This window comes from Garra rufa, chromosome 2, assembly GCF_049309525.1.
Source record: "Garra rufa chromosome 2, GarRuf1.0, whole genome shotgun sequence".
In the NCBI taxonomy this organism is placed as follows: domain Eukaryota; kingdom Metazoa; phylum Chordata; class Actinopteri; order Cypriniformes; family Cyprinidae; genus Garra; species Garra rufa.
The window spans coordinates 19267219-19339307 of record NC_133362.1 but is presented as its reverse complement, the minus strand read 5'-3'; the positions used below and the strand labels follow the sequence as shown (position 1 = coordinate 19339307).

General features: G+C 38.7%; 2 protein-coding genes across 2 annotated transcripts; both read left to right on the top strand.

Moving 5' to 3' along the window:
• The first annotated feature begins 51763 nt into the window (after positions 1-51763).
• Positions 51764-57031, top strand: LOC141325264 (cytosolic 5'-nucleotidase 1A-like). Its single transcript, XM_073833832.1, has 6 exons — positions 51764-51946; positions 52219-52386; positions 54546-54675; positions 54987-55109; positions 55229-55413; positions 55744-57031. Exons 1-6 carry the CDS (start codon positions 51824-51826, stop codon positions 56110-56112), a joined length of 1098 nt encoding a protein of 365 aa, XP_073689933.1. The 5' UTR covers positions 51764-51823; the 3' UTR covers positions 56113-57031.
• A 932-nt stretch (positions 57032-57963) lies between these two features.
• Positions 57964-66524, top strand: LOC141325265 (retinol dehydrogenase 14-like). Its single transcript, XM_073833833.1, has 2 exons — positions 57964-58263; positions 65242-66524. The coding sequence occupies exons 1-2, from the start codon at positions 58021-58023 to the stop codon at positions 65857-65859; spliced, it is 861 nt and encodes a 286-aa protein (XP_073689934.1). The 5' UTR covers positions 57964-58020; the 3' UTR covers positions 65860-66524.
• Positions 66525-72089: the final 5565 nt, after the last annotated feature.

The window sequence follows — 72089 nt, the reverse complement described above, 5'->3', positions numbered from 1 at the left end:
TAACGATAAACATTAACTATAACACGAGAGGTCAACTGATGCGTTAAAATGTAATAAAAAATGCAGTAATTTCTTCAATTTACCGGCGACTGTGCTTGAGAAACGCTGAAATGAATGGGCTTCTATGGAGGAGCTATTGGTTGTTTTGAACTATTGGCCGCTCCATGACACGCTTTACTTCCGCATTCCTCAGTTCCTATGGAAGCCTATGGGAGTATCGTAACTCTGTTTCTCTATGGCTCTGGTAATGACATGCCCCACAGAACTGCACAAGTACTGAGGGGCGGGGTGAGCTGAGGTTGATATCATTTAAAGGGCCAGGTACTGATATCGCTTGCTAAGAACAGAGGCACTTTTTACCAGGTAAAATGAGTGTTTTTTTACACTACCATAGAGAATTTTTAATCAAAGTATATTACAAACTTTTAATTTGGACCCTAAAGTATCATATTAACTTGTAGAAAATGGGCATCTGATGACCCCTTTAAATGATCATATTAAAAAAAAAAAATGTTGGCTCTTGATTATCTTGTCAAAACAAAAACAAAATCCACTCTCAGCCTCAATCTCAGGTCAACAGCCTCTCTCTCTCTGTATCCACTACAAACCCTCATTTCTGTGGCCTTAGTCACAAGTTAAATAAACGGCAGCTGCTGGCCACACCACAGAGGGTGTTATGTAGCGGGAAACAGAATCAGGACTGATGACAGAAATCGGCCTGCATTTATGTGCAAGAGATTCCCAGGTGTGCCTCTGTGTGTAAGTGTGTGAAGTGAGAGATGCCCCCACAGGATTATGGGTAATTACATCATTGCTCTGAGTCTGAGAAAGCAGTGAGGTGAGAGCTCTCACTTTTAACAAACATTAAAGTGTTCACTATAAGAAAGTTTATGTATTTTGTGTGGAAACACATTTAAATACACTAATATACACACTCAACAAAAACCAAGATGCAATATAGTTTCTTTACATGTTCCAACGATATTAACCAAATGTGAGCTTAGTGGCACATTAACAGAGGTGGTGTTAGATCAAGTCCCCACGTCAAGATAAATAAGATCCAGCCCCGGACGCCAAATCCCATCAGAAAATATCAGTTTGTCCAGTAACAGAACCACTCGTCAGCAGAGTAGTCTAATACCCAAACCCTGTAAACAGGAGGTCTTGTCTGGTACCCAAAATACCCAAAACACTATTAACAGTCTTCTGTTAGCCAAGAAGTACGCCAAAATGTTATTCTATCCTAATGATTGCACCCAAAATGTTGACTGAGGAAAAAGTATTAAAAGTGAAAAGCAGAAGCAGGAGACGAAGTTATGATGGTAAAAAGGAGCAGAGTTTATTGAATAGTCTTAGTTGCGTATGTCTCAGACTTCGTCTGAAGAGCACAAATCCAACAAGTATTGTTATATCAAACTGCTTCAAAACAGCATCCCATAAACCTTGAGGTTCATAAAAATTCTCTCATATCTCTTATTATGAGGACAAACAGGCCATGAAACCACACAGTCATAAGACTAAACAACAATGGAAAAAATATATAATATAACATAATATAAATGACCAATCAATTAATAAATCAATGAAATGGATATACAGTATAAATGACTATAATGATTATTATAAATGATTGTGATTAAATGGAATAATTAAAAATGATTAAATGAATGAAGAATATGGAAAAGAAAGTAAAACACAACACAAATGTAAGGTTGCTCTCTTGAAGCAACACACACAGTTTGCATTGGAGGATCCTCAGATCCTTCAGTGGGTAGTAACGAATTACATTTACTTCATTACATTTACTTGAGTAAATTTTTTGGGTAACTAGTATATTTAAAGAAGGTAGGCCTACTTTTACTCTTACTCAAAATTTATAGTGAAAAAACTTTACTTTTACTTCACTACATTTGATGGCGTTCCTCCGTTACTGACAATATATATGTGACCCTGGACCACAAAACCAGTCTTAAGTAGCACGGGTATATTTGTAGCAATAGCCAAAAATATATTGTATGGGTCAAAATTATCGATTTTTCTTTTATGCCAAAAATCATTAGCATATTAATTAAAGATCATGTTCCATAAAGATATATTGTAAATTTTCTACCATGAATATATAAAAATTTGATTTTTGATTAGTAATATGCAATTGCTAAGAACTTCATTTGGACAACATTTAAGGCGATTTTCTCAATATTTAGATATTTTTGCACCCTCAGATTCCAGATTTTCAAATAGTTGTATCTCAGACAAACATTGTCCTATTTTAACAAACAATATATCAATGGAAAGCTTATTCAGATGACGTAAGAATCTCAATTTCGACAAATTTACACTTATGACTGGTTTTGTGGTCCAGGGTTACACATACATACATTATATATATATATATATATATATATATATATATATATATATATATATATATTACAGGGCTCGCAAAATCGCTAGCCCGACTTCCCGGGGCTATTGTGTTTTCCAGTCGGGCTACCAAAATGTTCCAAAGTCAGGCTACCAAAAGAATAATTTTTTTCATTTCCAATACATTTTTTTTTTTCAGCGGTTTATGGTCAAATGATTGCAATTATTGACCCATGTTTTTAATGCAGCAAACATAGAGTTGTAAATGTAAAAAGTTAAGGTGCCTTCTAAAAATCTAAACAAGTACAGTAATATTTTTGTTTTAGATAAATATAATAAATTATATAGTCAATTTATCCCTTTTAATGGTATAAAGGAAATGCCATAGTGTAAGATATTTTGTTTTTGTGTGAAACTGTATCTGAATTATAAATCATGCCATTTTATGGCTTAATATGCTACTTTACATTGTCCAATCCCATTACTGTTTATTTTACTTGTGCATATCTTAAAAGGGGTCATGAATTGCTTTAAATTAATATTTAAAGATTCTGCAGATAAACTAAATGAAATAAATATAATGAAATAAAATTCCTTCCTTGATATTTGTTTATATTAATAAAATTTGTGTATTAAAAACATTTTTGATTAGACTCCTGGTCTGATTTTCTATATTAAAAAAAGTTTTGTTTTTTTTATTTGGCCTAGTTAAATTAATTTTCTGGGCTACCAAGATCTGAAGAGGACCTGCCCGAAGGGCTACCAGAGAAGGGATACATACATTACATACATTACATACATTACATACATACATACATACATACATTCATACATACATGCATGTTTTCAAGGAGAGGTGTGTGGAAGCTTTGCAAATAGTTGTTTTTTCTACCAAATTCTATCCCCATTATTTCTTAAGGTAGTCACAGAAATAAAATCCACATCTACAATACCAACATATGAATACGGCTGTTATGACCTTTTTATTAAAACCACATAAAGACCCGATGCATCCTTCCAGTTATCACCCACTCTCACTAATAAACACAGATTTAAAAATCATCACTAAAGCCCTAGCTACTAGAATAGAAATAATCATTCCAACACTTATTCATTATGATCAAACAGGTTTTATTAAACAGAGGAATGCTTCAGACAACATTCGTAGATTACTAAATTTAATTAGCCTTGCTCAACAAAATCAAACCAAAACCATAATTGTATCACTTGATGCTGAGAAAGCATTTGACAAAGTAAATTGGACTTTTTTATTCAACATTCTGCAAAGATTTGGCTTTGGAGAGTCATTCATACACTGGATAAAAGTATTATATACCTCACCAAGGGCCACAATAAGCACAAACGGAATCACATCAAAAAATTTCACACTACATAGAGGGACCAGACAGGGATGTCCTCTCTCTCCTTCTTTATTTGCTATTTTTATAGAACCACTTGCAGCAGCAATAAGACAATGCAATAAAATTAAAGGAATACAAGACATCAACAAACAACACAAGATATGTCTCTATGCAGATGATTTATTATTATGCTTACAAGATCCCCATAAATCATTAGAAGAAACCTTTAAAATAATTAATAACTTCTCCAAAATTTAAGATTATACAATTAACTGGAATAAATCAATTCTCCTTCCACTTTCCGACGATGCCTGGGATTCTACAGCCCAAGATACCTCTCTTTCACTCTGCACCGGTAACATCACGTATTTGGGTATTAACATCTCCTCCAAGCTGTCAGAGTTATTTAATCTTAACTATACACCCCTTTTAAAGAAAATTACAGATGATTTTAAACGCTGGACTAATCTCCCACTATCACTTATTGGTCGCATTGCAACAGTGAAAATGAAAAATTTACCACAAATCAACTATTTGTTCTCAATGTTTCCCACAACACCCACAGATAAGTGGTTCAAAGCACTAGATTCATTAACTTCGAATTGGAAAAATAATACACCAAAAATATCCCTGGCAAAATTGCAAAAAACAAAGTCACAAGGTGGTCTAGAAGCCCCAAACTTTCAATACTACTTTCTGGCAAACCAACTACAATACCTAGTTAAATGGATTCACAAAAATAATTACAATAACTTATGGCTAGATCTGGAACAAAATCAATGTAACAATACTTCAGTAATGGATCTTGCCTTTTTACCCACTTCAGTTAGGAAAATGCACTACTTCAACAATATTACAATCGCTTCGACTCCGACAGCTTGGTGGAAAATAAACAAAATGACTAATTCACTACTAACACCATGTAAATTTACCCCATTTTTGCACAACCCTGATTTCCAACTTAGCAATAAACCAGTCTACCTTCCATCATGGCAACAAAAAGGGATCACTCATCTTTGTCATTTATTTCAAGAAAACACAATGGTACCGTTTAAAAAATTAATCCAGAGGTACGGACTTGGGGAAGAACAGTTTTTGCAATATCAACAAATTAAGTCCAAGATTAATATAAGAAATAACCCACTGAACCCGTCTCCATTAATGGAAGAAATAATCACCAGCTCCAAAAAATTAATTTCCAAACTCTACAAACTTATATTAAATAATAATACTTCAATAGTAACACCAATAAATAAAAGGGAAAAAGATTTAACTTTCAGCCCCAATCTTGATCTCTGGAAAGAAATCTGTAATAACACATTTTCTATGACTACTAATACAAACCTTCAACTTATACAATATAAGATTCTTCACAGGACTCACATCACTCAGAGAAAACTGTTCAACATGGGTTTAAGGGACACTGATATTTGTTCACAGTGCACATTGGGAAATATAGATAACTATTTTTATGCTATATGGACCTGTCAGCCTATTCACTCATTTTGGATTTCTATAACAAATAAACTTTCTGTTATCTTGGGCTGTAGAATCCCCCTATCTTCATCTCTCTGCTTACTCGGTAACATTGTAGAAGTCGATAAATTCCCAACTAAATATAAAAATCCCCTTCTTATTTCTCTAACTATCGCCAAGAAAATTATTCTTCTACACTGGAAATCTAAAAATAGTATACATATTAATCACTTCTTATAGAATACATCACATTAGAAAAGATTAGTTTCACCCAAAAGAATATATCCATTTTCACCAACATCTGGCATCCATTTCTGCAACATTTCAATATATTTCAATCACCTGGAACTGGACGCACACACAATCTCTAAACCACAACCTTGTAGAACTTTATAGAAGGTAATATTATATCATATTATACTGTCAATTATCGTTTGTATTATTATTATTATTACCATTAAACTTTTTTTTCACCCTGTAAATGTAAGGTAACTTCAAATATAATTTTTCATGTCTTTATTATGTAATTTCTTATCTTCTTTTCCATACTCATTTCCCCATACTCATTTTTTTCTTCTTCCTTTTCTTTCTCCTCTCTTTACCATTCTTGTAATTACATTATTGTCTTTTTATTTACTCCATTTTATTTTTGGTTACTTCAATTATTATTTAGATTATTCTCATTTTCATTTATTATTATTTCATCAATTACTTATTTACTTTAAGGTTTCCTTTTTCTTTTCTCCCTTCTTCCCCCCGTTTAATCTGCGCAACCTCAAATTATATTTGGGAGCATTTTGATGATAACTCAGTGGCAGAGTTGCATTTACGCAGAGGCGTAATTTTCACTGGGGATACGTTTTTCAAAATCCTGTTTGTGTCCTCCTACTTTTGGTAAAGTAATCTCTTGTATTGTAGAATGCACGCTCAGCTCCCCCGAGTTTCGCTTGATCGATAAAATGAAACCAAAAGTAAAACCCGCAAGCGTATTCAAAAGCAATTTTAATACCCCACATTTAGAGAGCGACTCCTCAATGCGCGAAAATTAGGCTACATAAAATATCGAAGCTGTTATTAAATATTAGTATGTAATAAGTTGTGTAGTTGTCTATAGCTCTGTATCATGCTTGAAAGATTTGGTCTCTGTTTGAACTTTGAATATTGAAAGGGTAGCCTACTTTGATTATGGATGCATTTATTGTCTACACTCAGTGGTTCTCAATCCTGGTCCTGGGGGACCCCGCTCTGCACATTTTGCATGTCTCCCTTATTTAACACACCTGACTGAGATCATTAGCTGATTAGTTCAGTTCATGGATCTCTCTCCTCATGAGCTGATGATCTCAATCAGGTGTTAAATAAGGGAAACATGCAAAATGTGCAGAGCAGGGGTCCCCCAGGACTAGCATTGAGAACCACTGAGTCTACACGACTAAGAAAGAACTGTGTCGTTTATTTTTTGTTATTTATAATATATTTTGTAAAAATGCAGTGGTTGCCTCTAATTTAAATGACTGTACCTATAATAGAGAAAATAAAATTCTTTATCATGTACTCATATTTTCATTCTGTCACACCCTCTGCACGTTCCCTCAGCCCCAATCACCACGATCCTCCACCAACCAGCCAATCACCACCACAGCACACCCGTGAACCATCACCAGAATTCTAATCACCGTCACCTGCACCAGCAATCACCACACCCTTCATATACTTACCTCTGTCACTCACTCACCGGCTGGTATCGAAGTTGCATGGATGTTTCTCTGTGGATCTTCTCCCCCTCCTGTTGTCTCTCCTGTGCTCCTCGTGGATATTCCAATGTTCTCCTGTGCTCCCCGTGGATTGCTCTAATGTTCTCCTGTGAAACACCTCAAATGCTCCTCGTGGATTTCCCCGATGATCTCCTGTGAAACACGTTGATCGTGTTAAAGGGAAGTGACTGTTGCTAACGCTATACTACTTATGAACTTGAACTCACCTGTTGTGTTGTGTTTGAAGATTTGACCACAGACCTTTATTCACCCGTTTGCACGTGTGTTGAACTGTGCACGTTTGTTAATAAATACCTTGAAAGATACTCACCTTCTCCCTGTGTGTGTGGTCGTGACAGGATACCAGCCCTAAAGTATTAACTCACCGCGTCACTCATGGAGGCGAGCGCCGCTATCACCGAAGACACCCCCGACCCATTTTCGGATATGGTAAACGTCCTTCGTCAATCTCTACCTGCTGCTCCAACGACGATTTCCAACACGCCCCTCTCTCGCCCCATGAGTTATTCCGGAGACCCGGGTGGTTGCAATGGTTTCCTCCTGCAAAGTTCCCTCTATATCGAAGCCAACGCACACCAGTTTCCTAACGAAATTTCTAAAATATCTTTTATGATTTCCCTCCTCACTGGGCAGGCACTTCAATGGGCAGACGCACTCTGGAATTCACGGAGCGACGCTTTAATCTCCTATAATGCTTTCGTTGCCCACTTCAAGGACGTGTTTGGAGCTGCGCTCACTCCCCTTTCCGTGCACGATGAACTGATCACTCTGAATCAAGGTACGTCCAATATTCATGAATACACCCTGCACTTCCGCTCCCTAGCGGCCACCAGTGGTTGGAACCAAGTCGCTCTCCTAGCAGCCTACCGTAAGGGGCTTAAACCCCAGATCCGCAAGCATATGGTCATTTACGATGACAATGTACCGCTGGAAACCTTTATTAAGAAGGCAGTAGGCATTTCTCAACATCTCTCAGCGTGTCCTTCTACAAAGTCTGTACCCAGCTTCCCTCCACTCCGAACACCGTCACCCCAACGAGATGCGGAAGAGCCTATGATTACCGACTCCTATCGCCTGGATCCTGCGGAGAGGAAACGACGAATTAATAATCGTCTGTGCCTATATTGTGGAGAAGCCTCACACTTCATCAGTGCCTGTCCAGTCCGCCCGCCTCGTCCAATGGTGAGTACCGTATCTATTACTCCAGCCATGTCTCTCTTACCCCATATTACCGCTGAACTAATAGTAAACTCTCGTACTCTCCCCATCTATGTGCTCGTGGATTCCGGAGCGGCTGGCAATTTTGTTTCATCACACTTCATTGCTAAACATCGAATTCCCACCGTTCAAAATGAGGTCACATACCAAATTACCACAATCCAAAACTCACCATTGGGCGATGGTAAGATATCTCGCCGGACCAGAAAAGTGACCCTCGTCTCCCAACACAACCACCGTGAACATCTGACCCTCCTAGTACTCCCGCGAGCCAACGTGGATGTCATCCTGGGCAGACCATGGCTCATTAAGCACCAACCCCGCATAGATTGGAGCACAGGAGAGGTCCTGGAGTGGGGCAAAACGTGTGAGAACCACGGCTACCATCCTTCCTCGTCGGATGCAGAGTCTCCATACCGTCCTATTCCTCTGCACGCCACCACCATAGAGAGCCCTGCCACTCAATCCGCCACCGCCATTCCCCCCGTCTATCAGTCTTTCACCGATGTCTTCAGCAAGGAACGGGCCACACAACTACCACCGCACCGGCCCTGGGATTGTAGTATCGACCTGCTGCCAGGCGCCAAACTACCCCACGGGAAGATCTACCCCCTCTCACGTCCTGAGCAGGAGGCCATGGAGAATTACATCCAGGAGGCTCTCCAACAGGGGTTCATCAGACCTTCCACGTCCCCAGCAGCATCCAGTTTCTTCTTCGTCCCCAAGAAGGATGGTGGGCTCAGACCCTGCATTGACTACCGGGTGCTCAATGATGCCACGGTGAAATTCGCCTATCCACTTCCTCTAGTGCCAGCTGCCTTGGAGGAATTACGGGAAGCCCGCATCTTCACCAAACTCGACCTCCGCAGTGCGTACAACCTGATCCGTATCCGAGAAGGAGATGAGTGGAAAACCGCCTTCATCACCCCGACCGGTCACTATGAATATCAGGTGATGCCCTATGGCCTGGCTAACAGTCCTTCCGTATTTCAGAATTTCATGAACGAAATCTTCCGCGACTACCTCCATCGATTCGTAATCATCTACATTGACGATATCCTCATTTACTCACGTAACCTAAAGGAACATCAAGACCACGTCCGCCAGGTTCTCCAACGCCTCCGTGAGTACCAACTCTATCTGAAATTAGAAAAATGTGAATTCCATCAGCCCTCCATCTCCTTTCTCGGATACGTGATCACTGCGGAGGGAGTTCGTATGGAAGCCGGTAAGGTGGACGCAGTGGCCAAGTGGGCGGAACCCAGGACGGTGAAGGAGCTTCAGCGTTTCTTAGGCTTCGCTAACTTCTACCGACGCTTTATAAAAAACTATAGCCTCCTATCGGCTCCACTCACTTCCCTCTTAAAGGGAGGACGCCGGGTACTACAGTGGACTCCAGAGGCTCAGCAAGCCTTCGACCGTCTAAAGCTAATGTTCACCACCGCTCCCATCCTCAAGCACCCCGACCCTTCAAGGCCCTTCGTGGTGGAAGTAGATGCGGCGGACGTAGGCGTAGGAGCTGTGCTGTCCCAGTGGTCTGATGAACCCCGATCCCTCCATCCGTGTGCGTACTATTCCAAGAAACTCACCCCAGCCGAGCAGAATTATGGAATTGGAGACCGCGAACTGCTGGCAATAAAGCTCGCCCTCGAAGAGTGGCGGCACTGGTTGGAAGGAGCCCAGTTCCCCTTCACCGTAATAACCGACCACAAGAACCTCCAGTACATTCAGCACGCCAAGAGACTAAATGCCCGCCAAGCTCGCTGGTCACTATTCTTTGCCCGATTCAATTTCAACATTACTTACCAACCCGGCCACAAAAACACCAAAGCAGACGCCCTATCACGTATGTACTCACCTGAACCTACCTCTGACGATCCTGATCCAATTCTACCCCCATCTGTCTTTCTCGCACCCATACTATGGCAGCTGGATGAAGATATACGGGCCGCCACCTTCGAGGAACCTGCACCACCGGAGCTTCCCCCGGGTCGTGTCTATGTCCCAAGCCGTCTCAGACCCCTTCTGCTGGATAGTACGCACACGTCCCCCGGCTCAGGACATCCTGGCAGCAGGCGAACCCTCTCGCTCCTCCAGCAGAAATATTGGTGGCCCAACATGAGCAGGGAAGTGGAACGGTACGTCCAGGGATGTTCGGTCTGCGCCGTCAACACAACCCCACGCCGCTTACCCGAAGGTAAATTACAACCGTTACCTATTCCCCGCCGACCCTGGACACACTTGGGCATTGACTTCGCCACAGACCTGCCCCCCTCTCAGGGTTACACCACAATTTTAGTGGTAGTCGATCGATTCTCAAAAGCTTGCAAATTAATACCTCTCAAAGGTCTCCCCACAGCACTAGAAACCGCAGAGGCACTGTTCCACAATGTATTCCGGAACTTCGGACTCCCAGAAGACATCGTGTCCGATCGGGGACCCCAATTCATTTCCAGGGTCTGGCGGGCCTTCTTCCAACTCCTGGGTACCACAGTCAGCCTGTCATCCGGATATCACCCTCAAACGAACGGGCAGACCGAACGGAAAATACAGGAAATCTCCCGCTACCTTCGGACGTACTGTTCCCAACATCAAAACACCTGGAGCCAGTATCTACCGTGGGCTGAGTATGCGCAAAATTCCCTCCGTCAAACCTCTACTGGTCTAACCCCATTCCAATGTATTCTAGGTTATCAACCAGCTCTGTTTCCATGGACTGGAGAGTCCTCCGAGGTGCCCGCGGTAGATCACTGGTTCCGAGAGAGCGAGAGGGTGTGGGACTCAGCGCACGTCCATCTCCAGCGGGCAGTACGGAGGCATACGGAACACGCCAACCGTCGTAGGTTACCCAACCCAGTTTACCCAACCCAGTTTACCTCCCCGGGGACCAGGTATGGCTGTCCACTCGAGACATACGCCTCCGGCTGCCCAGTAGGAAGCTGAGTCCCCGCTACATAGGGCCCTTCACCGTTCACTCACAAATCAACCCTGTCACCTACCGTCTAAACCTACCTCCACATTACAGAATCGCTCCCTCGTTTCACGTTTCCCTACTCAAACGCCACACTGAACCCCTGTTCCCTTCCTCCACAGAATCGGAGTCACCTCCTCCTCCCGACCCGCCAGAGATCCTTGGAGATAACATCTACCAAGTCCAAGAAATCCTAGACTCCCGGCGGCGGAACGGCCAGCTCCAGTACCTAGTGGACTGGGAGGGGTTCGGACCCGAGGAGAGATCGTGGATACCCCGTGACGACATCCTGGACCCGACTCTCCTCGAGGAATTCCACCGCCAACATCCCGAACGCCCAGCTCCCAGAGGTCGTGGTCGTCCCCGTCGCCGTTCTTGGGTGCCAGGAGTCACCCGTGGAGGAGGGGGTGATGTCACACCCTCTGCACGTTCCCTCAGCCCCAATCACCACGATCCTCCACCAACCAGCCAATCACCACCACAGCACACCCGTGAACCATCACCAGAATTCTAATCACCGTCACCTGCACCAGCAATCACCACACCCTTCATATACTTACCTCTGTCACTCACTCACCGGCTGGTATCGAAGTTGCATGGATGTTTCTCTGTGGATCTTCTCCCCCTCCTGTTGTCTCTCCTGTGCTCCTCGTGGATATTCCAATGTTCTCCTGTGCTCCCCGTGGATTGCTCTAATGTTCTCCTGTGAAACACCTCAAATGCTCCTCGTGGATTTCCCCGATGATCTCCTGTGAAACACGTTGATCGTGTTAAAGGGAAGTGACTGTTGCTAACGCTATACTACTTATGAACTTGAACTCACCTGTTGTGTTGTGTTTGAAGATTTGACCACAGACCTTTATTCACCCGTTTGCACGTGTGTTGAACTGTGCACGTTTGTTAATAAATACCTTGAAAGATACTCACCTTCTCCCTGTGTGTGTGGTCGTGACACATTCATTCTTGTCCCTTGCTTAAGGTGTAAATTTAATATAAGAAAGGCTTTCAGAATCAGCCCATTTGCTTGTAAAACATAAGCAATCAAAATGAAGAACCATGAAGAATCAATATCAGTGCATTACTAAAAAAGAAATTGGGTGCTCCTAATTTTTTTTATGGTCCTCCTAAGTTTTTGAAGTTGGGAGCACCAGTACTACCAAGTAAAAGGTTAATTTTATGCCCTGTATGTAAGTTATTATATTTAATTAACAATGTTATTTCGACTTTGTACAATTTCTCTTGTTACACCAGTGAGCAATGCAACTTGCGAGAGAAGCTTCTCTGCGTTAAAACTTATTAAAACCCACCTTAGGACAACAATGTCTGATGACAGGTTAAGTCACCTAGGGATTCACAGTGTTGAGTCAAGGAGGGCATGCTCCCTGGATGAATTCGTGAAACATTTTCTCATCAGAGCTGCAGAATTAATGTTTTAAACATACCTAGGATAAGTTTGTAACTGATGACTAAGGCTGTTTTTCTTTTTCTTTTCAAATCCAGGTCTGTTTGATGTCTGCTATGTCTAATTGCAGTATTTTTTGTTTGGTTGTTTTCTCTTTATGCTAATGTTTTTGTAAATGAACTCAGAATAGTTTTTGCAAATAAAACTTTAGAATTCCTTAATTTATTATTTCAACTTTATGAGTACAGTGCGTGTCCGTGTGTGGACCCCCTGAAATAGCAGTGGCCAACCCATGTAAGAAATTGTAGCTCCGCCACTGCCACCCTTATACCCCTTGTCTTGCTTAAATAGGAGCAAGAGCCACAATGGAGTTTTGCTGTGAGTGGACAGTCTAAATAAACTGGGCCATACACGTGACATCACACTGAATTCCTTAAACTGTCTCACTCCTCAGGATTTGGGAGAGGTTTTTGTAGGAGCAGGCACGTTTCAGAGGGGGGGGGGGGTGGGCAGAGGGTGCTCGAGCACCCACCCCTTTTGCTCAGATGCCCAAAGTGCCCTTCTGTCAAAGGTCTCAATTTTCTTTTATTGCCTGATAAAACAGCGTTAATGCTGATTTGTATACAGCCGTTACTAGGGAAACCTTAATATTTCAGCGCTCTTAAAGCGCCCCTTTGTGACAGAGAATGACTTTTTCTTTTCCACATTTTTTCAGCTCTTTATGGTCAAATTATTGCAATTATCGACCTATGTTGTTATGCAGCAAACACAGAGTTGTAAATGTGAAAGAAGTTAATGCGCCTTCTAAAAATCTAAACAAATAAGACAGTAATATTTATGTTTTAAATAAACATAATAAATGATAAACTCGATTTATCCCTTTTAATGGTATAAAGGCTGAAATTCCATTGTATAAGATATTTTGTTTTGTTTTGTGTGAAGCTGTATCTGAATTATAAATCATGCCATTTTATGCCTTAATATTCTACCGTACATTGTCAAATCCTACTCATACTGTTCATTTTACTTCTTCGGCTCTTAAAAAGGGTCACAAATTGCCTTAAATTGATATTTAAAATATTTTAAATAGTGAAATAAAATTCCTTCCTTAATATGTTTGTTTTATTTCTATACTCTGCAGTAAAGCTGTTACGGAAGCAGACCAACGAGACAGGTGAGTAGGTGAATACAAGGTTTATTTATAATCAGCAGAGCAGTGAAGATGATGGCGTGCAGAACCGGGTAAGTTGGGCAGTCAAAATGAATAGTGATACTTGAATGAGCAGATAGTGGAACTGAGTAGTATTTATCTCGTTGCAGGAACGAAGATCGGAGGACGTCGACAGGATGCTGACTTATGGCACACTCACACACTGGAGACTTGGATCGATGGACTTCGACAGACTTGACTGGAATAGAGCAGAGATACAGGTGAGTAAGCACAGGTAAGTTTTAAGGTAAGGCTTTCGTGAACTGACTGGAGTCACACGAAGAGTCCGCTTTCGAATGAACGAGCCTGGACAGTGATGGCTGTGTGAGGTGTGCTCTTGAATGTTGTGGATGATTGCTGACAGGTGCGCTTGATTAGAATTCAGGTGATAGTGATCGTTGAGTTAGGGAGGTGGAAGAACCTGGCCAATCCGTGACACTACCCCCCTCCCCAGGGCCGAGACCTCCGACGTCGCGGTGGTCTACCTCGTCCCCGAGGTGCTGGAAAGTTCGGATGGTTGTTGTGGAAATCTTCCAGAAGGGCAGGGTCTAAAATGTCACCTCTGGGTACCCACGATCTCTCTTCTGGTCCATATCCTTCCCAGTCCACTAGGTACTCCAGAGTGCCACCCCGACGTCGGGACTGCAGGATCTCACGAACGGAATAGATGGAACCTCTCTCCAGGACCAAGGGGGGAAGGGGTTCCTCTTCATGGCCAGGTTCTGTGGAGGGAAGAACAGAAGAGTGAAAGGGTTTCAGGAGTGAGACGTGGAATGTGGGGTGGATCCGGTACTGAGGTGGGAGCTGGAGTTTGTAAGTGACGGGGTTGACCTGTTCCATGATGGTAAAGGGGCCAACAAACCTGGGACTCAGTTTCTTCGAGGGCAGGCGCAGGCGAATGTCTCTGGTGGAGAGCCAGACCTTCTGACCAGGAGCATACGTGGGACCTGGGATCCTCCTGCGATCCGCGATGATTTTGTTCCTGCGCACTGCCCGTTGGAGATGATGGTGAGCCTCGTCCCAGACTCTCTCGCTCTCCCGGAACCAGTGATCCACTGCGGGCACCTGTGATGGTTCACCATTCCAGGGGAAGAGCGGCGGTTGGTAGCCAAGCACGCACTGGAATGGTGTGAGTCCTGTGGTGGGTTGCCGCAGTGAATTCTGGGCGTACTCTGCCCAGCCCAGAAACTGGCTCCAGGAGTCCTGGTGACCATGACAGAACGTCCGAAGGAACCGTCCCACCTCCTGGATCTTTCTTTCGGTTTGCCCGTTGGTCTGAGGGTGGTATCCCGACGAGAGGCTCACGGTCACACCTAGGAGCTGAAAAAATGCTTTCCAAACTCTGGAAATCAACTGGGGTCCTCTATCCGATACTATATCTTCAGGGATACCATAGTACCTGAATACGTGGTTGAATAGTCTTTCCGCGGTCTCCAGGGCAGTAGGGAGACCCTTCAGCGGCAGAAGTCGACAGAACTTGGAAAACCGGTCCACAATGACTAGGATACACGTGTTTCCATCGGAAGAGGGGAGATCCGTCATGAAGTCCACTCCTAGGTGTGACCAGGGACGGTTCGGGAAGGGCAAGGGATGGAGTTCTCCTGCAGGTAGGTGACGTGGATTCTTGGACATGGCACATTCCTTGCAGCCACGGACATATCGCCTCACATCCCTTGCCATGTCAGGCCACCAGAAGCGCTCTGAAAGCAGCGAGAGGGTGTTGTTGGCCCCTGGATGCCCAGTGCCTAGGGATGTGTGCGTTGAATGGATAAGATCTACCCGTTGTCCTTGAGGGATGAATTGGCGGCCTGGTGGACAGCCCGGCAGAGGTCTGGCTGCTGGAGTGGCGGCGGCTGGAGGACTGTACCAGTTTATGGGGGAGACGATGATGTTCCTTGGAAGTATTGGAGTAGACGTTTCAGTAGACTCTGGGGTATCGTGGATTCAGGAGAGAGCATCGGCACGGATATTTTTGGAACCAGGACGGTAGGTTATCTTGAAGGGAAACCGGGAAAAGAATAAAGCCCAACGTGCTTGCCTTGGACAGAGCCTCTTGGCGTCTCGGAGATACTGTAAGTTTTTGTGGTCTGTGATCACCTGGAACGAGTGCTGAGCTCCCTCCAGCCAATGCCGCCATTCCTCCAGGGCGAGCTTGATGGCCAGTAACTCGCGGTTGCCGATGTCGTAGTTTCTCTCCGCTGGGCTGAGCTTCCGCGAGAAGTAGGCTCAAGGATGGAGTAATGGAGGAGTACCGTGATGTTGAGACAAGACACCTCCAACGCCAGTAGTGGATGCGTCCACTTCAACCACGAATGGGAGATCTGGATCCGGATGCGTTAGAAGCGGGGCTTGTGTGAAGGAGGCCTTGAGGGATTGGAAGGCTGCGGCAGACTCAGGGTTCCATTTGAAGGTCCGAGGTTTTCCCTTGAGCAGGTTGGTTAGAGGGGTCGTGATGAGACTGTAGTTCTTGATAAAGCGACGGTAGAAATTTGCAAAGCCGAGGAATCTCTGGAGTTCTTTGACGGTTTTTTCAGCGATATCGTATACTATTTGAACTGAACTGACGATGATATCACTGAATTCATTGATGAACTGCCTTTAACTGAAAATTGATTGTTACAATAATGCGTTACTTACACACTATTGTGCTGTTTAAATACTGTGCAGTTGCTTTGACACAATCTGTATTGTAAAAGGCGCTATATAAATAAAGGTGACTTGACTTGACTTGACGGTGGTGGGTTCTGGCCAGGAGATGACTGCTGATACCTTCCCCTCGTCCATGCGAACACCTTGTTGATCTATGACGTATCCGAGGAACTGGACAGATTGCAAATGAAAGGAACATTTCTCGGCCTTGAGATATAGCTGGTGCTCCCGAAGTCTTTGAAGGACCTCCGAAACGTGGTGGCGGTGTTCGGCCTCACTCCGGGAGTAGATCCACGGAGTACCTCGTGGATAAAGTTTTGAAATACGGAGGGGGCGTTGACCAGACCATAGGGCATGACGAGATACTCGTAGTGGCCAGTTGGGGTCACAAACGCGGTCTTCCACTCGTCCCCCTCACGTATTCTCACCAGGTTGTAGGCGCTGCGGAGGTCCAACTTGGTGAACATCCTGGCAGTCCGTAGTTGTTCAAGGGCCGCAGGGACGAGAGGAAGTGGATATCTGAATTTAATGGTTCCTTGATTAAGAGTCCGATAATCGATACATGGCCGCAGCCCTCCATCCTTCTTGGCCACGAAGAAGAAGCTGGATGCTGCGGGTGATGTGGATGGTCGGATGTATCCCTGGCTCAGAGCTTCTTGCACGTACTCCTCCATAGCCTTAGTCTCCGGAAGCGATAACGGGTAGATCTTACCTCTGGGCATTGGAGCATCCGGAACTAGGTCAATGGCGCAGTCCCATGGCCGATGTGGAGGTAGCTGGGAAGCTCTCTTGGGGCAGAATACATCCTGGAAGGAAGAATAGCAGTCTGGGATCTGGACAGATTGTTTCTCGACTGGACTTTAAATACACGTGACGTACAGAGGTAGGGATTTCTTAACAGGACGTGGAAGTTCAGGAAAACAGCTAGTGGCACATCCAGGTCCCCACTTCACGATTTCTCCATTGCCCCAAGAGAGGATGGGATTGTGCTTCACCAGCCACGGGCGCCCTAAGATGATGTCCATGGAGGCGCCCTCCAGAACCAGAAATTGGATGGATTCCCGATGTAAAACTCAGATCTGCAGACTGATGTTCTCACACTTGCGATGGACCTCTGTACGGATGGTGTTCTTACTGGTTATGGGTTCAATTTGGTAAACGGTAGATGCGGCTTTGGTTCGGAGTTGGAGCTGGCGACAGACACAGAGTCGATGAGAGCCGTGACTGTAATGGAACATGACAGAGTGGACAACTGAACATTGGTAGTCAGAGGGTGAAGGTTTTCAATTTCAGAACAGAGACCACTCACCAAGGATCGAACTGGACGAATGGGCAGTTAACACGGATGTGTCCGCTGGCCCCGCAGTACATGCACAGACCCCGGGTCAGCCTTCTCTGTCGCTCAGCTGCTGAGAGTTTACCAGCTTCCAAAATCATGGCTTCTGGCTCTGGAGGACTGGATGACTCAGGGCAACGGAAGAGTGCAGTAGTAGCTAGGGGTGTAACGATATTACAAACCGAACCAAAATATCGCGATACACCAACCACGATACGTATCGCGAAACTCTCGTGGCGTACCGCGGTACTCTCACGCCCCCTGCTGCCCATTGTTGGGGTTGACGTCACTTGTCTCTAACTAATTTAAACACATCTTTATTTTATCACATTTGATTAAATTGTAGTAATGATGAGCTTTTGTTCTAAATTTTGTTCTAAATATTATATTCTAAAGTTAGTATTTTCCAAGTGCATGTCATGTCATGTGACTTGAGTGAGCGATCACACTCGTTACTACTCAGGGCTCGACATTAACGCTTGACCGGGACAAGTGGATTTTGTGAAAGGGCAAGTGCAAGGGGATTTTACTTGCCCGACCGGACAAGTAACCTGATTAAAACATCAATTACAAACAATAACTAGCGCAGCAACGAAACTTTGGTGAGCATAATTCTGATTTTATTACTTCAGATAACTGAAAACGGACAGTATCAAGCTCGTGCAGGCTATCTGACTCACAGAAAATCAACATTAATAGGCTCAAAAGCATACACAAAGAAACAAGCATGAACAAACATAGTTCAATAAACTAGTAGTTAATATTAACTGACTTACATTTTAGACACATCATTAACCATTTTTGCAAACGAAAATAGTTCTAAGCAACAGCAGAACCTCCGTGAATCTCCGAGCAACACGGCGGTATTTCAGTACTGAATGATTTAGCATCATTGAGTCAGTGAACGAACTGGTTGAATCCATCTATGGTTGAATCCGTGACTCGCTCATTAAGACAGTGACTACTGCCACCTATTGGTGGTTCGATTTTATATTTAGAGGTATTGCATTTTTCCAATATTTTTGATTTATGTTTTAAAAAAGTATAACATTAATCTTATTACATTATTTATGTATTTGCAATTTTACTGTGTAAATGCATTTTTTGGAACCTCTTATCTTCATTAAACAGTCTAAGTAAATACAGTTAAATGTCAATTTCATTGCAGGCCCGGTTTTTCCTGTGCAATGGAAAGATGGAGTTTGTTGATACTGATTTAATTTGTGCAACCATACAGAGTCTAATTATTCCAATTTGATGTATTGATAAAATTTAAGAATTTGATGTGAATGATGACACATACAGTTAGTAAGGTTAGGAAAATAAAGTTAAAAAGTGTCCTAGAAATCAATTTAAGGCAAATATCACAAATATTCAGATTAAAGTAAGACCTTATAGAGTAGTGATGAGACTATAGCTTCGGAATGGATTAATTTACAGCAAAAAAGGCATTTTTTTACCCCGGATAAGTAAATTTTTAACTCGGACAAGTGAATGTCTAAATGTCTAACTTACTCAGGTATCCTGACTGTACTAAAATGGGTTGGCAAAGTTAATAAAGAAAAAGTTTAGTTGTTCTTGTTATTAAGTGAATCTATTGTTCCTTAGCATTGCTGTTAAGATGACATCAACCCTAACCCCACAGCAAACAGAAACCGAACCGAACCGTGGCTCCAAAACCGTGAACCGAACCGAATCGTGCCTTTGGTGTATCGTTACACCCCTAGTAGTAGCAGGTTCAGCGTTGGCGTTGTAGGATTGTATGCGATCAGAGCATCGGAGAGACTGTTGAATAAACTTTTCCAGACCCATTGAATCGTCTAACGCCGCTAACTGTAGGCGGAGTTTGGGTTCCAGGCCGAGCCGGTATGTTGTGAGCAGCGATCTCTCATTCCATCCGCTGGCAGCCGCTAAAGTACGGAAACGTAAAGCATATTCTTGAGTGGTCATACCTCCTTGCTTTAAATGGTAGAGCTGCTCTCCGGCGGAGATCGCCTCATCTGAACTCCCAAAAACCTCTTTAAAATGAGTGATGAAACTCTGAATCGTGCTGGTTGCTGGCCCGGCCTGGCGCCAGATGGTGTCCGCCCATTTCAGAGCGGGTCCGGTGAGCAGTGATGTGATGAACGCAATCTTAGACTGATCTGTTGGATATAGAGCAGGTTGCATAGTGAAAATCAGTGAGCATTGTAAAAGAAATCCGCTGCACTCCTCCGCTCCGCCTGAGTAGGGCGTTGGTCGGGCCATGGGACTGGATGGAACGGGTGCCGAAGAAGTGCTGGGTGCCGGTGGAGCTGTGGGACGAGGCGCTGCGGGAATGGCGGTAGATGAGCCCAGTAAAACCTTCCGCAGCGAATCCACGAGCTCTTGGAAGGGATCCATCTTGCTCTGCTGACGCTGTTTCTTCGGCCCAGGCTTCTGTTACGGAAGCAGACCAACGAGACAGGTGAGTAGGTGAATACAAGGTTTATTTATAATCAGCAGAGCAGTGAAGATGATGGCGTGCAGAACCGGGTAAGTTGGTCAGTCAAGATGAATAGTGATACTTGAATGAGCAGATAGTGGAACTGAGTAGTATTTATCTCGTTGCAGGAACGAAGATCGGAGGACGTCGACAGGATGCTGACTTATGGCACACTCACACACTGGAGACTTGGATCGATGGACTTCGACAGACTTGACTGGAATAGAGCAGAGATACAGGTAAGTAAGCACAGGTAAGTTTTAAGGTAAGGCTTTCGTGAACTGACTGGAATCACACGAAGAGTCCGCTTTCGAATGAACGAGCTTGGACAGTGATGGCTGTGTGAGGTGTGCTCTTGAATGTTGTGGATGATTGCTGACAGGTGATAGTGATCGTTGAGTGAGGGAGGTGGAAGAACCTGGCCAATCCGTGACAAAAGCCTGTTGTCTACAATCTTACAATACAATACATCAGGGGCCACATATACAGATCCTTTTCAAAAAATGTGCATTTTGTGATAAAGTTCATTATTTTCTGTAATGTACTGATAAACATTAGACTTTCATATATTTTAGATTCATTACACACAACTGAAGTAGTTCAAGCCTTTTATTGTTTTAATATTGATGATTTTGGCATACAGCTCATGAAAACCCAAAATTCCTATCTCAAAAAATTTGCATATCATGAAAAGGTTCTCTAAACGAGCTATTAACCTAATCATCTGAATCAACTAATTAACTCTAAACAGCTGCAAAAGATTCCTGAGGCTTTTAAAAACTCCCTGCCTGGTTCATTACTCAAAACCGCAATCATGGGTAAGACTGCCGACCTGACTGCTGTCCAGAAGGCCATCATTGACACCCTCAAGCAAGAGGGTAAGACACAGAAAGAAATTTCTGAACGAATAGGCTGTTCCCAGAGTGCTGTATCAAGGCACCTCAGTGGGAAGTCTGTGGGAAGGAAAAAGTGTGGCAGAAAACGCTGCACAACGAGAAGAGGTGACCGGACCCTGAGGAAGATTGTGGAGAAGGATTCCAGACCTTGGGGGACCTGCGGAAGCAGTGGACTGAGTCTGGAGTAGAAACATCCAGAGCCACCGTGTACAGGTGCCAGGTCAAGCCACTTTTGAACCAGAAACAGCAGCAGAAGCGCCTGACCTGGGCTACAGAGAAGCAGCACTGGACTGTTGCTCAGTGGTCCAAAGTACTTTTTTCAGATGAAAGCAAATTTTGCATGTCATTCGGAAATCAAGGTGCCATAGTCTGGAGGAAGACTGGGGAGAGGGAAATGCCAAAATGCCTGAAGTCCAGTGTCAAGTACCCACAGTCAGTGATGGTCTGGGGTGCCATGTCAGCTGCTGGTGTTGGTCCACTGTGTTTTATCAAGGGCAGGGTCAATGCAGCTAGCTATCAGGAGATTTTGGAGCACTACATGCTTCCATCTGCTGAAAAACTTTATGGAGACGAAGATTTCATTTTTCAGCACGACCTGGCACCTGCTCACAGTGCCAAAACCACTGGTAAATGGTTTACTGACCATGGTATTACTGTGCTCAATTGGCCTGCCAACTCTCCTGACCTGAACCCCATAGAGAATCTGTGGGATATTGTGAAGAGAAAGTTGAGAGACGCAAGACCCAACACTCTGGATGAGCTTAAGGCCGCTATCGAAGCATCCTGGGCCTCCATAACACCTCAGCAGTGCCACAGGCTGATTGCCTCCATGCCACGCCGCATTGAAGCAGTCATTTCTGCAAAAGGATTCCCGACCAAGTATTGAGTGCATAACTGAACATAATTATTTGAAGGTTGACTTTTTTTGTATTAAAAACACTTTTCTTTTATTGGTCGGATGAAATATGCTAATTTTTTGAGATAGGAATTTTGGGTTTTCATGAGCTGTATGCCAAAATCATCAATATTAAAACAATAAAAGGCTTGAACTACTTCAGTTGTGTGTAATGAATCTAAAATATATGAAAGTCTAATGTTTATCAGCACATTACAGAAAATAATGAACTTTATCACAATATGCTAATTTTTTAAAAAGGACCTGTAGTTTCAATAGTGACCACTCAGAGTTTAATATAACAGCTGTTCTTTATTATTGTGTTTAACAGAGAGAAGAAAATCTTTAGGTTTGACAATTTAATACACAACAATTTCTAATAAAAATGAATAGGTCCAAGGAAAATATTTTTTTATCTTTTAAACATTAAAATGGTCTTTTATGTTCTGTTTCTTTCTCGAAACTGCTTCACAGCATTGGCTGCTAGAGGCCACTGTAATAATACATATCTGTGACCCTGGTCCACAAAACCAGTCCTAAGTAGCACAGGAATATTTGTAGCAATAGCCAAAAATACATTATATGGGTCAAAATTATATATTTTTCTTTTATGCCAAAAATCATTAGGATATTAAGTAAAGATCATGTTTCATGAAGATATATTTTTTAATTTCCTACCATAAATATACCATAAACTAGTAATATGTATTGCTGAGAACTTCATTTGGACAACTTTTAAGGCGATTTTCTCACCCTCAGCTTCCAGGTGTTCAAATAGTTGTATCACAGACAAACAATAACAAACCATACATCAATGAAAAGCTTATTTACTCAATTTTGAAAAAAAAAATATATATACACTTATGACTGGTTTTGTGTTCCATGGTCACATATCAGCAAGGAATGTGTCACTGATGTTTTGAGCACAGCCCTATTTATGGAGCCCCTTTTATAGCGAAAAAAATATTACTGATTCTGTTGTTTGAGTCCTGAAACGCAAATAAAACTTCAAATAATGCATAATTTGTCTTATTAATGACATTGTTACTTGTTACATAAGTAACTGAATGCCTACAATGAGGAGATGGACCCTAGGGGCTCTTTAATGCCTTGTTTCAGATGCCCTTTTAATGCTTTGAGCACCTGCCCCTTTAAAGGTCTCTGCACGGCCCTGTGTAGGAGCACAGTCATCAAGTCAACTCTCCCCTGTATGAGGAAAGTTAAAGGAAGGCTTAAATCATTATCAGGGTACAATATTACCCTGCTGTGCCCCACTGTTCTACACCAACATCTCCAGAATAGTGGATGGATACAAACCCCCACCACTCTTGAAAAAAAAAAGGCATTTCAATAAAAAAAAAAAAGTCTGCAGCAATCATATTATTATAATCATGACGACTGTTGTGAATTTGTTACTAGTACTTACTTATCAATAATGCGAGACATTTACCAGCAGATCTCTTTTATATCTAAGAATGATGTAAACCTGTTTAAACAGACTAGTCTCACAGATTTTCTCAGCATCAGCTGGCAATTTATATAATGACGACTACATAAAGACATTGTAAAGAATGAGCCTTGTTGTCACCACATTAAATAGAAAGGCTTCAACCTAATAGAAAAAAAGTCCCAACCTCTTTATTATACATGTCGTGCTATTAAAGCAAATAGTTGTTTGATCATACAATGGTTATTGTGATGAGGCCTCTGAAGTTTTTAAAGACGTGCGTGTGCTACCTGAAGCTTAATGTTCGCTATACGTCATAAAACATGTTTTAACAGCGAAATCACAAATATACTATAGCATACTGTATAACATCTTGGCACCTTATTCAAATCAACAGTTTACGATAAAGTAGCTCAACAAATATGATTTTTAAGACAGGGAACCGTGTTTTGGTTTGTAATACTCACATTTGTAAACACCCTCGTCGCGGTTCTCAATCACGTTCGATGATGACGTTTTGGCCTCCTGTGGACTCCTGGGATTGAAAAGTATCCATCGATGAAGACTTCAGAATCTGAGCTGAAGCAGTAGGACATCCGGGGATTTCTCGCCTACACTTTTATGAATACTGAGGTTTCGAACGTACTTCTTTTTCCTACTATAGACCTTTTTCTGAACACGGAAGTAAGTCTGACTCTTAACAGAAAGAATGCTTTGCATTTCCGGTCTGCATTGTTTCTAGTCAAATTAGGGTATATTCCGAGCTAATAAGCTAATGTTAAACCTATTAAAATGTTTTTAAAAAGCACATGGCTCCATAGCGGCATCACTTGGCAATGTCGCAATGACCGTCATTTGTCAGTGCCTCACTTTAATGAGTGTGTAGATGACACGAAGCAGCGGAGGTTAGCTACATTAAAAACAGATGGACGCTATTTGAATGGGTTCCTATGGAAACCGGAACAGACAAAGCATTCAATCTGACGTTAGAATTCGTAATGGCGGCGCTCATCGTTTACTCAGGAAAAAGGTCTATATAGTAGGTAGGTATATTCGGACGCACTTTAAGTAGACGTACACCCGAATCTCGCGAGAATTAGTGCATTAGTGCTATAGTTACCTATAGCATCATCTTAAAACGGTGGTTCCGAACCTTTTTGACATTGTAAAGAATGAGACTTGTTGTCACCACATTAAATAGAAAGGCTTCAACCTAATAGAAAAAAAGTCCCAACCTCTTTATTATACATGTCGAGCTATTAAAGCAAATAGTTGTTTGATCATACAATGGTTATTGTGATGAGGCCTCTGAAGTTGAGATCTGGTCATAAAACACCACACCCTAAATCCTGAATGACCTAGATGGCATGTGTCATCAAGCCTATCTGACCTGTGATGTTGTGTTGAAGTGCTGGGCTGGATGGCTTGATTCAAACATGAATTAAAGATTTTTTTTTTTTTTTTACTAAAAATAGTAAAAGGCAAAAGAAATAAAGTGTTAAAAACTATGCGCAGTAAGAATAATTATGGTAGGACAATTAAATAATGCAAATAATGCAATCCTGCAAAACAATATTTACCCCAGACAGCAAGCCAACATTGAATAAACATAGTTTTTCCATCTGAATCATCATTATGGTTGATGTTGAAATTTCAATTCAAAATAAATGTTGAATCACCATTACCATATCGATGAAAACCCGATGTTATTAATGTTGATGGCAACAATATTGGAACAACATTGATCTATAGTTATCTTTATGATTGATTAAGCATTGATATTTGGTTTATCGGGTGATCGTTGAATGTGTTGAAAAGTCATTGATTTATAGTTGACCGGGAAACGACGCTGTTGTTGAAGAGTCATCGGCATATAGTTGACCGGGAAATATGATTGAAAATGCATTGATATATAGTTGACCGGGAAATTTGATTGAAAATCCATCGATTTTTGGTTGACCGGGAGATCAACACCAATGTACTGCACCGGACACAGCTCATTTCTGGACCTTGGCACAAGCGTACAGGTAAGCTTGCTTAATGTTCGATATAAATGAATTGTACCAAATCAAATACTGTTATGTTGATCGTTATGATCGTTAATGTAGTAACCGACGCAGTGCTGCAGTCGCTGAAATAGATTTTTGTTTTACCAATGTCAAAATCTGCCAAAAGTACTTTGTGGTTCTCTTCTAGGTTATAAAGTTAGCATTAGCAAAACCTCATTGATGGATTCTGGGAGAACTTTGGGGTTGTTTCGTGTGTGTTATGCCTTATTTACTGTTTATGTACGTGTTTTAGTGTAGTGTGATTACCATTTTAATTCTACCCCGTGTGTGACCCTTCGTGTGTGGGTGGCTGCGTCCACCCCTGTGTGTGTAGCGTGTCGTGTGTGTGTATTTGACTTTCCTATGTGTAGGCTACTGTGTTCGTGCCATGATCTGCTCCCAATCCTTGACGACAACTTGATTGAACAAATCATTGACTAAATCACAGTAACATAATTTTACTTGTATTCTAGACGCCTTGACTCAACGTCTTACAACGGCAAACACCTATGACTTATGGAACGCCGTTGGGGACAATACCTATTATATGAAACGCGTGAAATTTGGACGCATTAACACGCACAGTTTTTACGCGTCTTTTTGGTCCGTGTAAACACGAACGCTTTGAACGTCTGTACGCGAAGTTTTTTTTGTCATGTTATTTAATGACACGATCGTTTGTATCGCCTTAACGCAACATTTTTGACCGTGTGTTTCTAGACGAATGTTTTCGTCGTATAAACATGACATTTTTGAATGTGTAATATTTCTGAGTCTTATTTGATTTGCGACATCTTAATTTTTCTGTTTTAGTTGAACTGGTGATAATTTAGGGTCAATGAAAATACATAAATACATTCAATGACTGCATGAATCCATAATTAACATTAGGCTATATTCTTTTGTAACGTTAAAGGAATGTGTCCTGTAGGCAGGCCCGGTTCTACAGGGGTGCTTGAGGGTGCTAAGCACCCTTAAACGAAATCAATAGCACCCTCAGTTACATATGTAATAAATGGCATTTTATTGCAGATTTAGACCAATCCAGTGCGTTATGGTTTGCGCTCTGGAGGTCTATTTCTGTTATGTTTTTGCTGAGTTAAGCAATGAAGCCAACCACGCACATATCTGTCGATTTCTCGAATCAGAGGCGTTATCCACTCATCGTTCAAATCGCCAGAGTTTTTGTTGAGGTAATGTTATTGTGTTAAGCACGAATCATCTCATTATTTTTTTCTGCTGTAAAACAAGCAGTCAATTACACTCTTAAAGAAGAACCTTTTTGTCTAAATGGTTCCATAAAGAACCTTAAACATCTGAAGACCCTTTTCACAAAAGGTTCTTTGTAGGCCTGTCCCCGACTAAAGATTTTTCTAGTCAACTACTCACACGTTTATATAATATATATTAATATAATAACTTAAGATTAATATAATAACTTACTACTCATCCTTTAATATATAGCCCATTCTGCATTCAAGCGCGCGCATAAAGCTTGCATTGGCAAAAGTAATGATTATGAATGTGTTGGGGGGAAAAGAAAACATTTTAATTATGTATTAATAAACTAGTTCTTTCTTCTCAGTCAGTGTCGGCTGAAAAAGATGAAGTTGCCGAATGCCGACGCTGCACTCGCCATCTCCACATGAACTTGTCTTTATAGGGGAGCGCGGGGCACATCCTAACACTTTGAATTTCTCAGTTTGTTTAAATCCACATGGGGTTCAGAGTATATTTTTTTATCCACATTAATTTCACATTCGTCTAGCACAAATATGTCGCCTTGTTTCATAATTACAGTGTATAGTTTTTCGTTATTTACCTCAAAAGAAAGGAAGTAAGATGTTACAATATGCCCCGTAGGTGGGGTACATTGTAATCATCTGAGCGGCACGTTGTAACACGACCATATGACAGCTTAAAATGTTATCTGGTCGAATGAAAAAAAAATTACACGACAAACTATAATATTTTGTCAATAAAATAATGGCATTTTTTTTTTAAGAATTTAAAATAATCGCATTTTGGAGTTTGACAGTGAACATATGGCAACCATGCACGACCCTGATCGCAACACAGCTGTACAGTATATTTCAAAACTATGTAGGCAAATAGATGAAACATATTTAGACATTCAGAAAAACACTCCATTCCCTCCACACACAGCTCTCATAGAACACGAGACACATAAACCAGCCAAAATGCTTTACATATCTTGAAATAATTTCTGAACATTAAACAGCAACTGTCAGTCTTTATTCACCTGTTTCTTGTGGTTTCTCATTAAAAACCAAAAGTAAATAGTGTAAATTACATCGCTAATGTCATAGAATAGCATAGTTTAATATAGTGGGGCACATTAAAAAGCACTGTTACTTCCCCATCTGCGCAACTTGGATTTAAATCAGGTTAGTGTTTCCAAAGCATTAATAAACTATGAATAAATCTAAACTGATAAATAACAGATTGGAGATTAAAATAATAGCAGTTTTCTCTTGTTTTAAATGAATGCTAAAAACTGAGATGAAAAAAATACTTCAGCCAGAAACGTACTTTTACTACGGTAAAATAAATATTCAGCGATGTCTTCAAAAGACTTTTACATTTTCGCACACACTGTAAAACCAAATTAGTAAGCAGAACTCAAAAAAATTGATGTAACTCGTTGCCTCAATTTTTTTAAGTTAATGAACTTAAAAATATATATATTTCAAAGGTTAAATATTTGGATTACGTGCTACATAAACATTTTAATTACAATTAAATTAAAACTTGTTTACAAATCAACTTAAATATTTTCAGTTATAGTGACTTAAAATTTTCCTTACCCATTCTCATGGAATTAAGTTAATATTACACAAAGAAATAAGTACACAAAGAACCATTTTTAAGTAGCATAAACTCAATATTTATTAGTCTTTGTCATTTGTTTTAAAAGTACAAGTAACTCAAAATCTTTGACACACAAGACTCAAAATTGCACGCCTCAAAACTTAAAATTTTTGCTGTAACTCGTTGCCTCAAAAATTTTGAGTACAAACAACTTCAACAGTTTAAGTTACAGTGAGTTACACTGAATTCTTTCCCTCTTCTATTTAACACTGCAGTGTTAATGTAAAAGACAGAAACATAAAACAATTCAGAGATGCACTAGGCTAAAACCTGAACACCAGATTAAAATAGCACCTCTAAAATTACAGATTTATGAACCTGCATGAAATTTTACAACAGCGTGTATGATTTAAAACTAAAATACATGTACATTTATCACTACCCAGCTGTACTTAAAGGGATAGTTCACCCAAAAATGAAAATTTGATGTTTATTTGCTCACCCCCAATGCATCCAAGATGTAGGTGACTTTGTTTCCTCAGAAAAACACAAACGAAGATTTTTTAAGAAAACCGGTGCAGTCTGCCAGCCTTATCATAGACGTGGATGGGCACCAAACCTTTAAAAGTAAACAAAAACATGCACAGACAAATCCAAATTACACCTTGCGGCTCGTGATGATACATTGATGTCCTAAGACACGAAACGATCGGTTTTTGCGAGAAACTGAACAGTATTTATATCATTTTTTACCTTTGATACACAGCCACGTCAATCTGTCATGAGCACGAGTTTGGCATCAGTCACGTCACATGAGCACGCGCTTCTGGCGTAGTATACGCAAACGCCGTAAGGGGAAATCAGGGAAAAGTCCCGGATGAGTTTGCGCAAGCAAACGTAATCTTTTAGCTTTAAATCGGTTTGAACAATCAGGATACACGAAAGTAATTACCATTTTGAACAGCCGCTATTCCCACAATCTCTGTTCTCTGTGGAAACAATGAGTGTCGTATACACGCAACAAATCGCTTCCGGCGTTTGCGTATTCTACTACAGAGCGCGTTCACATGTCACGAGCCGGATGATGATCTCCTGCTCATGACAGATGGACATGGCTGTGTATCAAAGGTAAAAAATGATATAAACACGGTTCAGTTTCTCACAAAAAACGATTGTTTCGTGTCTTAGGACAATGTATCGTCACGAGCCGCAGGGTGTAATTTGGATTTGTCTGTGCATGTTTTCGTTTACTTTTAAAGGTTTTGGGCCCATCCACGTCCATTATATGACTGACAGACTGCACCGGTTTTCTTAAAGAAATCTTCGTTTGTGTTTTTCTGAGGAAACAAAGTCACCTACATCTTGGATGCCCTGGGGGTAAGCAGATAAACATCAAAATTTCATTTTTGGGTGAACTATCCCTTTAACTCTCAAGAACAAGAGCTGTATTAATGCCAAATAACAAATAACAATAAATACGAAAAGGCTGATAAATCTCTACATGCGCATCAAGTCATTTTTGAGACTCTGTAACTTGGGTGACAGTTTACCATCGTCAAGACCAAGTCTTCTGAATGAATTCACAAGTGTTGGTCAGTTCCCTTGGATAGCTGAGGTGTAGTGCATAGATCAGTCCAAACATTACCAGGAAGGCACCAGCAAAGCAAAGAGATTTTCACAGGCTGGAAGTGAACTGGTCTCATTATCTTTGATGACTGTGTGGAGGGCCACTGAAACATCTAAAAGCTCTGGCTCATCAGATGTGTCCTGTAAAATAAAATAGATATAAAAGTATTAAAGATTTTTGACAAAAATATTTACAGAAGGTTTAGTGCAAAGATAAAGACATTTAGTAAGTCATGAGATTAAACAAACAATATTGCTTCAGACCAACTGACAGAAAGTTTAATGATTTTGATTGTTGTGTGAACAAACTACAGTATGACCATTTTAAACTTAAGATCAGTTTTCTACAGGACCAGCTAAGCTACCAGTAAACAAGAAATTGATACTACGCTAAAAAAACCTATAAAAACACTTAATTTTGTTTAAAGCAATCTAGTACCAAAGTTTTTTTTTTTTTACAGTGAGGTCAAAGAAAACAAATCTCTTCAAATCACACAAACTATGTGATTTGATAGATTTGAAAGCAAGGCTAAGCATGTAAGTATGTCTGTATTTATATGAACTGTTTACTTAATATGGTCGTGAGATAAAAAAAAAAAAAAAAAACTCACTGTGCAGGTCTTGAAAAACTCAGAGACGTCCTCACGTAGATACACAGGAAGGGCATGGAGAACAGTAACACGCTTGGTGTGTATGTCATGAAACTCCTATAACGATAAAAATAAAATTGTCCATAACTTATTTAATGTTGAACAATACAATCAGATATACAAAATCAGACAAATAACAAAAAGAGTGGACAAGTTGTTGTATTCAAAGCTCGTTTGAATCATCAAACTTTTCAAATGTTTTCCAATGTTCCTCTTTTAATTAAGAATTAGACCTATAAATTAGGTATAACAACAATATTATTACCTGTTCATCGTGGATTTTTAGGATTTCAATCAAAACATCTGATGTCTTCCTGGTTCTGCCTGCCTTCTGTCTGAAATGGGTCATCAGTCTAGGAAGATGAAAATTGCTCAGATTCAGAAAATTGCTGCTGAAATGGGCATAAAGAGTATTTAAATAACAGAGCCTGCTGAGAGTGTTCTGCACTACTGTCAAATTGGCGAGTATGATATCTTGACAAATGAGTTCTAAGACTATTAAGTGTCTTAAATGTACACATGCAATCATTATAGATGCATGGAAGGGGGCTTACACTGGAAAAGTGACTGTGCTGCAGTCTGTAGTGCTTAAATATTTGCAATCTATTAGTAAAGGGAAGCTGAGCACAACTTACATTGCCAAATCATACTGTAGCCAACAACCTGAAAGAAAAACATAATTAATGTTAGAAAGTGTATAGCTTCATCAAAATAGTTTAATTATTAAATTAATTAATGAATAAGTACAAGTCAACTAACAGGTTACATGATCATGACCAGAGAATACAACTAACACTGTGTTCGTTGTAGGCCTAATGTGTTTTTTCATGTGTACAGATAGAAAAATGTATGTTAATGTTACACCAAACATAGAGGGGAGTACTATATAATAGACAAGGCTGTTTAAATATTAAGCAGGAAAATTATAAATGTGGACCTCTTCATATAGACATCTCAGCGCTGTTTTATATTTCTAAACAGACGTCATCAGTCAAAACACATAACGGCTCTATATCATTTTGCCAAATTACAAGCTTTACTGGGCTGGCACATTTCTGCAATGGCACATGATCTCCAGCTCCCTATTTGCGTATCAGTGGCACGCCAACACAATGGGAAAAGTATATTTTCTAAGTTATCTAGTTGTGTGCACACCAGACAAAATTAGCAATGGATAAGCAATGGATGTTTTTTTTTTAAATCGCGTGTCACGCATGGACGTAACAATCTCAGCGCCTAATGTCTTTAAAACAAATGTAACTTTAGGCTAAATTGAACACGCGGAATTATAGACTATGGTCCGTTTAAAAATTATATAAATTAGCTGATGTGTAACATGCTTCGTCGTTCATTGTTTTTATTAGGCCTATTTCGTCAGTTATTCCTTGCTAGACATTCATGACTTTTGAAAGTAAATATACGTAACTGACGAACGCTGTTTAAAGTTTTGTCTTGATTAAACTGCTGCAACTGATTACTAGATAAACCCCTGTTTAAAAACACATTTAACACTTACCGTGAAACCGACGTTGCTGATAACTGCCGACAGCTTGAAGTTAACATCCTCCTCACTGCATTGCAGTCTCTTGTGGCGCCAACCGTGAACTTAATTTAAAAACTATCCACATGTTGCGAGTTCCGGTGTCAACGTCGCAAGTCTCACGTTGATCTTCGGGCACGTGAGCCTTGTAAACCAATAAAATGATGACCCTTACGGCAACCGAGTCGTAACTTTTTAATTTAAGAAATTAAAAAACAAAATGTAAAACATTTTTTTCCCTGCCTGCGATAGTAAAAAAAAAAAAAAAAACAACTCTAATGTTGAACCCACTGACATGTTCATTTAAGTTACAATTCTGAGCTCTTAAATTACGATCTTCTTAAATTTTTGTTTCATAAGCTAATTGCTTATTATCTTAAGCAGTGATTCCTTAATATTCTATTTGTGCTCACATTAAAACAGCTGTAAATGTATGTAAAATTAGTGCTTAGAGTGAATTGAATATTTTTCTTGCTAAAATCTTTTACAGCTGAATTTATGAAGACCCAACCATTATTAGGAAAATTAAGTATTTTTTAAAACATCAACTTATTTAAAAACATATAATTTAATTAATAATGACAAACAATTGGTTACACACACACACACACACACACACACACACACACATGTTTGTTTTTGTGAATTGTGGGGACATTCCATAGACGTAATGGTTTTTATACTGTACAAACGATATTTGCTATCACCCTACACCTTCCCTACACCTAAACCTAGCCCTCACAGGAGACTGTGCATATCTTTACATTCTCAAAAAAACGTATTCTGTATGATTTATAAGCCTTTTGAAAAGTGGGGACATGGGCAATGTCCTCATAAGTCACCCTCTCCTTGTAATACCTATGTCATACCCATGTTATTACACCAATTTGTGTCCTGATATGTCACAAAAACAAACACACACACACACACACACACACACACAATGTTGAAACAACAAGAAATAAGTACAGTTAAATTATATACCTAAGTGGAACTTACTTAATAAGCAAATTGTTTCAGTAAATTAAAAATAATCAGTTTAATTCACTCAAAAACTATAAAAAGTCACATAAACTCAAAATATTTAGGTTAGTAGAACTGTTTCAGAAAATTAAGTTTATGCTACTCAATAACTTTAATTATTTTGAGCATTTGGGTTTACAGTGCACTTTTTCTCTGTATAGTGTTGCTATGTCAACTATTAAATACCATAAATTTGGTTATGCTAGCATGTGTGGAAATATTTAAACCACATGTATTACAATTAACCCTGCGTTAGTTTGTTCCCCACTCTCCCCTAATAGAGAAATGTAGGCTACCTTTTCATTCCGACAGAGATTTTTTTTTAATTGGTTCGTTTAATATAGGCTACATTTCAAGCATTCTGTTGATTTCTTTGTGCTTTGTGAGGCAAGTAGCAGGTTCATTGCTGTGACGCGCTCCATTTTACTGAGACTTTCTACGGAGATAAATCTTGTTTCTTTCCTCTATTTCACAAAAGCACAACCTTTTGGTGTTATCGTGAGTGTACTTAAATCAGAAAGTTATTTCCGCAGGAAAAAATCAAAGTTTTGCGCAGGCGCCTCCATGTCATGCAATAAGCGCGATAGGATAATACATTTCATTTACTATGAACACATACAGTGCGTATTCATCTAAAAAAGCAGCTGTGTGGATGCCCGAAACAGGACCGGTAATGTGGTACCATGGCGAATTCTTTTCCTTTCATTCTGTAGCATATTGTTTTCAAAATATTAGCTTTTGTTTTTTACTTCGTACATGAACAAGTAGGATAGGCCTACTTACAGATAGGCTAATAAATCCTCAAATCTTATATTACACACAACCATATGTTTACAGAATAATTGCCTTTATTTTCGCTAAATACGATTGTTAATACAACATATTTTACTGTCTAAACATCAAGCCTATGTGACCCTTTAAACTGTTTAATCTGTGTTAACGCCTATGTGAAAAAACTTATTTTGGCCAGTATAAATACAACATGCAATATATATTTTTTCTAGGCTATTTTTTTTTTTTTTTTTGCCGGCTATTAATAATATCATGCTGATTGTGCAAATTGTATGTAAACTTACAAATAAAAAAACTGCGGAGCGTGTCGCGAATAAAGTGATAACTATATGAAAAGTCAAGTGCCGCGTGAGCGAGAAAGCTCGGAAAATGGCTCATTAAAAGACAGGACCTGAATGCTTTTTGCAAGTCGGAATCAAAAATGACGCTAGTATGGCATGAACAACATGAAATTTTGTCAGTGAGGGGGGACTCGGGGGAGTTTTAGGGACGCGCTGCGCAAGACAAAGGCTACAACCGCTTCTTTGGTAATTTTAATATGTAACTATCTGTATTGTTAGTAATACGAATCGGATTTTTTTGCACATTCATCTGACAATAAATGTGGCACACCCAGTTTTTCTGATGCACACCCAAAAATATGTTTCTGACTACGCTACTGGCACACAATATGCTAAAACTTGCCATAAATATAAATAAATAACAATGAATGTGTCGGGGGGGGGGGGGGGAGACGGAGAGAGAGTAAGGCTAATTTGAATTATTTATTTATAAACTAGTGTATTCTGAGTCAGTGTAGCAAAGATCCTGACTCGCCATATTTCCCCTCTGATTAATATAATCCTACATGTGGAAAAAGTGCATGGGAGACCGGGGTTCTATTCCCATTGACAGCGCTTTTTTTTTTATTACTTTACAGTTAATAAACGCATTTGTTTTCAATAAAAATTATTTGACTTAAAATTCATTTTAATTCTTAAAAGTTACATTTAGGGTAACGTTAGGGGTAGCTCTAGGTCTTTAATATTTCAATAAGTTGCCACGATTTTAAGATTGTTTTATAAATATAATGATTTACTGTCAGTTATATTGCAGGATGTTTAATGCACAACAATACTGAGGAGCAAATAGTAACGTCACTATTTATAAGTATAGCATCTAAATGTCTACTGAATCCACAACTAATGCTATTTACACTTGGACTTGGACTGGCTGCCCCACAGTTTACGTTTTATGGTCCGCCTGCTGTAGTGATTCTGTAATGTTTATGTGTCGTATGATTGTGTCTGGGTTTAAATGTTGAATAAAGATTTGTAAGTTGTCATAGGCTAATGGTGCTTTGTTTTCTGCTTTTGGATTTGCCTGATTGTTATAATATAATTGTTAAATTTGTGATTGTTACAATATATTGTTGTTATTATATTATTTTTATCTGACATATACAGTAGGCTATATTATTGTTATATGTTATTATAATTCACCCTTTCACATTACCGGAGACAAAACAACCTGCATGACTACAAACGGGATGAGATGCCACAGCACTGACATCACAACCAACGTAAATGCATCACTGACTCTAAAGTTTTACGCTTGCCTATGTACATACCAACGTCTTATTCACGAACAAATGTTACATGTGACGTTTGCAAGGGTATTTGCTTACCTAACAGCACATCATCCTTCACGGAAAGAAATGTCGTCTGATGTTTGTATATGTATACAGCAACGTGCCATCGCATCACAAATGCAAATGAAATCCTAAATAGAGCAACGCTATTGGCTGTTGAGCAGTCTGACGCGACACCCGAACATATACTTCGTATTAACGCGTACAAACTGTGCGTGTTAATGCGTCCAAATTTCACGCGTTGCATAAAATAGGTATTGTCCCCAACGGCGTTCCATAATTCCATAATATGTTCACTCAAGCCGTACAGAAGTGGCTGCGCTACGCCCCAGACCGAGCGGGAGGAGCTGGAAGACAGACGCAGCAGGAGTCAGCACTTTAAAAGAAAAAAAAAATGAAATAATACAATAAAAATTATTGTTTAATTTTTAAAGAATGCGTGGGGTGTCATTTGTGCTAGTCTAGGTTATAGCCTAAAAGGTATAGTTTCTATTTTCTATATTTTGCTAGCCCATCCTGCTGTCGATAAAGCAGGATTATAGCCTATTAATAATGTTTTTAATATTATATTAAAATTACAGACCTTCAGATTAAACCTGTGGTATACTAAAACACCATTGAAGTTTTGTTGATATATTTCAACATTGTTTCAATGTCCATTGTAATCGAAATACCATTGAAATTCTGTTGATCTCTATGATTTAAACGTTGTTTCAATGATAATAGAGGGTGCAACATGATGAAGAATCAACATCAGAGTTCGACGTTGATTCAATGATTTTATCGTTGACAGCGGGATGTTGATTTAACATCGTTTCAATTACTATTTGCTATCTGGGACTAGACCGATCAAAAGTTAATTCTTTAAATTGAAACGCCTATTGTGTAAATACCCAAAAGCATTGTTCCATGTTGACTATAAATACCAGTATAGTATCAGTTTCTCATTATCAAACAAGACAACGACCAGTAAGGTAAGTTTTTCTAATATCAGTCACTCATGTTTGTGTCTTATCTAAACTCCTTTTTTAAACATTTTATTTGTCTGAATGCTCTCAGTTTTCATGTATGTTTCTTGTATAAAATAATATAAGACATTACATTTATGCTTTCGATGGAAACTCAGCAACCTATGCCTAATGACTAATCAAGGCAAACGTAAACAGTTCCTACCCAAACTAAAACTTAATGAAATGCCTAATTGAAAGCATCAAATAAGTGTTTTGTAGTCCACAGACAGATAAAACTTCAGCCAAGCACCAAAAGCAGAAAAGACAAAATCAAGAAAACAACTAAGCTCACAAGTATGTTTTGTGTTCCTATAGCATCATCTTAAAACGGTGGTTCCGAACCTTTTTTCCCCGCTTTTTTTCCTCTCATTCCATAGGCAGAAGTTAACCAAACTGTTAGTGTAATCTGTTAACAACACGCATTATATACCGGTCTTTTTAGGCAAGAACCTGATAATGAGTGTCAGGTCATAAAATGTTTTTAATACGACGACGAAAGCTATATTATGTGATCACAGTTTAATTAAACATCGTAAGTTAGGCCTATAATTAATAGTAATGATTTAATTTCAGATGAGTGAGCAAAGTATTAACGGAGCTTTTTGGAAACTCCGAATCAGTAAACCACTGCGTCGCAAAAGGATTCATTGTTTCTAAGCGCTCCAATCGAATCGGGAATCATTTGATTCAAAACGTTCAACTTCAGAGCGCATATGGTGAATCATTTGATTTAGATCAGGACGTAGGAGCGGCTTCGCGGGACGTTTTATCCCCACCGTGGATAAAAATATTTCAGCAGAAGCAGGGATGCATAGACCAGAGGGGGGGGGGGGGGATCCCCCCGGCAAATCGCACCCTAATTCTGTATAAAAGTTATTAATAATAATTAAATATAATATAAGAATATTATTGTGTTATTTATTTTTTTGGTGGTGGAGGGGTTCGTGGAGGGGTTGGTTGGGGGGGTGCCCTTTTTTCAGTTTCATCACATGCCCCTCAAAAGGTCTGTGCACGGCCCTGCTTTTGATCTATATAAGTAAGTTCAATGCAGGCTTTTGCGGGCAGGAGAGGGACCAAACATGAATCTCAGGGGCGGGAGCTGATCGAGATAACATATTTCCGCGGGAACGGGCGGGCGGGCGCGTGACAGTATCTTGCGGGAGCGGGACTGAAAACAGTCCCACGCAGGTCTCTACCATAGGTCTCTACCTCAAAGCATATCAGTTCCCGCACCCCCCTCTGTGAACGGAATCCAGGTTGGGAACCACTGATCTATTACATAATATTTAAATCTTAAACTTAAATTAAAATTAGGCACTTCTTTAACCACTCTGCATCATTATTTTTTAGTGACATTCACCATTGCAGTCTCATCATGTGCATTATTCGGACAAACGCAAGGGGAGAACTACCCTACAGGAGTTGCTTTTCCATTTGTCAAGGTAGCAAATCCTCTGTATCAAACAATAATGCATTATTACTTTTACCAGTTTTGGAAATTAAAAGGTCATTTGGAATTCACAACTATTATTAAACATTTGCTACAAAAAAGTACTTCCTTTTCTCTATCTGACACAAATGAGCCATAACTTAGATAAAACTATCAAGAATATTAAATTACATAATTTGTTTAATCTGATACAACTGTAGTTAGTTTGTATGCTGTATTTAGTTTATTTGACTACTCTGCCCTAGGCTCTCAAAATGGTGAATCAACGCTTAAGTGAGCTGGGACCAGAAGTTAAAGAGCGGATCAAAATTGTGTTGATACCTACCAGCAGTCAGGACATGGATTACCTAAATAGGAGCATCAAAAACTACAGTAAGAGTAGAGGAGTGCTTTTCTATTTATGTATATAGTATAAAGGAATAGTTCACCAAAAATGTATCATCTTGCATGGAACACAACGAATAATTGTGAATACTGAAGAATGTTTTTTCTCATACAATAAATGCATGCAGTGACCATGGAATGTCAAACTAGAGACAAATCAGTCTATTACTCACATTAAGACATCTTATATTATAACAAACAAAACTTTTTGTTGTGACCAATGCAAATTAAGTTGTATAGGTTTTCTTCTAGCCACAATAGGCCCTAAGAAACAAGTTTCAGTATAAACATGAATAAAAATAAGATGTCATTTCATTCTACTAAAATACAATGTAGTGTTGATATCTTTGCAGATCTGAATATTGAGATTGCTCAAAAAAAAAACCTCCTTGATTACCTTCGTAAGATCAAGCCCGTTCTCTACCTTTCCACAAACGAACAGAATGTGAGAGAGGCCATCAAAGAAGGTGATGCTTCCAGTTTTTTCCATTAGGTACATGTAGGCATTTACAGTATAAAATACAACATAAGTGTTACTTCTGTAAGGTTTAAAAGAGAGGTATTTCATGTTCAGGATTTGGAGCAGCCACTATGTTCCTGGAAGATCACGACGAGCACAATGATGAAGTGTTACGTGTGGCCTTTGATGGTGATGGAGTCCTGTTTTCAGATGAGTCAGAGAAAGTCTTCAAAAAGAAAGGTCTAGATGGTTTCTGTCAAAATGAGCGTGATAAAGAGGACACATCTTTGGCCCTGGTAAGAAAGTTGGTCTGAAGCCACTTGTTAGCACAGCTGATTCTCAGATAGCCAAGTTAACCCTTATAATATTTCACATGTCTGACAGTCTTGTTATTTAAATGTATACTCACAGAAATTCTTTATTGAAAGTTTAACTGTAAACGTTCTTCTACTCTACACACATTGAAGAATGAAAGTTGAAATTGTCTGTGATATTCAAAAGCATGCCACACACACAAAAATAACTAAATAACATGTTTGTGTCAAATTATATTGCAGGGCCCTCTAAGTGAATTTTTCAAAGCATTGGTACATCTGCAGAAGAAGTTTGATGAAAAAAAAACAAAGATTCCAATTCGTACCTACTTGGTAACATCACGTGGCACAAGTAGTCCTGGACTCAGGGCCCTAAAGACTCTTCAGGAGAACTATCTGGAAATAAATGAGGCATTCTTTTTGAGTGGTGCCGATAAAGGGCCTGTCCTAAAAGCAATCAAACCTCACATATTCTTTGATGACCAGATGCCACATGTTAAGTCAGCCATTAAAAATGGGGTTATTGGTGCTCATGTACCTTATGGTGTGAGTAATGAGCAGGAATAAAATCTAATCTTTGTAAAAGGGTGACAATACCATACAGCACCATACTTTCTTCTGCAACATGATTTATAATGCCAGGAAAGTTACATTTATTAAAAATTGTTTCCACTCTTGTTTCTGAAGGCTTAAAGAGTAAATTAAATTAAGGTGAATGCTGATTTTAAATAATTGTTGTGCTGGTGATTATATTTTAATGGTGAAATTAATTAATAAATCATTACCTAAATGGCTTTTCCTTTGTCCTGGATTCTTGCTATTATTGAACAGAGAACATGAAGACACCACATTTTCTCTCCATCTCTCTTTTCTCTCCATCCCTTTTGATAACAGATTGGAGCCTAACCAAAGCCACCTATCGAGAGGGTTGATTGACAGAGATGTACTGTAGATGCCCTCAAGGACAATTATGTGAAATTTAAATAATAATTACATACTTTCACAAAAAACTATCCCTCAAACAAAAGCATTAGCAATTGAAGATCTGGCAAACTATCCAATGTGTTTTTGCAGCGTTGATCAATGTAGCCAATCACAGACATATCTGTTGATTTCGAACAAAGAGTTTGTCAGAATTCACTCACCGCTAGAAGCGACAGATCAGTTTTTATTAAGTGCAGTTTTGCACGCTCACGAATCATCTTATGACTAAGTGCAGACGCAATGTAAATAAACGATTCACTGTGTAGTTAAGAGAGCTTTATTCATTATAACAGAACTTTTGAGATCTCTATGAACTAAGATTAGTGACCTTGTCCGACAGCTTATCAGATTATTTCCTTCACATTCACCATAATCTTCATGTACATGTGGGTGTTTCTTCAAATAGGGGCACTTTTAGCCTTGTGAAGTTGAAGTATTTTTTTTTTTTTTCCAAAAGTCACATAACACAGTCTTATAAGTTTAAATAATTTGTCTAGTTTTAAGGTCTGTAAGAGGACAAACTTAAACTTGTTAATATTTTACATTTTTTACCTGTAATGAACAAATGTTATCTCAAAATACAGCTGTTATTTAAAATTATACACACTAAAAAATGTTGGGTAAAAAATAACCCAACGAGTAACCCAACTATGGGTTGGTATAGCACCTTCCCATCTGTGGGTTATTTTAACCCAATGAATTGGGTTAAAATCTAGTTGGGTTAAAAGTGACCCAACAGTTGGGTTAATTTATATTCATTTACATCAGTATTTTCTTATAAAATTACTTAATAAAACTACACTATAACACTACTTTGTTTTCAGATACACATTTTATTTAAATATGCAAAACAATACATTTTTAAGAAATACGTTTTGAAATGTAAAAGTTTTAATAAGTACAGCAAATTCATAAAATAAGTGTACAAGAATGTGTAAAATATAACATTCAAAACACACAAATGTGCACATATAACTGACATTTTCAATTTGTACACTGAATTCAAAACCAACAAATGTGACTGTCATAATAAAATTTGAAAATCGATTATTTTGACCCATACAATGTATTTTTGCAATGCTACTTACAATTATCTGAAGGACATCTCCAGACCCTCACTGGACCCCCTGCAGTTTGCTTATCGTGCAAACAGGTCTGTAGATGATGCAGTGAACATGAGTCTACATTTCATACTGCAGCATCTGGACAAATCAGGGACTTACGCGAGGATCCTGTTTGTGGACTTCAGTTCAGCCTTCAACACTATCATCCCAAACCTCCTCCTGCCCAAACTAACTCAGCTCTCTGTGCCCACATCAGTCTGTCAGTGGATCAACAGCTTCCTGACAGACAGGCAGCAGCTAGTGAGGCTGGGAAAATTCTCATCCAGCACCCGGACTATCAGCACTGGCGCCCCTCAGGGTTGTGTCCTCTCCCCACTGCTCTTCTCCCTGTATACAAATGACTGTACCTCCAAAGACCCCTCTGTCAAGCTCCTGAAGTTTGCAGACGACACCACACTTATCGGCCTCATTCAGGACGGTGACGAGTCTGCTTACAGACAGGAGGTAAAAGAGCTGGCTGTCTGGTGCAGTCATAACAACCTGGAGCTCAACACGCTCAAAACTGTGGAGATGATCATAGACTTCAGGAAAACCCCCCCTGCTCTCCCCCCACTCACCATCATGAACAGCACTGTAAACACAGTGGAGTCATTCAGGTTCCTTGGAAATACCATCTCTCAGGACCTGAAGTGGGACATTCACATAGACTCCATTGTGAAAAAGGCCCAGCAGAGGCTGTACTTCCTCCGCCAGCTGAGGAAACTCAACCTGCCACAGGAACTGCTGAAACAGTTTTACTCTGCCATCATTGAATCCGTCCTCTGCACTTCAATTACCATCTGGTTCAGCTCAGCTACAAATTCTGATCTCAGAAGACTACGTCGGATAGTCCGGACTGCTGAGCGAATCATTGGTACAACCCTCCCTACCCTTCAAGATCTGTACTTATCCAGAGTACGAAAAAGGGCTGCCAAAATTACTCTGGACCCCTCACATCCAGCACACTCACTTTTTGAACTGTTACCATCCGGTCGGCGCTACAGAGCACTGAGCACTAGAACGACCAGACACCGAAACAGTTTCTTTCCTCAGGCAATCCATCTCATGAACACTTGATCGTGGAACATACAACACTATACATTCTTTATTCATTTTTCCGTTATTTATTTAAAGCACATACTTACTTCCATTCAAATGTCTTTGCTATTTTTGCACATTGTCTGTCTTGTATACTTCTATATTGTTCTTTTTATAATATGTATCGTCTTGTCACTGTCATTCTGTAGCACTGTGGAGCTCTGTCACAAAAACAAATTCCTAGTATGTGCAAACATACCTGGCAATAAAGCTCATTCTGATTCTGATTCTGATTCTGAATTGGTTTTGTGGTCCAGGATCACAATGTGTATCAATTCATATTCATTTAAACATACACAAATGTGCACATACAGTACACAAATAAGACAAACACAGACCTTTATCAATAAACAAAACATCATAAACACAAGTAATAATAAAATAATAATAAAAATGCTTAAATCTGCTGGCTGCGGGACTAAAACGTTTTTACTGATCACTTAATACAACATTTTTAATGAAGAGGTTTTAAAACTGTGTCGAAAGACTGTGTTCTGCAAATGGGTGCAGATGTCTTCGGGTAGTTGATGTCATACATGTAGAAATGTTTGAAACACAGGTCCACTGCTTGTAGTCAGGTCTTCTGTTCCATTGCCTCCCCGTTGAAAATGCTACAAACTTGGGAGGAGTTCTTGGAATTAGTGCAGCAATGCTGGCGGCATCCAGTAGTGTACTTCCTTCATTCACTCCTTCCTCTGTGATAAGCAGAAGATGAAACATTTTACAGGAAAATTGCATTTTAAATTGTATTCAAATAGAAAGCAGTTATTTAAAATAGTAAAAGTATTTCACAATGTTACTGCTTTTGCTGTATTTTGGATAAAATAATTGCAGGCTTAGTGAGCAGAAAATAATTCTTCATAAAACATTAAAAATGTTTAAAAACTTTTTACTGGTATTGTATATGAACATTAATTTAAGTAGTTTACTTACATTGAAATGTTTCCGTTAATTGGCATCGATTCCACTGTTATAGTTTTTCCTTCTCTGAAGGTGTTTTCTTATGTCTAAACATAAGAAAACACATTTAGTACATTTAAAAAAAAAAAAAAAAGAAAAGAAACAGATGCAAATCTGTTATAGCTTTAAGAGAAACTGCTGTAATTAAAGGCTGTTCTGAAATATGCACAATAATATTCAATATGAATAAATCATAAAAAAGTTTTAATGTTATCACAGTTGGTGCTGGTCGCTTTCCAAACATTGACGCTGGCCCTGTTTTGACCAGCAGGTGTCACTGTTGTGTCACGAACGTTTGGAAGCAGTGAATCAATTTGCGAAACGATTCGTTAAATTGATTCAAAACTTTTAAAAAGCTTCGTTTCTCCCGCCATCACGTCTTAAGGTGCGTTCCGATCGACAGGGTCCCTACGCAGTGTTCACTGCTCCCTACTCCCTTAGCACGGTATATCCGTTGAAGTGGACTTCGCTGACAATAATCGCTCATTTGGAATGCCCTGGAACGTCATCAAAGCAAATCAACGGCAGGGTCACGCAGATTATGATTTAACATAAATAAATATTGTAATTTATTTTACTTTCAAATTTAAATACATATAAAATACATATAAACGTATGTATCTAAAAAAATATAGTCCAAATGTATATGTTTAGACCGTTAACAGATTAACAGATTTTTGTGGTATTATCTCACGCACTTTTTTTCCCACACACAGCCTATATTTAACTATCCTGTGATAACATTAAATAAAACAAGACAGAGCTTCACCTCGCCAGTTTTACTTTCATTCATAAAATACAATATGCAAATGTAACATGAATCGCATAACCATTCATAAACACTCTAATTTGTATAATAATAACAACATTTATTGCAACCGCTTCATTTCAGAGCCTTAAAAAAACTTAAACGGCTCTTCTCCATCATTACTTCGAACTGGTGACGCGGTGCGCAATGACAGTTGGGTAGTTTTCCCCGTCCACTTCCTGTGAAGTGAAGTACCGATGTTCCCTTATTCCCTATGCCGTTCGCAGTGCCCTTCGAACTGAACATGTTCGCTCCCTTCGGTTTGGAATCTCACTTAAGATGGCGGAATACCCCGTGAAGTCCACTTCGCAGTCCACTTACAGTCGAATGGAACGCACCTTTAGTTTCGAGAATTTGAGCACATCTCTCTGAGTTGCCTGAGTTAAGGTTAACGTTACACACTGGACCAACAAGACAAATTGGTCCGTGTGGCACGGTATAAATGAACACCACTGTCTCATTTAACATTAGCCGTTTTATATATAAATGTGATAATCAGTAGTGCGACCAAACAAACTGTAACGTCAGTTACAATAGGTGTGGAACCCTCTTTTAATTGTAGATAATACCGCCAAAATGTAAACCTAGTAATGGTAGATGGTGATTTCAGTAAGTTAGCTACATTTCGCCACTGATTATTAACTTTAGGTTACTGTAATGCATCTCTAAACAGTTTCACTAGTCTTTCCTGGTCATTTTTATTTACTTTATTACTGCTAGCGAGCTAACAGCTAATAATGTTAGGTTATTCATTTACAAACGAGCTCATTCTCCGGAGTAGTTACAATAATACGCTGACAAAAGGGAACTATAACTTTGTAAAAAAAAAAAAAAACATTAAATTTTGCATTTCACGCTTCTTTTTATAAGTATAATGTTACAAGAGTTATCAAACCCCTTACCTCATACGGATGCAGCAGCAGCAGCTTCTTCTGTCATCTGTCAGTCACTTGTGTCCATTAAAATTTGAATCGTCGCTGCGGGAACCAATTTAACCCAACGCTGGTTTATTATTAAAAATAACCCAACGATTTTTTTAAAATAACCCAACATAGTGACCCAATATGTGCAACCCATCTGTTGGGTTAAACAAATAACCCAATGTTTTAGAAAATAACCCAACATAGTGACCCAATATGTGCAACCCATCTATTGGGTTAAACAAATAACCCAGCGTTTTTTTTCTGTGTAGTAACTTACGCCACTCAAGAATTGTCTAAGATCATTTTTGTAACTAGCTTTACCAGTTTTACCAGATTACCACAATGTACAATAATTATATAGTTATATAGTTGTCAATGAGATAAATTAACTGCCCTAAGGTCCAAATGATGAACTGTACACCTGTCACACTCTGAAATTAAATATTGGTTTGGGTAAGAGCTTATTAGATAATAAATAACTTCAATTGTTATAGACCAGTCGTGTTCCAGCATTGGGACGATGCTTCCCTACAATTACGTTAATTACGAGTGCCGTAGGTAATCACAGAGTGCCGATATACAGCCATATCTGTACATGTCTATATGTATATGTCTAGGCACCTTTAACTAATGTTTAGCTTTTTATTAACACCCTTGAAGGTACAGCATGTGGTGGAAATGATGTAGAAAAAATATATTAACTGAGCAAGCAATATTTACTTTGATGTTTCTTCATTTGTTGTTGATGAAAATTTTAATTCCCTCCATGTCCAACATGTGCTCTGATGTCACTGAACATTTCCATAGAAACCACCAAAAAAAATTGGTGGTGTGGTGTTGTTACGATACGTGCTGGACTGACGAGACGAGAGACGAGGTAAACAATAAACATTAATATTTAATATAGTCTTCAGATAAGCAGGCTGGAACACTCAGGAACAGGCAAGATAATCCACACACAATTCTCAACATTTAACGACCGACATTGAACTCAAGAACCAAACAGACTTATAAAGACAGACTAATTGATAATACACAGGTGAGACAGATGACGGTGATTACACAAACGAGGACTAAACCAAATGATAACAAAATGACAGGGGGAAGATAAATGGGCAAAACCAAAGACAGGAACAGACAGAACTGTGACATTACGCCCCCCTCCGGAAAGGCGCGTCCTCGCGCCGTGGAAAAAAGAAAAAACGAGAGGGGCGGAAAAACCAGGATACCAGAGTCAATGAAGGAGGGGGTTCCGGCGGAGGACGCAACCCCCGGAGGAGGACCAGAACAAAAGTCCAAGTGACAAACCAGACAGTCCAGAGGGGCGACGACGGAGGGAGGAGCCAGGGAGGACATGGGTGGGGCATAAGGCAGGAGGAACCGACCCAGACCGCAGCCATGATGACGGCCCACTGTGGAGCCGACGGAGGGAGGAACCATGGTGGACGAAGGCGTGCCGACTCCATGGGGCCGACCGACAGAGGCGGAGCAGATGGATAAGGAGCCAGAGGCGAAGATGGAGAGCCGATGATCCGGGGTGACGCCGAGGATCCGGAGGGCCAAGGTGGAGCAGGCTCTGGCGCCCGAGGCGGAGGCGGAGTCCCGGAGATCCGCGGCGGAGCTGGAGCGACAGAGGATGGAGGCTGTGCCCGCAGGAAGGAGGAGTCCCAAGGAGCCGGTGGGACGGCGCGACGAGGCACAGCCGGAGGAGCAGAGTCCTGAGGAGCCGATGGGGTGACGACTGACCAGGGCGGAGCCGGAAAGACGATGGAGCCCGGTGGAGCTGGTGGATCGACGGGCGACGATGAAGAGGAGGGCGTCGAGAGCCGTGGTGGAACCGCGGGGTCGAAGGGCCGAGGCGGAGTCCTGGACTCGGAGGCTGGAGGCGGAGCTGAGGGATCCTCCAGCCGAGACGCCGATGGAAGCTGGCAGTCCCGCGGCGAGCCCACTGCACAGGTGGTGGGCTGAGGGTGAGCTGGGGGACTGACTGCTGACCTGGGAGACTTGGGGCGGCTGGGAGGAACCAGCGGGATCTCAGGACTGCTGGGCGGAACCAGCGGGAACTCAGGACGGCTGGGCGGAACCAGCGGGAACTCAGGACGGCTGGGCGGAACCAGCGGGGACCAGGCAGATTCAGACAGACGAGGGCGGGTGGGAGGGAAGTCTATGCAGGTCAGTGGCTCAGAGAAAAAGTCAATTAAGTCACATGAGTTGTCTTGGGCAAGATCCGAGAAGAAGTCTATTAAATCCCCAGAATTAGATCCAAGCTCACCCTCAGTGGTGGTACAGTGGGCAGGGCTCTCTGTAGCCCTCTCTTGCTCCACGTCATACTCCACCGTCGCGGATGTTGCAGTCGGCTCTCGCACCTGGTCCGATGGGTCCGGCTCTGGCTCTGTCGCTCTCGGCTCTGGTTCTCCATCGTCGGTGGGCTCGGGCTGCAACTCCGCATGTCGGGGTGATGTTTGGCTGGGTTCTGGGTCGTGAGTGGGGCTGACGTCCTCCTCGACGACGCCGACAGTCCAGGAAGATTGGCAGGACGCCAGCACCCACTCGATGAAATCCGGCAGGCTCTCTTGAGGACCCTCCCCGGATAGCAGCGCCTTGGTGGCAGAGTTCAGTCCTAGGTGGTAATAGACGCATAGGCTGCTATCCGGGAAGTGTGACTGGTTAGCCAGGAGGAGAAACTCACGTGTGTGGTCCTCAAGAGAGCGTTCCTCCTGCCTCAGGAGGATGAGACGAACAGTAGGGTCCATAATCGATCAAACAATAAAAAACAAAACACTGAGGGAAAAAAGACGGAAAATAAACGCAGGGGAAAGTGCCGGGTAAACTTTTTCGGTCGGTCGTTCCTGTTACGATACGTGCTGGACTGACGAGACGAGAGACGAGGTAAACAATAAACATTAATATTTAATATAGTCTTCAGATAAGCAGGCTGGAACACTCAGGAACAGGCAAGATAATCCACACACAATTCTCAACATTTAACGACCGACATTGAACTCAAGAACCAAACAGACTTATAAAGACAGACTAATTGATAATACACAGGTGAGACAGATGACGGTGATTACACAAACGAGGACTAAACCAAATGATAACAAAATGACAGGGGGAAGATAAATGGGCAAAACCAAAGACAGGAACAGACAGAACTGTGACAGGTGTAGTCTACGTGATACGCAGGTATACGCCGTATACCCAGTAGAAAAGGTCAAGGATTTGCGTATACCCACTTTAAAAAGTGTGAGGATACGTAACATGATATTGTGACATAATTTTCATACTTTCATTCATAAATTAACCACGTCTGTCTTGCGAGGCGTATTGTTTGACTTGAAGCGGCGATGTGTAGACCAATCGGCTGGTTCTATTTGAAGATTGATGACAAATGAACTATTAAGGCTTCCGTAGCCTGCTGTGACCTGGATCTGACTTCACCTATCAAGCTTAGTGGTCATTCTCAGCGCAAGTTTGAAATAAAGTTACGCAAACCAATGAGATATGAATTATGAAACGAAAACAGATTCGAATTACACTCTTTCAGTGTTTTCACAAGCCTGTCCGTCTCAATATACTGTACAACGCGGCATACATTCACATCAAATACTAACTCAGCAGCAGAGTTCCACTCATGCAAAGATGTAATTTCCACTGGGGACACGCTTTTCAAAATCCCGTTTGTGTCCTCCTACTTTCGAATGGTTTTGTTAAAATAATCTCTTGTATTGTAGAATGCACGCTCAGCGCCACAGCGAGTTTCGTGCAATCGTTAAAAGGAAACCAAAAGTAAAACGCGCACACGCATTCAAAAGCAATTTCAATACCCCACGTTTAGAGAGCGACTCCCCAATGTGCGCAAATTAGGCTACATAACATATCTAGGCTGTTATTAGTATGTGGGCTATTATAGGTTGTGCTTAAATAAACAAACAAACTGTGATTAAGGCATAAAATAATAAAAAAAAAGGCTTTCAAAACCAGCCAATTTGCTTGTAAAGGCATCAGCAATAAGAATCGGCCATGAAGAATCAAGATTGGCACATTACTAAAAAAAAAACTGGGTGCTCCTAATTTTTTTTTGGTGCTCCTAACTTTTTGAAGTTGGGAGCACCAGTGCTACCATGTAAAAAAGTTAATTTCGAGCCCTGAATTTATTGTTAATAATAGAACTAACTTGCACCCCTAAATGTGCATTGAAAATTGACAGCTCATAAAACTTGCTAAAAATAAATCAAAATGTTGATAACACATAAGCAGTGTTTCAGAATGCTCTCAATTAAATATAGATGCATCCTGTATGCATTAATGAGTGTGGTGGCGTTTGGGGTGTTGCTCTGGGATGGGTGAATATGGGGCTGGGAGGGAAAAATCACAGTATACTCACTACAAAAAAACTAGACTACACCACTGGATATATATATACAGTGTTGGGGAGTAACTAGTTACATGTAACGGCGTTACGTAATTTAATTACAAAATAAATGTAACAGTAATTCGTTACAGTTACTTAAAAAAAATGTGTAATTAAATTACAGTTAATTATGAAAATGTTAAAGATTACAAATGGGGTTACATCTAAAAAATTTCTTTAAAAATCTGGGATATGTTGAATAATATTAATCTGTTGCTTTGCCTGTTTTTGATATGCACGATGCCTTCTGCTAAGGCCAGTTATTAAAGCGGTGCTATTCTGATGCTTTTGATTGGTTTGAATTTGTGGTGCACCACATCAGCCAATTAGGTTAATCCTCTTTGTCAGCGCGTTCATCGTCCCCTTTGTGTATTCGAGACCAATATTAAAAACATTCTTAACAAATTAGCTAGCCTGCTAGCTGCCTTTACCAGACACACTTGTATTTATGAACCCTTTCACAAAAATTTTTTTCTCCTTGAATAAGGTTGGTAATGTCAGATCTAACTTGCGATTTTATCACATTAACCCATTTTAATTTTGAGTGTCATTTGTAAAATCAGTGTTTACACTACTGCGTGATTTTCACCTGAAACGTGACTAATGATTTGAAGGATGAAAATCCGCTGCAGTTTAGTTTATTATCGAATAATATAGATCTATTTTTCTCAAGGGCTTGAAACTTTTCTCTATAATGATCGATGTTGATCTAACGTGCCACCTAGTGGACAAATCTCTCAATTAGTTTGTCCCATTTTGTCTTGCAAAATCGAGCTATCATCTAGTGAAGCACCCCAGTTGGTCACTGAATCTAAGCAGTGTTTTAGATGAAATGTAACTTTATTTAAAACAATAAAAAACAAATAAAAAAAACAATACAATGGATTTTATGACACAGCTACAATGATGGAGTCTGTTTGGATTTGGCAGTATCTATTCTAGAATCTATTTTCTTCTGTTAGTGAGAAATAATTATTAGCCCTGTATGGTATAATGATTTCCTTTCACACATAGTGGTAAAAAAAATAATAGTGTGCAGATTTTTACTTTTTTTTATTATATCAGTAAGAAGAAAAAAAACGTGTTTTTACTACATTATTATAATCTAGAATTGTGTTTTCTCTTAAATATAACTAAAAATAATTATCTATTATTTTAAATAGATAATTTAGATATTTAAGTAAATCTTTTTTAAAATGTAAGTTTTTCAAGGCATTGCTACTTGCCAGTGTGTCCTGTCATAGCTATGCAAAATTTTGATTTTGTAACAACAGTAAACAATTTTGTTGTTATAAGGTCTGGTTTTGTGATGGCTGTACTTTAAAATTAAATTAATATAATCTTAATTCAAGTGATGAAAGATTTTGAAATTCTGACAGTAAACTATACTGTAAGGTCACACCTGCTTGGTATAAATGCTTGAAAATGATTTAGTTGAAAATATCCATTAGAAACTTAAAAGTAATCAAAAAGTAATCAGATGTAATCAGTTACTTTACTTTTCTAAAGTAATTGAAAAGGTACACTACTTATTACATTTTAAATAGGGTAATTTGTGATCTGTAATCTATTACATTTCCAAAGTAACCTCCCCAACACTGCTAACAAACTAGTACTACTTCCTCAATTATTTATGTGGTGAAATGTTGTGTAAGAAAACTGATAAGACTGCACTGTAAACCTAAAATGTCTAATGAACTTGCCGTTTGCTAGCAACTGATTTCTTCATTGAAGCTTTGCGTTCAAATATTTCATTCAGATCAGTATTTCGTGTCTAATAATTTTGACCTAAACATCTAAATAATCTATGAAGCAGTTGTGTAATAAGTGGGATAATGTTGTTGATAATGTAGCCAGTTGTTACCGCAAAATAAAGATGTATATTATCTCTTACTTAATTTAAGTGATGTAGGATTTTGAAAGTCTGACAATAATCAATGTTGAATGCTACAGTAAGATTAGCTCTGCCTCGTTTAAATGTTTCAAAATGAATAACAGTTGAAAATATTCTAAATTTAGAAAAGTAATCGAAAAGTAATTAAAAGTAATAAGTTACATTACTTTTATAAAGTAATCGAAAAGTTACACTACTTACATTTTAAATCAAGTAACCTGTAATCTGTAACCTATTACATTTCCAAAGTAACCTTCCCAACACTGCATATACACATACACATATATATCTCGATAAGTCAGACACTTGCCCAGTGCTGGTGACGTCACGTGGTCGTGTTGATGCTGAGAGGAACTACCGCAGCAAAGCCAAGGACGAAGGACACAACAATTTAGTCTCCCCGCCACCATAACAATATGAGCAAACCTGAAGGCACTGAGAGAGGAGGACAGCCCAGCTCCGACAACAGCGAAGAAAAAGACTGGGTAGCAGTCAAAGCATTATTTGACAACTCGAAAACAACGAAGAAGCCCCGTCCGGTAAGCGAATGTTTGTGTATATAATCTGCGAATGACAGCAGTGTCTGTCGCATCCGATACACAATGTGCAATTCTAGTCACGCGAAAAAATAGAAAACCCTTATATTATATCAAAAATAGCTGTCAATACTGAAAGCGAGCGCCTATCGAGTACCGATGGTGCGTCATTACGCCAATGACAGCAGCGCTGCACATACAGGTAACTGACCACACAGAGCAGCTTGGTTGTCGTCAACAGCTGTTGTAAACATTTGTTTGCTGTTGACTTGCAGCCCAAACCCAGCAACGCTGTAACCATTGCGGTATCCTCGCGAACGCTGTTTAATATGGTGAAGGAAAGGAAGTTGTTTGAAGACGAGGGGCTGGAGAGGTACGTCGCTCATCAGCTGGAGCTCGAAGACCAGCCTTTTACCCCAGGGGTCTCATTTCCTTTCGTTAAGGTAACAACAGATTTAAGGACTGCCAAACATTATGCATGAGCATACTACTATATTGCAAAACTGTCTTGTCATAACACTCCCCCTACATATATCAGCACCTGTCAGGAACCTGATGCAATAGGTAATGTAGGTAATGTATAACTTTGTAATAGAGTGCAACAGTGCCCATCCACCTTTTGAGTATTTTCCCTATTATTTTTTTAATGATTTGAAGACAGTGGATTGAAGTAAAAATGTAACGCCTACAGCTTTTATTAAGCACTGTGAAGGACAATCAAATGAAAAATAATAGAGAAATAAAACTATATACTCTAAGTAGTTATTTTGGCATTATTTGTATGTTTCAATACTGTGAATGAGTAATGTAGGTTTTCACCATGTGGGAATACTGCTGTTAAACAAGATTATTTAAAAGTTAAAAAGTTGAAATGCATAGATATGCGATTGATTTACAAGCTCCTGGCTCTCAGTAGCTCTGTCTTTTTAGATTTTCGTCAAAATCAATTCTCCTTTGGAGAAAATGAATGGGATTTTTATGTCCAGAACCCAACTGATGCACTTTATAGCAGCATTTTAGTTTGAGAGTGAAAGTTCACATACATGAAAGTTTACATACACCTTGACGAATCTGCAAAATTTTAATTATTTTACCAAAATAAAAGGAATCATACAAAATGCATATTATTTAGTTGTTTAGTACTGACCTGGTTAAGATATTTCACATAAAAGATGTTTACATATAATCCACAAGAGAAAATATTAGTTGAATTTACAAAAACGATCCTGTTCAAAAGTTTACATGCACTCGGTTCTTAATACTGTGATGGTACCTGAATGATTTTTTTTTTGTGATAGTTGTTTATGAGTCCCTTTGTTTGTCCTGAACTGCCCGCTGTTCTTCAGAAAAATCCTTCAGGTCCCACAAATTCTTTGTTTTTTTCAGCATTTTTTTGTGTACACAGAGGACAACTGAAGGATACCAGGGGTGTAAACTTTTGAACAGAACGAAGATGTGTTAATTTTTCTTGCCTAAATTTCATATTTTTCCTTCATTTAGTACTGCTCTTCGGAAGCTACTTACATGTTTCCCAGAAGAAAAAATAAGTTACATTTTCCCTGATCTTCCAATTTAAAAAGTTTTTACCCCCTGGCTCTTAATGCATTGTGTTTCATACTGAAGCATCAGTGAGCATTTGAACTTTCTGTAATCGTTGCATATGAGTCCCTCAGTTGTCCTCAGTGTGAAAAGATGGATTTTCAAATCATAGTCATTGTTGGAGAGGGTTAAATGAAAACAAAAATGCTGAAAAAGCAAAGAATATGTGGGACCTGAAGGATTTTTCTGAAGAACAAGCACTTTAACTGTTCAGGACAAACAAGGGACTCGTGAACAACTATCACTAAACAAAAAAACAAAAAAAACAGCTGTGGATCATTCAGGTAACAACACAGTATTAAGAATAAAGTGTATGTAAACTTTTTAACAGGGTCATTTTTATAAATTCAACTATTATTTTCTTTTGTGAACTATATGTAAACATCTTTTATGTTAAATATCTTACACAGGTCAGTACTACATAAAAAAATAACATGCAGTTTGTATGATTCCTCTTATTTTGGTAAAATAATTAACATTTTTCAGATTTTATAAGGTGCATGTAAACTTTTGACTTCAACTGTAGATAACATCTTTTAGGTAATATAATTTGATTTACCTTTTGATTACGCCTTTATTTGGTGTTACACAAAAATAGTGTACGATTTTGACAAAAAAATATGTATTACAATTGTTTATTTGCACTGCCATCTCTTAATTTTGGCACGACTGAATGAATGTACCAACACTGACAACCCCTAGCCCTCCTTATGAACCGGACACAGATCAGAAAAGCTGGTTGGGCCAATTAAATTTGCATTGATTTAAATCAATGGGAAATTTTCTTTCACTTTTGTTCATGGATAGACTTTAGTCTTTTTTTTTATTGCACAGCAACACTCAAAACACTAACTAAGAAAACTCAAAGATAACAGCATTATTGTGTCCTGCCCACTGTTTATGATTATATATCTCATTAATCACCAGGAGTGTTGCCTAACATGGATATCCTTAGACTCCAAAGCCACACCTTTAGTAGTTACTGTTTTATTCTAATCAACAGGCCCTGATGAACGTAAATGCCCGTTTGAGAGAACTATACCCAGACAGTGAGGAGCTGTTTGATATTGTGCTGATGACTAATAATCACGCCCAGGTCGGAGTTCGCCTCATCAACAGCATCAATTTCTACGGTATGGAAAGAAAACTGCGACATAGAGACCCAACAGATCTCATAATACCTATAATGGATTGCCTAAAGCTGCTATTCAACTACAGAACATTTACTAGCCTACAATTTAGCTTTCGTTAGTGATCATTTTTTTATATATATTTATTCTACACAGATATACACCAACATGCACCAAGAAAAAGTCCAAAATTTGGCTAAAGTCCGCTCCAGTACTTTACATAATTTTTTCATAAGGTTTGCAGAATGCAAATACATATGTACTGCATTCTACATAATATACAAATAACAATTACACAAATTCTCTCTCTGCAGATCTAACTATAGAAAGATTTTGCATGACGGGTGGAGAGAGTCCGATTGGTTACCTAAAGGCCTACATGACCAACCTCTACCTGTCCAAAGATTCAATGAAGGTACAAGAAGCTATCGAAGAAGGTATTTAAAACATGCATGCATTGTGATCTAAATGGGATTTTCATTTCAATGCAGAAGAAAAAACTCTTTAAACTAGCTAAACATTAAGCTAAATTTGCTTAAAATGGCCATTTTCACAGGAATAGCAGCTGCCACAATGTTCACCTGCGACAGTGAGAATGAGCTCAGTGACACACAACTACGTGTAGCCTTCGACGGCGATGCAGTTTTGTTTTCCGATGAGTCTGAGATTATCGTGAAGGAGCACGGATTGGACACTTTCTTTAAACATGAAAAAGAGTTTGAGAACAAGCCTCTGGCCCAGGTAAAGTAAGACTGGGCAACATAAGTACTAATGTTCATTATTAAAGGGTTAGTTCACCCAAAAATGTAAATTCTGTTAATAACTACTTACCTTCATGTTTAGATATTTTGGATGAAATCTATGCCTTGCTGTCTATGAAGGGTCAGGGAGCTCTTAGATTTCATCCAAAATATCTTTATTTGTGTTCCAAAGATGGACAAAAGTGGGTAATTAATGGCAGAATTTTCATTTTTGGGTGAACTAACCCTTTAATACTGCTATTAATATTTCCTCCATGTTTGGAGCATGAAATGTCCTTTTCATCCTTAATTTGTCATTGCATCATCCTAGGGCCCCCTAAAATGTTTCCTAGAAGCACTGGGTAAACTCCAGCGAAAGTTCTATGCAAAAAACCAACGAATCAACTGCCCTATTCGCACCTACCTGGTCACAGCTCGAAGTGCTGCCAGCGCTGGGGCCCGTGTTCTGAAGACTCTACGGAGCTGGGGGTTGGAGGTAGATGAGGCCCTCTTTTTGGCTGGGGCTCCTAAAGGGCCTCTCCTACAGAAGATCAGGCCGCACATCTTCTTTGATGATCAGATGTTTCACATCGAGGGTGCCCAGGAGCTCGGTACAATCGCTGCTCATGTGCCCTATGGGATTGGACAGAAGTATCATAAGGGGAAACGCATAGAAACAAGTGATGCAGAGAAAAAATGAAATTATTCAATTATCAAATGTAAATTTCAGAGCCCTTTCTTTAGGTACCTCAACACCTATTCAGTGTCTTACATTTGATCTATACAATAGCTGAAATCTAAATGTTTACTTATATTAATAATGAGCTGGAAAGTGAAGCACTGAAAGTCTCTGCAAGTTAGAGGTAGTTTTATTTATTTATTTGGATGCATCAGAGAGAGTTTTGAACCTTGATCTGTACAGATGGTTTAAGTTCAAATGGATTGCTGGCAATATTATAAATACAAAGAAGCTACGGTGCTCGAAATGATCTTGTATGTTTTGTACTGTACTTATCCGTCAGCACTGTGAGGTTAAACTACATACTGTAGCCCTCTCTTTTTCTCTTTTAAAGATAATAATGTGCAATTAGATGCATTTACCAGTCTTTATGCCTTGATCATTACATTTTTCTAAGAAGTTTAATTTAGAATATTTCTATCTCAGGGAACATACATTGGAACTGTCTGTATTTTATTTCTAGTGTAAAATGTTATGCTTTAAAGTAAATTTAGCATATTTTTATCTACATTTAGATGTTTTGTTGTAACTTCTTCACTGCTGTATTTGATATTCAGACTCAATCCTCAGGCAGTTTCATTTACTGCCGTGTGTGTCGCCCTCCACCAGTGTTCCTGACAAACCTCGTCACAATAATAAATGAACTGTAAATGCTGAAATAAGGATAAGAGTGTGAAGAAATTGACATGTATTTAGAATGTATTACCCCTATGTGTGTTTACCATAAAGTGTATATATATGTTTAATTTTCTTTTGGCCACAAAACAATAATGTGTTGTTGACTATTAAACACTGGATTTATTCATTATGATACTAAATTAAACTTGTGATCTTATTTGGTTTGTGGTTTATGTTTTGTGACTTAAAAGAGCTGTTTAGTTTGTAGCCCTAAAACACAGATTTGAATAGGTTTCTAGGCCTAGATAAAGAAGGAATAGAGGGTAAACTTGAAAAGAAGTTTATGCACTTGACAAATTAAACAAATGTGAAAATGACAAATGTGTCAATTTCTTTTTTATTAAAATATAAATGTAATTTGAAAGCTGAATAAATAAGCTTTCCATTGATGTATGCTTTGTTAGGACCATATTTGGCCGAGATACAACTATTTGAAAATCTGGAATCTGAGCAAAAATAAATAAATAAATAAATAAAAATATCGAAATATTTAAATTTCCTTTAAAGTTGTCCAAATAAAGTTCTTAGCAATGCATATTACTAATCAACAATTAAGTTTTGATATAATTACACTAGGACATTTACAAAATATATTAATGGAACATGATCTTTACTTAATATCCTAATAATTTTTGGCGTAAAAGAAAAATAGATCATTTTGACACATACAATGTATTTTAGTGCTGTTTAAGTCTGGTTTTGTGGTCCAGGGTCACAAATGTGACAGTGTGCTTGTTAGCCAAAATAATAATAAATAATAATAAATCACAAAATAAAAATCATACACAAGTGGTTATTCTCTCTTTAATAAACAATATTGCTCTTATATTGTACCTTCAGGTCTATTAATGTTAAAAAATAATCATTTAAAGGTCTATTAAATGTTAAGAGTAATCGTTTTAAGTTTTTTTATTACTTATTTATTATTATTTATTTATCCATTACTGCGGATACATGTGGTTTGTGTTTACAAAAAAAAAAAAAACAACACAATACACATTGCGTTTTGACCTACGGTTTTAACCCGCTATGACTTCTGGGTAATGTAGTTCAATAACATTCCAGTTACCTCCCACATGCGTGAATGTTTACGCCTACAAACCTGCTCATGAACTGGACGTTATTGATGGCCCCAGAAGGCTCAGCAGTGAAGCTATTCCCCATTATAAACATTTGGATGAAGACGTCGATATGCTGCGGGGCAAAACTATTATCGTGACCGGGTCAAACAGTGGCATTGGAAAAGCCACGGCCGCGGAGCTGCTGCGGCGTCAGGGCCGAGTGATCATGGCATGTAGAGACCGAGAACGGGCGGAGAAAGCAGCCCAGGAGATCCAGCAGGAGGCCGGACCAGACAAAGGGGAACTAGTGATCAAACTCTTGGACCTGGCGTCGCTTAAATCTGTCCGTATTTTTTGTGAGGAGATAATCAAGGTACTGCACCAAACCAAGCACAGAGTGTGTGTTTCTCTTTTCAGATATGTAGGAGACGTTAGTAAATCTAAATATTGGGTAAGCATAGCACAATTTGGTCGAATTGTGTTCGACTATGAACAAGTGCACAATACCAACAGCCACTGATTGTGTGCCAACGTCACGCGCTTTTACTGAATGATGTCACGCTCGAGAAGTTTGGGAAGAGCACGTGGCTGCGCGCGCATGAAACCCTTTTGACAAGAGTTAAAAAGTCCTTTTGCAAAATTGTGTAAACAATGCTATAGGGGTAACCAGGATAGTTAATTCTTTCTTAAGATATATATATATATATATATATATATATATATATATATATATATATATATATATATATATATATATATATATATATATATAATCAATTTTTTTATATATACATTGTATATTGTAGTGTATTTACAGTGTACTGTTTTTATTTTACATATCTAAAACTTAAAACGTTTTCACTGTTGTTGCTCAGAAAGGAGGATAAGTGAACACAATTTAACCTTTTGTGATAGCATGTCCTAGTTGTGGAAGCCGGTTTCCTCAACTGAATTATAAAAAAGTAAATAAAAATATTTATTTTGTTTGTTTCTCGCAATTCTGACTTTTTTTTTTCAAATTGCATGATATAAACTCACAGTTGTGAGAAATATAGTCAGAATTGGGAGATAAAAATATTTCTGACGTTTTTTCTCGCAAATGTGAGTTTGTTTTTCGCAATTCAGACTTTTTTCCGTAATTGCGAGTTTATATCTTGCAATTCTGACTATTTCTCACAATTGTGAGTTAATATCACGCAATTCTGAGAAAAAAAGTAACTTGCCATTATTACTTTTTTCTTGCAAATGTGAGTTTGTTTCTCACAATTTTGACTTTTTTTTCCAGTAATTGTGAGTTTATATTTCGAATTTGTGAGTTTATAACTCAAATTTGCGAGAAAAAAGTCATAATTTTTTTCTTGCAATTCTGACTATTTCTCACAATTGTGAGTTTATATCACGCAATTCTGAGAAAAAAAGTCACTCGCAATTCTGTTGAAAAACTCAGTTGTGAGAAATCATAATTGGGAGATAAAAACATTACTGACGTTTTTCGAGTTTGTTTCTCGCAATTCTGACTTTTTTGTAATTGCAAATTTATATCTCGCAATTCTGACTTTTCTCTCGTGAGAACTACAAGAAACAAACTCGCATTTGTGAGAAAAAAAGTTGAGTTATCTCACAGTTCTGACTATTTCTCACAATTCTAAGTTTATATCACGCAGTTCAATTCTGACAAGTTTTCCTCACAATTCTGACTTTTCTCACGAAAATTGTGAGAAACAAACTCAAATTTGCAAGAAAAAAGTCATAATTACGAGTTTTTTTTTAGTTTGCAATTCTGACTATTTCTCACAATTGTGAGTTTATATCACGCGATTCTGAGAAAAATAGTCAATTGCAATTATTACTTTTTTCTTGAAAATGTGAGTTTGTTTCTCACAATTCAGACTTTTTTCTCAGAATTGCATGATATGAACTCAGTTGTGAGAAATCATAAAGTCATAATTGACCTTATGCACGGAGCATTCTTTAGAACTTCCGCATAAAGATAAGCCAGCTCGTAAACTTCCGCTGAAGCTCATTTTATATGTGCTATATAGGTGGACACTCTTGAGACTGATCTAGTGCCTCGTTCTTATCAGAAACTGAGAAAAAATATAATTGCAACATTATAAACAATGTTAGCGGCATGAACATTAAGTTTCATATTATTTAACAACATTTAATTTAAATGCGGAGCCTGGTAATCCCGTACTATCCATAGTTGTACATTTAAATGCTGACAGCTAAACACTATCATGTTTAGGCTAACGTTAGCTAGCTAGCGATATTTCTCTCCCAGGACGGCACTCACTAAATTCCAGGGGTTTCATTACCACGACGTAAAATGGGCGTTTCTGGGGGCATTAGGAAAACGCCCCTTTCTAAAAAAAAAAAAATTATTAATCATGCGCAGTAAGTCAGTTTTTTTGCGCGGGCATTTCAAAACCTAGGATCAGCACTGATGGATAATGAAGGACAACACAGTCATACAGGTTATTTTTATGTTTTAAAATCTTACATTTAAACGATTTTCGAAAAAAAAATAAACAGCCGTTATAGAAATGTAAAACGTGTAGCGTCTATTTACGAAGATTAATCATGGTTTACAACGGTATCGTGGACAGGTATTTCAAGACACTGTATATAATAATGAAGTGCAGGAAACCCCTGCGAACCTGGACAGGTATTTCATGATACTGTATATGAATATAAATATTAAGTGTATCTGGCACGAAACCCCTGCGAACGTGGACAGGTATTTCAAGACACTGTATATAAATATAAATATGAAGAGCACTAAACCCCTGCGATCGTGGACAGGTATTTCATGATACTGTATATGAATATTATGAAGTGCACGAAACCCCTGCAATAGTGGAGGTATCTGAAGCAAATGGCTTTTCCCTAACTGCGCATGATCGGTGACCTATGCAAATTCTCAAATAGGCCACGCCTGCCTGGTGACGCAGTATCGATTACGCTGTACTGAATCCCCTGGAAAAAAGTGCATCCCCTTCCAGGACATCTTAAATCGTATTGTTGATAATCACTAACTTGCCTTTGTAGCAGGGCCGGCCCTGTACATCTGGGGGCCCTAAACAGGATAATTTTGGGGCCCTGCCTTGCAGTGAATACTAGTGGAGTATTGCCAGTAGCCAGGTTTCCATCCAAAGATTTTGTTTGTGGAAAAAAAACACGGTAACACTTTCTATGAAGCCTGGATTTATAATACATTATAAGGGTATTCTTAAGGCATTATAAAGAATGCATAATGCATTATAAAAAACCTTATAATATGTTATATCATCTCAGGAGTATTCATAAGAACAGTTTTAATGTATTATAATTTTTACTTTTTTGTGATTATAGCTTTTAAGAGTATGATTTCCTCCTCGTAGTTATAACGAATTATAAGTCTCATATCTTGTCATCTTTCTCATGTCACTTTACTTAAAGCATACAAAGACCACTTTATAATAATTATAATAATATTTCCCAAAGAACCTTAAGATCATGCATCAGATCAGATAAATGTGTAATATGACACATTTGTATTATCAGTTTGATTATTTTGATAGTACCCTTTAGACAGCTTTTGATTGGTAACTCTGCAACTGCATGTCAGCTAGCAGTAATTATTATTAGTAGTATGCTAAATATATGCTAACACTGAATTTTGATGTTTCACCAAAAGACAAACTATTATATTATATTATATTATATTATATTATGTTATATTATATTATATTATATTATATTATATTATATTATATTATATTAAGTAACTTTGCAAGTACATGAACCTTCTACCTAACCTTCTACCTAACTCTAAGGAGTGTCAGTTGACATGTAGGTGGAAAGTTTAAGCATATAGTAAATGGACTAAGTGGACCATCAAAATGAAACGTAATATAATGTAAAAAAATAAATGTAATATGATATAATCCATTATAAATTAAGTAGATTTAATATGCCGTCAATAATCATAATCTTAAAAGTTATAACCTCAAATACTCAAGTATTATAATGTATTATAATTGTTGTTATGATTATTTATGACATGATATAACATATTATAAGGTTTATTATAATGCATTATGCATTCATTATAATGCCTTAGAAATACCCTTATAATGTATTATAAATAGGGGCTTCATAGAAAGTGTTACCAAAAACACAAAACAATTTAGCGCTTTGGAATTTTTACAGATATAGCTGATGGAAATGCATTATCGATAAAATTTCTCATGTGTCGTCTAGGGCTGCAACTAACGACTATTTTAATAGTCGACTAGTCACCGACTATTGAAACGATTAGTCGACTAATCGGATAATTATTCAATTTTTCTCAAATTTAGCATGAGATTGCTTTAATTATGTGGAAAATTATAGTAAACACAAGAAAGAAGGGGGTACTTCAATGAAAAATGCATATTTTGCTGCTGATAGGCCAATTCATACTAAAAGTAAATAAAAATGCCCTGTCTAAAACCAATTAGGCACAGTGCTCGGTCAGTACAGACATAAATGCATAAATTAAGAAACTCTATAATTTTTTTAATGGACTGGCACATTTGTTTTATAAGAAAAAAAATAAATTAAAATCAAGTAAACATTTTCTTCCTGTAAACCATCAGCAGCAATAAAACAGTAAACAAAAATGTATATCCAAAACAAAACGTATTGGCTTTTATTTAAATCTTACCGAGGCCAGCCAAACTCCGTTTCATTCAACTGTCCGACGTGCTTTCTCTTTAAATGTTCGTGCATCACAGAGGTGCTGCCGTGATGCGCAAGGACTGCTTTACAAACCATGCAGGTAATATTTTAATTCGCCGTAGCAGGCTAAAATGCTCCCAAACTTTACTCCTGCTTCATACATACTCACCAGTCTGCAGTGCGTCTACAGTCCGTGTGCGTTACGTATGCGGTGCAGAAGCAGCACAGACTCGTTTTGCTTTCACACAGAACGCGTTTGCAGTCCGTACATTGTGAACGTTCTAATCCGTTAACATGGGTGTGGGGAAAAAAAAACCGCACTGCAGACGGAGTATGTGTGAAACGGGCGTGTTTTGGTACGCGCAGCTGCTGCGTTGGACGCCGCCATTTCTGTATGTTATCGCTCAGCATAGAAGCTGCGTATGTGCGACTCTCGGCAGAAAGATGCCTCACTCGGTTGTCTGGCGACAACATCGACAATGAAATTCATTGTCGACTATTTCTATTATCGATTTTTGTCGACAACGTCGACGAATCGTTGCAGCCCTAGTGTCGTCATAATCTTTTTCCGTTTAACTTTAGCGCATAAATTCTAAATCCATACTTCAAATGTTGCAAAAATCTGTCAAGTTAGTAATGCTTAACTGCGTGCAGGAGGCGCCGACACGATCACTTGATCTCCCCCGCTGATGATGATAATACAACTGCTTCTGTTTATGATTATTGTTGATGATCAAGCAAATAGTCTATAACAAAGTACAAAAAAAAAAAAAAAAAAAAAAAAAAAACTCAAGACACTTGTTAATAAAAAATTAGCTAACATACAATTTAATATTAGGTTTTGTTTCAAATGGATAAAGAACAGGCTACTAGCCTATATTTTACGCAATATAGATGAAATGATGTATGGAAACAGCTCAAGGGCAGTTTTTTTTTTTGTTTGCGATACACCAAAACTTATGCGACAGTTCATTTTTTTACACATAGTCTCTTTGTCGAGTGCAAAAACTGGATGGAAACTTGGCTAGTGACAGCCACGCGCTTTGCAACATAATGACTCAGACCACTAGTGGGGGCCCCCTAGTGGCGGCGGGGCCCTAAGCAGCCGCTTAGTTCGCCTATAGGGAGGGCCGGCACTGCTTTGTAGTCATGAACACATTTTTAAAATCTTGCAATATTTCAAAGCCTTTATTATTTTCTAACTCTACAGCTGTGAAATAAAATGTACTTCAAGGACTCTTAATTCATAAAAAAGGCATCGGAAAAAATGACTTTAAACGGAAAACAACGTCTATTTTTGGCTAAAATAATATGGAATTACCCATATAACCAATAGATGGCAGCAGAGGATTATTTATTATGCAGCTGCCTCTCCCTATATTTTTCAAGACGTTTTGCTTTTCGATTTCTTATTAAATTACCAGTATAATAAATTGTCGTAATAAATACCACCCTGAAGTATATAGTATAGCAAGTGCAGAATCATTAAGCTCACACACAAACAGCCTATAAGGGTGAATTATTTAAATACTAATATATAGTTAACTACAAATACGTTAAATATTTATGGTATAATAATTAAATAATGCACTCAATATGAATCGATAGGAATTTGAAATATTTTATAAAATTGAATAACTACTTTTAAGTTTTATCTTGAACTGTAAAATCTATTAAATAGCCTATATTTAACCAACACAAACTTGTTACTGCTGTAGTTTTGTTACTCTGAATTTAGTTTGAATCATTTAAGCTCTTTTTTTTTGACATCAGCTTGTCAGATGTTTCGTCCGGTTATTACTGTCAATCTGAGCAATGACTCGTGCGTATTTAGCCGATTTACTCACAAATTTTTTTAAACTGGCATTTGTCATTCTTGAAACGGTATACATGGACGTTTGGTCCTCTTAGACAAACAACACTTTTCTTCGATTGTGAATGGATTATGTAGAGAAAACGAACAAAGTACGCTCATATTACGGCACAGTACAGTTGACCGGAAATGACTTAGCTGGCTTGACTAAACAAGGAAGTAATCCGTGCATATGGTCAATTAGGAGATAAAAACATTACTGACGTTTTTCGAGTTTGTTTCTCGCAATTCTGACTTTTTTTGTAATTGTGAATTTATATCTCGCAATTCTGACTTTTCTCTCGCGAGAACTGCAAGAAACAAACTCGCATTTGTGAGAAAAAAAGTCGAGTTTTTATCTCACAGTTCTGACTATTTCTCACAATTCTGAGTTTATATCACGCAGTTCAATTCTGACACTTTTTCCTCGCAATTGCGAGTTATAAAGTCCAATTTGAGGGGAAAATATTCTCGGAATTGTCAGTTTATATCTCACAATTCTGGCTTAATAACTTGCAGTTGCAGGTTATCAGAATTGTAATATAAACTCGCATTTTATAAAGTCACAACTGCAAGATATAAACTCGCAGTTCTAAAAAAAAGTCAGAATTGCTAGTTTGTAAACTCGCAATAGCAAGGAAAACAATTTGAATTGTGAGATAAAAAGTTGCAATTACCTTTTTTTTTTCTACCAAATGTATAAAAACATTGTGTTGGCTGACAGATATTTTAATCCATTTAGTTATATTTTAAAACTAACTTTACAATTCCCCATATCTGTTGTATCTCAAACAGGAAGAGTCAAAGATTGACATCCTGATCAACAACGCTGGAATCTACCAGTGTCCTTACACCAAATCAGAAGATGGATTCGAGATGCAGTTCGCTGTCAATCATCTGGGTCACTTCCTGCTCACTAACCTCCTGTTGGACCTCCTCAAACGCTCCGCTCCTAGCCGGATCATTGTAGTATCCTCCAAGCTCTACAAATACGGTGAAATAAACTTTGATGATTTGAACAGCGAGCAGAGCTACGATAAAGCTTTCGCTTATGCACGGAGTAAACTAGCCAATCTTCTATTCACCCTGGAGCTCTCGCACCGACTCGAGGAGACCGGAGTGACAGTAAATGCTCTCACCCCAGGGATTGTGCGGACAAACCTGGGCAGGCATGTACACATCCCACTGCTGATGAAGCCACTATTTAACCTAGCTTCACAGGCCTTCTTCAAGTCCCCCGAGGAAGGTGCGCAGACGTCTATCTATCTGGCCTGCTCTCCGGATGTGGATGGCGTTCAGGGGAAGTGCTTTGCTAACTGTCATGAGGAGCAACTGTTAGCTAAAGCCACAGATGAAGAGGTGGCCAAGAAACTGTGGGACATCAGTGAGGTGATGGTGGGCATCACAACCTGAAATCTCACAGATTTAAGAATTTAAGTCACACGTTTATAATTGTTTGAAAATTGACAACTCAGATCTTTACCATCAAGTATTTTGGAAAGTCTTGGAAAGAAAACATACAAAATGTATGCTTAGATCCACAGGAGGGAGCTGTTTTTGCCATTCTTATTCACTTGTGCTTTAACATGCTAACTGTAAAGTTGCAACTAGCAGATTGTTAGTTCTCCTGCAACAGTAACAATGTTTTCCTGAATTACAATTAATCCCGAGTAGTCAGGTTCATAGATTTCAAAACTACATTTGTTCACGTGTTGGTTAAGACTAGATGCAACCTAACTGAAGATTCACAACAAATAATATTGTTTACAAAGACTAAACCCTTTATTTGACTGAAAATGTGTGCACATAGTACTGAGAATTTTTTTGATTGCAATATTGTGCCTAAATTCTGCTCCTTTGTTACACTTTTTCTGCTTTTAGGAGTGAAGCAGTTAACACTGCATTTGATTTGCACTTCTCTTACTGAAGATCAGTGGAGACATTCTTAATAAAGATGCATTAAACAAAGTACAGTAGTAGCTAGGGCTGCACGATATTGGGAAAAAATTACATTGCAATATATTTTTTTCTTGCGATATATATTGCGATGTGTACAAATTCATTTATGTTCATCAGGTTGTTTTGAACTGCATAAAAATCAAATAATAATTCAAGAATAATTGGGGTAATTTTGTAAGCATTTTCAAAGAATAAAAAAAATTTAAAAGTAGAGTATAATCAAAACCCTGAAATAAAATACTTTTTAAAGCTTATTTTGGGTAGTTTCATAAACAGTTTGACTCACCTTATTCACTGTCAATTCAGGCAAATCAAGGCTCTAATATGAAATTAATAATGAATGTTGCTTTTACCCTGATGAAAGGGAAATCAGCTTCTTCCTTTCACAAAAAACAATAAAAGCTTAGCCAAGATGGAGGAACAGCTGATCATAGCTGTTACAGGGATAACATTTTTTAGCAGCAGAGCTACTGCAAGCAATTTTTAGTTTTGGAAATCCATTTATCTTTGTTTATTTATCTTTGCTGAAACTTCCGCATCTGTAGCAACGGCAGACGCCACTCTGCCACTCAAGTTACAGAGCGCTTTGGAAAGAAGGAGAAAGCGGCGCGCCTAGCGTTTTCCACACGTTTTTAGGCGCGACATGTGAACGGTCCCTTAAATTCATAGTGTTTCCGCGAGTTGTGGCAACAACTGCCAGGCACTCCCGACAAAGCACCTGTTTTTGGTCAGCAGCATCCTTTTTGTATCCAAAATACTTACATATAACCGACGTTGCGTTTCTTTTTGCAACCAAATCTTCCATTTCGGCACTTTTCTCCCGTCCCGCGCTCATTTCGCCATGCGCACGCAGAGACTGCATGCATGAAGTAGGTGAAGCAACGTGTGCATTGTAGTTTTTAAAGAACCTTTAAACATGAGTTAATTACTTTATTTTAGACAAATATAGATCCGTGAATAGAAAGTTTAGAAATATAGAAAGTACATTTTTAAATCAGACACACAATTTTTTTTTTTTTTGCCCTGCATCGTGACTTCCACGATGCGACTATCGCGCATGCGTACATCGTGATGACGATGCTGAAACGATCTATCGTGCAGCCCTAGTAGTATCTCTATTCTGATTATGCATTATATTGTATACTATGCATTTAATATATGAAATGGTGAGATGCTAAACAGTGATATTTTGATAGTATGGACATTTTTTTAAATGTAACTGCACAAAGTAAAATATTTTAAGGTCTATTTTATCAAATAAAAAATGAAGTTTAATTAATTGTGTGTATATTTATTGGAAATAAAAAAAATGTATATTATTTATATATATAATAAGAAAATTCCCATTGGGAAACATTTTATTTTAATAAGATCTCTGAAATATTTCTGATTTATCTGACTATATGTGTGGTACTGCTAATTATAAACTGTTAAACATTGTAAATTCCATGTGTATATCACTGTAATCTTGCAGTACCTTTTCTTTTATTTTTGTGGGGTTTTTTTCTGTGAAATGCTTTGGGGAGCCTTCTTGGTCTAATAAATAAATATCACGCCGTACAAATGACATTGTTCAGATTTTAACTACAGCTCAACCAGGATCACGTAATTGAAAAATAGTCTGATGGTTGTTTTTGCGAGGCTCATTAGCACAGAACGATTTCGGAATTAGAGCAATAGCCCGCTTTGCTTTCATAGTTCACTTACCGTCTAATTAACCGTTCTAGGAGTTGTTGCAGTACAATTCAACTACTTGCTTTCACAAAGAAAGTACACACTCCTCTCACACTGCGTCTCTCTCCCACTTCATCATGATTGCCTTGAATGTTTTCTCTTAGCATTAGCTGTCTTTGTGAGAATGGTAGCAGCTCTGATGGGTTCGTAATGCTTTTCCCACCTGTGTTTGCCATTAGGACTTTTTCAGGATCATTTAGAGTATGTTCCGATCAGCCAGAAAGCCCCTAAGATATCCCAGCATTCATCTGATAGCTCCCTGTGAAACGGGAGGTCTCGGAGCGCTTGGCTGTGGAAGCTGGAGACTGTTTGTATTTGAATTAAAGAAAATTGGGGAAATTATAAAAGTTAATGGCTTTAATGACGCATCTCGAAACTGTGCCACATCAGCGACAGAATGCCAAGCTGCTAAACAAAGTGATGCTTTGATTACAATCACATTAAGTTGTTTCACCTCCTTAATTTTTCTGTTTCCTCCTCCAGAAGACAAAATATCACTCAGCAAACACCCAAAGGTATATAGAAATTCATGGCAAAGCCCCTGTATCTTATCTCGTGGTTTGGCTTTAGGTAAAGCATTTCTCCGGTTGTGCTGCTTTGCTCACCTCAGCTCTGCTCCGAGTACAAACCTGCAGCCAGCATCCTTTCCCACCGTTTGTGCTAGACATCCCGTCCAACTTAAACACAGAACTCCTCTCTCGTTTATTATCCTGCGTGTTTGTTTTCTGTGAGAGAGGGAAGGAAGGGAGATACAAATGCATGTTATTTTTCACAGTAAAGAGAGTTTCCAGCCTCGTGACTTCAGCAACTGAAAGCACTGCCAGGTTGATGGCACCAGAAAGTCTAAAACGTTCATAACAATTGTATGTGATTTGATTATACAAGTAAGAACATTCATAAAAATATAACTATTTATAGTATGCATTGCAGAACATACAATACCAGTCAAAAGTTTTTGAACAGTAAGATTTTTAATGTATTTTAAAGAATTTTCTTCTGCTCACCAATTTATTTGATAAAAAATCAAATAAGCACAGCAAAAACTAAAATTATGAAATATTTTTACTATTTAAAACAACAGTTTTCTATTAAATATATTTTAAAATGTAATTTATTCCTGTGATCAAAGCTACATTTCCTGAATCATTACTCCTGTCTTCAGTGTCACATGAATTTTTAATTTTTAATTTTAATTTTTTTGGGTGGGGGGGGGGGGGTTGAAATTATAGAAATTACTACTTTTACTTAGTAAGGATGCTTTGAATTGACCAAAAGTGATGATAAAGACATTTATAATGTCACAAAAGATTTCTATGTCATTAAATGCTGTTCGTCTGAACTTTCTATCCATCAGAGAAACCTGAAAAAATTAGTGTTTTCAACAAAAAAATAATAATAAATGTTTTTGACCCGCAAATCAGCATATTCGAATGATTTCTGAAGGATCATGTGATACTGAAGACTTGAGGAATGATGCTAAAATTCAAAATTGAAGTCACATGAATAAATGACATTTTACAATATATCCAAATAGAAAAAAAGTTATTTTAAATAGTAAACACATTTCAAAATTTTACTGTTTTTGCTGTACTTTGGATCAAATAAAAGTAGGTTTGGTGAGCAGAAAAGACTTATTTGGGGGGAAAAAATCTAAAAAATCTTAATGTTCAAAAACTTTTGACTGGTAGTGTATGCCTACGTCTGATATTTGTTAACAGTCATTAAAACACCATGAGAAAGCCATGATGTCTGATTCTTCATCATATGACTCTAATGAACCGGTTCTTCTTTACATGGGTCAGTCTAAAATATTCATTAAAAAGCCTCGAGTTAGCAGTGTGTAGTACTAAACTCAAAACTGACTCCTTCACTAAAAAATGAAGCAGACAGGGGTCCTTTTAATTTAGATGAATGAATTAATACGAATAAATGGAATATAATATTAAAACACACACACATTCACTCTTAATCTTAAAACAAAAATGTCGAAAACGCTTCCTCCTTTCTAATGTTTCTTGCCTCGTCACATTCAATTAACATACATACGTCTACTGTATATTTTCAATTCGAAATTTGACAGAAAGTAGAGTAGCCTAGTTTGTATCACATCAGATTTCCGTCGGTTGTTTTACATTTTTATCATTAACATTTGTAAAATACGAAATGTTTAGCTACTTACATCTACCTTTCATCGTTCAAGACGCCGAACAAATATCCAGCGCGACGCTTAAGTTCCGTTTTACCGGTAAAAGTTTTGACGCTTCTTTGCTTCAGGCTACGCCTTTTAGATTTGATTGGCCAATCACTTTGACATGACAATTAGAAAGCTGAAGTAGACTAAAAAACTTTTTGTCACTGAGTGATTAAATATTCACAAGTTTTGAATTAATTTGCCTAATATTGTAAGCATGTATAAAAAAAAATGTTTATATGAGATTTTAACACGTTTTATTTGGTAAGTTATTTGGTTCCAAAATTTTTCATAAAACATAAATGGGTGTCCTGAAAAATGAAGACAAAAAAATGTAACAGTAGGCTACTTGAGACCCAGAGAATAAGTGTTTTGCTAAAGGGCACAATGATAACAGAGGGCTTGTGACTCTGGTAATTCCCCACTTTTTCAGTCACCCTTACCTCAGATCAAACCTGTGACCTTTGTGTTTTCAGCCCAGCCTGAACAGTTCCTCCGAGTGACTGCATAAGAGCTTTAAAAGCTTGAGAGAAAACACTTTCTATGGAACGAATACAGATCTGCTGGCACAGAAGCTGAGTGAGCAGTGAACAAAAACATCTTTTCAAATTATTTATTATTCTTTATTTTAGCAGGTAATTTGATTGATTGCTTGGTCTTCTGGAGCAGTGACCTGGTCATGGGTTCTGTGTGTACAGACGTATGGTAAAGTCTTTCCCCTGAGGTGGAGCCCTGTGTTTTGACACACTCTTCAAAACAGAAAGAGTTTTTCTCCGGGTTTGGAGAAATATTTTGGTATGTAGCAGTATAAGGAAAACATTTCAGCATTTTTCAGCATTATTCGATCACATTATTCACACATGGAAATGATTCCTGAGGTGTAAATCTCTTCATGGGAAATGTGTAGATTTCCTGAACCCAACTTTAAACTGATAACTCAAGACATTTCACAGATTGCACTAGTAGTGCATTTTGGATGGTTTCCTGGGGCCTGATTGTGGATTTATATGCTGACCAGACTGGTAAATCTTAGAGATTCTTGACAAAAGAACAATGTGAGGTTCAAATACTCCCTTAGGGTATGAAGCTGAAATTACACAACATTATTTAAAATGCAGCTCCTGAATAATGTCATCTATTTTGACTTTAGCATGATATGTCGCTAATCTATATTTGTTGTCTTAACAGATCACATTGAAAATCTAAAGCTAAATTATGGGTTCTGATTCTGACTTTGTGACTAACTTGACCTTAGAATTGCTACATTTTAGATTAAATAAAGTGGAAGTCATCACTAACGGTGTATGATAGACTCACAGCAGAAATTCAATCGAATAAAAAATGTAGCAAATCATGAATAATCACAGATTATATATAAGACCTCGGGACCTGTCACTTTTCTAAATTAATGCTTATCGGCATCCAAACCTCTCATCAGATCATCTGGGACATCATTATGATCCAGCATGGTACAGTAGAGATGAACTGTCATACAAACCTATGAGCTGAGAGTGTGTGGGAAGAAAACAGTCAAGGATCCAAACATCATTTTACAGGAAACTCTTAATATTGCTCGATCAAGTGCTCTAAAGTGAGGTCCGAGCCATTAATGTGAACTCTGGGGCTCCATTTTGTCATGATTTACAAATGCTGAACATTACTGAAGATAGAAATGTGGAAGGCAGAAGGGGTGTTTTCGGTCCAAGTGCTTGTGAGAGCAAAAACATACGAAGTCTCCAAAACAAGCACAACCTAAGTT

Excerpts from the sequence above, each read along its gene's own strand:
- LOC141325264 (XM_073833832.1), top strand. The coding sequence starts at position 51,824 with ATGAGCAAACCTGAAGGCACTGAGAGAGGAGGACAGCCCAGCTCCGAC. Across the intron at positions 55,110-55,228 it reads ACAAGAAGCTATCGAAGAAG|GAATAGCAGCTGCCACAATG; the intron begins GTATTTAAAACA and ends CCATTTTCACAG. Across the intron at positions 55,414-55,743 it reads AGAACAAGCCTCTGGCCCAG|GGCCCCCTAAAATGTTTCCT; the intron begins GTAAAGTAAGAC and ends GCATCATCCTAG.
- LOC141325265 (XM_073833833.1), top strand. The coding sequence starts at position 58,021 with ATGCTGCGGGGCAAAACTATTATCGTGACCGGGTCAAACAGTGGCATT. Across the intron at positions 58,264-65,241 it reads TTTGTGAGGAGATAATCAAG|GAAGAGTCAAAGATTGACAT; the intron begins GTACTGCACCAA and ends TATCTCAAACAG.